At 40.5% G+C, this 71,811-nt stretch overlaps 4 protein-coding genes across 6 annotated transcripts in view; 1 reads left to right on the top strand and 3 right to left on the bottom strand.

Annotated features, from left to right (window-relative positions):
- Window positions 1-16,049, bottom strand: part of crispld2 (cysteine-rich secretory protein LCCL domain containing 2) — a 23,982-nt gene extending 7,933 nt beyond the window's left edge. Inside the window, exons 1-11 of the mRNA XM_058401082.1 lie at window positions 15,893-16,049; window positions 12,581-12,949; window positions 9,957-10,075; window positions 8,882-9,014; window positions 2,775-2,890; window positions 2,348-2,448; window positions 1,543-1,701; window positions 924-984; window positions 767-833; window positions 537-667; window positions 12-55 (exon numbers count right to left, since the gene is read on the bottom strand). Coding sequence (XP_058257065.1) covers window positions 12-55; window positions 537-667; window positions 767-833; window positions 924-984; window positions 1,543-1,701; window positions 2,348-2,448; window positions 2,775-2,890; window positions 8,882-9,014; window positions 9,957-10,075; window positions 12,581-12,835 — 1,186 coding nt within the window. The 5' untranslated portion in view covers window positions 12,836-12,949; window positions 15,893-16,049. The remainder of the gene's footprint in view (window positions 1-11; window positions 56-536; window positions 668-766; window positions 834-923; window positions 985-1,542; window positions 1,702-2,347; window positions 2,449-2,774; window positions 2,891-8,881; window positions 9,015-9,956; window positions 10,076-12,580; window positions 12,950-15,892) is intronic.
- A 13,538-nt stretch (window positions 16,050-29,587) lies between these two features.
- On the bottom strand, window positions 29,588-59,936 carry usp10 (ubiquitin specific peptidase 10). 3 transcript variants are annotated; one of them, XM_058400491.1, is made up of 15 exons: window positions 59,644-59,936; window positions 50,856-50,924; window positions 49,680-49,725; window positions 49,380-49,439; window positions 46,990-48,177; window positions 43,591-43,682; window positions 43,371-43,480; window positions 42,338-42,396; window positions 42,118-42,221; window positions 41,802-41,901; window positions 40,622-40,808; window positions 38,186-38,351; window positions 36,760-36,904; window positions 34,897-34,962; window positions 29,588-31,367 (listed from the first exon to the last, which is right to left on the bottom strand). In XM_058400491.1, exons 1-15 carry the CDS (start codon window positions 59,662-59,664, stop codon window positions 31,180-31,182), a joined length of 2,601 nt encoding a protein of 866 aa, XP_058256474.1. In that variant the 5' UTR covers window positions 59,665-59,936; the 3' UTR covers window positions 29,588-31,179. The 3 variants fall into 3 exon arrangements, with proteins under 3 accessions (XP_058256474.1, XP_058256472.1, XP_058256475.1); XM_058400489.1 differs by having other exon boundaries at window positions 40,622-40,811; window positions 59,644-59,935; XM_058400492.1 differs by lacking the exon at window positions 49,380-49,439 and having other exon boundaries at window positions 40,622-40,811; window positions 59,644-59,935.
- A 1,830-nt stretch (window positions 59,937-61,766) lies between these two features.
- Window positions 61,767-64,476, top strand: marveld3 (MARVEL domain containing 3). The gene is made up of 4 exons (XM_058400408.1): window positions 61,767-61,883; window positions 63,002-63,245; window positions 63,338-63,405; window positions 63,607-64,476. Exons 2-4 carry the CDS (start codon window positions 63,031-63,033, stop codon window positions 64,215-64,217), a joined length of 894 nt encoding a protein of 297 aa, XP_058256391.1. The 5' UTR covers window positions 61,767-61,883; window positions 63,002-63,030; the 3' UTR covers window positions 64,218-64,476.
- A 6,658-nt stretch (window positions 64,477-71,134) lies between these two features.
- Window positions 71,135-71,811, bottom strand: part of phlpp2 (PH domain and leucine rich repeat protein phosphatase 2) — a 57,021-nt gene continuing 56,344 nt past the window's right edge. The window contains exon 19 of the mRNA XM_058400995.1: window positions 71,135-71,811. This exon is cut by the window's right edge and continues 6,453 nt beyond it. The gene's annotated coding sequence lies outside the window, so the exon portion shown is untranslated.

Below are 71,811 nucleotides of genomic sequence, written 5' to 3'. Positions count from 1 at the left end.
AAGTCACTTACTTTCCACTTTGGCTACCAGAAAAGCATTCGCCATTTTATATTTACTGTGAAAAGAGGAGAAAAGATGAAGCTGATTATTTCAGACATTAATAAAAACACCCGGTGTCATGCTGATGCAGGAAAATAAGCAACATCTAGATGGTGAAGTGTCTTTAGCGTCAGTTTTATAGAAGCTGAGCGTTTTATTCCTTTTACACCACAGGAATTTGCATCATACTGTATTCATGCTTTTTTTATCCATTTACAGTTACACGTAATTCTGTAGAATGTTCAAGAAACTTTCCTCCTTTTTAGCAAATTTGATTTAATTTTTTCCCCAATTAACATACATGGCATGTGGAGGGGGGGGTGGAAACTTTTGCACTCGACTGTTTTGTATTGTTAATCTTGTTGATGATAACTAAATAATTAAAATTCAACTCAAAACGAATGACAGAAAGTTTGAAATTGATGCCCAAACTTTTTAAGGTATCTTTTCTATGTTTGTGTATTGTATTATATTTATGTATCAGTAGTTGGACGTACCTGTGAGACTCCACTCCGTTCTTTGTGGCTTTAACGAAGAAAGGGAAATTGTTCTTCCTCGTGACTTCCACCAGGCCTCCGTTATTATCGATGACTCCGTAATGGATGGCAGCGCGGCAGATACTCGATTGCTGGAAGAATCAGAAGGAACAAAGAAACTGTAGAAAAAAATACTGGTAGTAAAAAAACCGAGACGTTTTCATCGTGAAGGATCTGAGAGAGAGACGTACCACATCGTAGTAGAGCGTGCCCCAGACTTTAGCGGTGCTGTCGATGCAGTTAGCGGGGCAGTTATACCTGCAGGGAAAATCGCACTGGGTTTAATGAATGTTTTATTTCAGCAGCTTGGATTATTAAAAATGTCTGAGGTGAAATCGTCTAACTCACCTGTTACAGGTCACACCTTTGCACTTGTCCCTCATCTTCGTCTCGCACCTGATGTTTTGAGCTGCGGTGCGAAACAAATAATATGTATAAACAAGACAAGGTAAAGCCCCACCCCCAAAAATCACATGGTATACAATTGATGTTTAGAGCTGTGGTGCGAAAAAATAATATGTATAGACAAGATAAGCTAAAGCCCTGCCCCCAAGAGTCACATGATAGAAATTTCATGCTTTTTATCCATTTATAGTTACATTTAATGTTACTGAACATCCCAAAATTACGGAAGCTGCTGTATAAATTTATTTTTTCCACTCTTTTGAAATTTTTACCTTTTTTAAAAAAAAATTAGTCCTTAGATTCTTAGAAAAGCACTGAAACTGGAGACTCCTTCCACGAACATTATATAAACATCACCTTACAGCATCAGTTTATTTGTTTATTGTCTTACAAAAGTCTCTGTGGATGAGCCGTTACTATAGAAACAATAAAATAAAAGCATTCATATCTAAACCCTGTGATTCGGATTAGAGCTGTTGCAAGAGAAACTTGATCCCCAGCTTTAAAACCCACGCCACGGTGGTGTAACTGGTGTGATTCTAGAAACATGCTGAGCTCTTACTCAGGAAGTTGGTTTGAGCCGGCTTAGACGGCGTGGCCTTTTTGGGTGGAGAAGGTTTGGGTTTGGGTTTAGGTCTGACCACAGGGATCTCCACCTGCACAGGAACCTGAGGCTTCTCCACTTCATTCATGTCTGGAGTCTCAGGACGCTGAGGAGCTCCTGGAGGAAGAAGGTCATGCAGAAACACTGAGTATGAGTTAGGAAAGTGGACAAGTGGCTTAAGGATGAGATGCTTTCATGTTCTTCATCATCATCATGTTCTTTTCTACACATTTGGACCTGTAAGAGCGTTGTTATGGTTACAGTAATTTGTTGATTTATAGCTGATTTATTCATCTATGGTTTGATTTCATATCATTTTCCTTGTCCGTGTCATTTTTAAACTGGCCCGTCAATCAAGCTGGAGGAGGAGGAAGAGCTATATATTGTATTGAATAAGTGTAGGTATCAAAGTGAATCATGGGTAGGATTCATCTTACCCAGAGTTCACTTCACTGTGATGCGGCAAAGAGGCTAGATGTTTTTCTGGTGATTAATAGAAACAGGAGGCGAAAGTGAAGTGGGTGGGACAACCGGTGCATGAATATTTAAATATATGCAAATGAGATGTGAAGCATGGTGGATCACTGGGCTGAAAAAAGTAAAACTTTATTGTTAATCTTTGTTCTTTTAAAGTCTGAAATTGTATCCAGAAGCAAACCTAAACAGTAAATTCTTCCATTTTTCTTCATCCTTTAAACACCGTTTTTTAAAAGTAGGATAAATTATAGACCATTCTAACCAGCAGATAAACTCAAAAACTTACCCTTATAGCACAGGTTGTCCTTGCAGACTCCACCGTAGCTGGGAGGACACTGAGAACACGGACGTCCGTTCCGGTAAGGTGCCTCCCCAATCCAGTTTCCCCTGAAGGAGACCACACAGCCGGGTCAGAACAGGTCAGAACCAATGACTGACTGATTATATAACCTGTGAATTCTTTGCTTTAATGTTCTCTACAGGTTCTACAGAAAACACCATCCAAACTGCAGCAAGCAAATAAATTATTCGCAAAAACTCTGGAAATAATCAGCAGGAACAGCATTAGTTCAGTCATGTTTTCCACTAGACGGAAAATTGTCATTAAGAATCTTCCACCTTCCAGGCCTTTTCATCTGAAGAAACCAGGATTAGGCGATCTATTACATTTAACTGTGTTAAGTGGAAAATGTTAGAAGGTGCATGTGACTTACTTCGGTGAGTAGTTGCACACGAGGTAGACGGCGTTCTCCCACACCTCCCCCCACACGTTCATGCTCGGACACACATGGACGGCGCAACCCACGCGGTTGGTGGTGGCCCAGACGATCTGCAAACAACCGGAGACGTCCATGAACACAATGGTCTACGCAAAAATCTCTAGCATGATAGCCATGCATGGGCATTGTGCTGCCACTCAGAAGGCTTCCTGACATTTTTCTCCAGCTTCCTGGCTTTCCTGGAGATCATGATATCATGCTTTATCCAGGCTCTAGAGTAAGGTATGGAACGTAAAACAGATCTAAATTGCACATTTCATTGTGTTAAGTGTGTAGGGCTGAAAACGTTATCGTATGATTCTGGAATTCGTTGATACAGAGGTGGAAAAATCCACGAGACAATGGAGCCAAAATGTACGACATTCCTGCAACTGTCCTTCGGCTCAGTTTTCCATCTACAGAAAAAGAAAAGTTGCAAAAACCAAACATCATCTAATTATTGAATCACTTCCACCAGTGAGTCAAATCGCTTCCTCCAAAGGATTCGCTTAAAAGCAGACCGAAGCCGCCAGAGTCGGACCAGAGCAGGATTTCTTGGAGGCGTTTCCTAATGTGCATACTCATGAATATTCACAAATACTGCTATTCTAACTATTGAATCACTTCATCCCGTGAGTCGATTCAGACTCAAATCACTTCTTCCAAAGGATTCACTTAAAAGCAGACTGAAGCCGCCAGAGTCGGACCTCAGCTTGTTTCGTAGGGGCATTTCCTAATTTGCATACTCATGAATATTCATAAATACTGGTATTTTTAATGACAACAAAGGCATAGAGATGATCCCAGGTCATTTCTGTTGCTATTAAACAATGCATTATTATACTGCTTATTACAGAGATTATTTAAATCTAACTATTTATAAGTTGGAGGGCAAATTGTGTAAATGAATGGTTTTATTTTGTCATTTCAAGGTTCAGGTATAGGGAAAGAAGAAAGAGAAATTTTCTTCACTTTTGTGTCTCCGCCTCCCGGTCCAGTCGAGCGTGTCCGGACTGATGGGTCCACAGGGGGCTCTTAAAAAAGACTGCTCCTTTCATTCCGAGCGGAAGGAGATGCACTTGAAGTGTGACCGGCATCCGCTTCCTGTGAGCTCGTACGATCTTTTTCATCCTCCGTACAAAAGAAACGCTGGCGCACGGTGCATCGACTCGGATCTTGAACCCGGGGCTTTTTTCCTGCTGAACGCGTGCAGCATGGAGTTCATCCAGTGCAGCCGCACCGCCTGAGCCAGGACTGTTTTACTTGTAAATGAACGGAGTTTCTGACTCAGCGCTTTCTCACTCGTGTACAGTTCAAACTACACAGTGGGTTTGTGTGCAGGCCAACAGGAGAGAGAGAGAGAGAGAGAGAGAGAGAGAGCGGGAGAGCAAGAAAGACAGAGAGAGAGAGAGAGAGAGAGAGAGAGAAAGAGACAGAGAGAGCGAGAAAGACAGAGAGAGAGAGCGAGAAAGAGAGACAGAGGGAGAGAGCGAGAAAGACAAAGAGAGAGTGAGAAAGAGACAGAGAGAGAGCAAGAAAGAGAGACAGACAGAGTGTAAGAGAGAGTGACAGACAGAGAGAAAGAGAGAGACAGAGAGAGATTCTCTCATGCTCTGTTTTACTACTTCCTGTTCGAGGGCCAAAAAGAAATCACATTTATCTGCTCACAGAATACACAGAAATGTGATTTTTCTGCCCAAATATGCAAAGAAGTATTGGCACCCCCGCGAAACTTACGAAACACCACAATTTAACTTCACCAAAACTCCCAAGAGCTTTACAGACAAAAAAACGAGGACCTGAATGCAAGGAAAAGCCCCAAACCACAAATACAACAGAGGATTGATGATGTTTAGGGCTCTTCTGTGGCTCTTCTGAAGATTGATGGCATCATAAAGGTCCTGTAAAATGCTGACTCTGAGGATATCATAACAGAAAAATCTGGCTGCCTCTGCCAAGAGGGTACAACTTAACCACAGAGGGATCTTTCAACTAGATGCTAAACACCCAAATCAGCAGAGACATGGATGTATGTACTGTGAAGGTCATTCAATTCTCAGGATGTTTTACATGAACAAATGGAAGAAGAAATGTCTCTCAGCCTCTGAGGTTAACAAATTCAATTAAGGACAAACATCGTTTACTCATTTAATTTACACGTATACGTAAAAACTGCTCTAATATAAGCATCTGAAACCACGTGGTACTACGTAACCTAATCCTAGCATCTGTTTAGCTCTAGCGAACACGCAAAAAAAAACAAAATCGTAAAAATTTGCGAAAACCAAACATCGTCTAATTATTGAATCACTTCATCCAGTGAATCGATTCAGAGTCAAATCGGTTCCTATAAAGGATTCACTTAAAAGTAGACCCAAGCATGTTTCCTAGAGCCGTTTCTCCGTTTGCATACTCACAAATATTCATAAATGCTGGTATTCTTAATGACATTAACAGCATAGAGATGATCCAAGGTCATTTCTGTTCATATTAAACGATGCATTATTACACAGATTATTTAAAGCTCCTCCTAATTCATTTTGTTAAATTAGCAAACAAGCAGAGTAAAAGTTTAAAGTGTAAAATGTGCATGAACATGTGACGTTAAGCTAAATAAAATGGATTGATTGATTAGCATAAAATATGTTACTGGTATTTCAGGGTGACTGATACTGGCACTGTATATTATTAGTAGTAGTAGTAGTAGCAGTAGTTGTAGTAGTAGCAGTAGTTGTAGTAGTAGTATGCTAACAATGTTGTTTTAACAAAAATATACAGCGCTCCTGTAAGTTTAAGCTAATAATTACATATTAGCTTATTGGGTGCCAATAATTTTGGACTCACAGGCTGGTAAAAAGGAACAGAACAGTAGCTGTAACAGAAGGTGAGAAAGAGAGGGCAGCTCAGTGTGTGTTTCTCTTAAATTTTCAAAAGATCTCAGGTCAAATAAGAAGGCGCTGCAGGAATGGTGGAACAGCTTCCAGATGTTTGTGTCCTGGTTTCAGCAGGAGTCTGTTTTTACAAATCCATCACAGCTGCTAAGTAAAGTCTGTGAGGACATAGTGCCAGTGATCATTCTCTCCTTCTGCAGCAACATTCGCTGCCTTTTCCTGTAATTCTTTCATCACGAAGATAAACCTTTTCGTTTCTTTTTTTACTTTTAGTCACAAGTGGGTGAACTTCAAGTTGCACAATACACAAAACTCCACACTAGCTCCATGTCCTCATGCTGTTAATGACCGATTATAAAGAAATATAAAATTAATAAGCCATACGACATGGTCCTGTATAGTTATTATGCTATAACAATGCTGTGAAATATAGTTTATGGTTATGGGGAGGAGCAGGATTAACCAATCAGCATCAAGTATTTCTCATGCAGACTTATTTCTGTTTAAAAGCTGCTCTGAGTTTAGGGATTTAGCCAGATGCTGGAAGGACTTTACTAGGGAAAAATTTAGAGGAAGATGTTTCTTGGGGTATGTTACCAGGGTGAATACTGCCAGAGGTTTATTAAAGGTGGGGTGTGGCATTAGGGATGTGGCAGGGGGGGGAGTTAAAGGAGGGGTGTTACAGAAGGGTGTTAAAGTAGGGGGGTCAAAGAAGAGGTGTTAAAAGGAGGGGAGTTAAAGGAAGTGGGTTAAAGGAGGGGTGTTAAAGGAGGTGTGTTCAAGAAAGGGAGTTAAAGGAGGGGTGTTAAAGGAGGTGTGTTCAAGAAAGGGAGTTAAAGGAGGGGTGTTAAAGGAGGTGTGTTCAAGAAAGGGAGTTAAAGGAGGGGTGTTAAAGGAGGGTTAAAAGCAGAGGTGTTAATAGAGGGGTGTTAAAAGAAGGGGGTTAAAGGAGAGGTGTAAAAGAAGGGGTGTTAAAGGAGGAGTGTTATTGAAAGGGTGTTAAAGGAGCGCTGTTAATAGAGAAATATTAAAGGAGGGGTGTTAATGGAAGGATGTTGGAGGAGGGGAGTGACCAGAGAAGGGGGGGGGGGGGCAAAGGAGGGGTGATAAAGGAAGGGTGTGGCAGAATGGATTTAACAGAGGATTGTTAAAGGAAGGGTGTGGCAGGAGGGGATTTACTGGAGGGTTGTTAAAGGAGGGGATTTACCAGAGGGGTGGTAAAGAAGTGGTGTTTAAGGAGGAGAGTTAAAGGAGAGGTGTTAAAGGAGGGGTGTCTAAGGAAGGGTATTATAGGCCCCCAAGTGGCACAACCAGAGATCACAAATTTGAAAATGAATGATGCCACAGCCAAGACAATGTAAAATTGGGCAGTAGCAGACCCTTTCTCCCCCTGTCAATCAAAGCTCTAGCCGGTCATTAAGCTGTGAGCTGCATGAGGGAATAGAGCTCATTAATGAAGAACTATATGCATGAAGAACATCACACTTATCAGTTTAATTGGACTTAGCAATTTAATGATCAGTTTCTTTAAGTGACGATGCCACTGCAGGTTCACATCTTACTGCTGTTTAATGTGCAATGTGAAACTTCCAGGAATTCTCAAACACTACTTATTCTGTGTTCAAGGAGAGTTTATACTTTAACGATGACTCATTTTCCAGGCAGGATTAATTTTACATTTTTATTTAATCAGGAAATAAAAAAAAAAACGAGAGCATACTGCTGCAAGATTTCACTGTCACGCCCTTGTGCCAAATCATGGAATATTTTTTTTGTTCCAAAAAACAAAACTGTGTTTAATTCTGCCATTGTACATGTGAAATAAATTTCAGTAAATCTGCAGGACTTTTGTAAAAAAAAAAAAAATAATAAAAAAAAAGTGGGAACATTCAAACATCCTGACTGCAATAAGCAATTTTTTAAAAATAATTATAATAATAATTTGATATTTTTTCAAAAATTACCAGTTGCAGGTAAAATGACCAAAAACTGAATATAAAAATTCTAAAAAGTTAAAAAATTTTTTACATAAACCTGTCAAAGCAATGCATTACTCACGTATTTGCAATTATTCAGTGACTTTAAAAAAAAAAATTCTTTTTATTGTTAATTTTTTTTTTATTATTCACACAGCTGAGCTCTTCAGATTGAAGCGTGGAGTGACATTAAACACCTTTTCCTGACCCGACTGTTCACGTCGCAAGCTAAACGAGAAATTAATCACGGAGGACAAAGTGCCCGAAGTCCGGTTAATGAGTGAATACGAGAAGATTTATGACGTCTTGGATGGAAACGATCTCTCTGCCAATGTTCCAGTTCAAGCAAAAAAATAATAACGTGTGCAGGATTAGGAAATTCATCAGTACGTGAAGTTTAATTGCGGTTCCATAGAGTCGGGTTACACTTTCCTCTTTCTTGACAAAAAAACTAATTTTTCATCAGCTCATCTGTAATTACTGAACATTCGAAACGGAATCTAGAGCATATGTTTAAGTTAGTTATACTAGTGATACTAGCTAGTACTGGCAAAGGCACTGAAGTATGAGCATGGTGTAGCATGGTGGAGTCGGTTGTTAATTACATTGGAACCTCAGCATACGAATGCCGCCTTTTATGAATTTTTGCCTTAAGAATTGAAATTTTGCAAGAAATTTGCATCACCATATGAAGCATTTTTGGCATACATACGAACCGAACCGAGCGGTGGCTAAGTCACGCGTACGTCTGGGAGCTTTTCATTGGAAAACCAAGTGAAGCGAGTTTATAAATTTTATTAATTTACTTTCAGTCAGTGAAAGCTGTTTGGAAAGAGTCAACCCACTAATACCAACATTGCTTTCAGCATGCGTTCTAAAGCTAGGTGATTTTTCGGGTGTTTTTTTGTTGACAGATTGGTGGCGTGGACGGTCTGTTCTATTTTTAGCCCAAGCTTGGTGGCATGACTTCCTGTGAGGAGCCTTGACATGGAATGCTTGGCTTGGGTCAGTTCTTTGTAAGCAGCCATACAGTTTACATACACTTCATATTGGGAATACTGGTCATATTTTTGGGCGGCTGGAACGGATTATCTGCGTTTACATTATTATGTAATCCATATAATGGAATTTTTTCAGGATTGTCAGTGACGTACAGATCTTAAAGAAACCCTGTGTGTATAACCCGTCCCCTCACCTGCGTATAGTGAGTACACATGGGTCCGGAGCAGCGTTCGGGGCACCAGGGGTTGCACTCGTGTGGGTAGGGGTACGTGTAGTCCTTCACCTCATCATACCAGGTCTGGACGTGGTAAGCAGGGGAACGGTATCTAAAGCACAGGACAGAGACTGAGTCAAGAACCTTGTGGAGAACCATGTTGAGAACCTAACCTACTTACTCCTGAACACTAATGCATTAGACACAGATCCTCTATCTGTGACTCCAAAGTAAATAGAGCTCGTTCCCCTGAAGAGTCATTCATCTCCACACTTCTGTAAACATTACTTTATACGGCACTGAGGAGTCCTGAGGGAGAGGAGAGGGGGAAAAAACACCCTTTCTGCTGGCATCAGAAGAGACAAAAAAGTTAAAGGGAAGTCGAGGAAGGGTACAGAGAGAGAGGAGAGAAGAAAAATTGCTGGTTTATAAAGAGGAGCTCTTTAGTTCAACAGAATAAACACTGTATGTGTGTCTACTACAACAAATTATTTATTTATATTTATCTGTTTATATTTCTGACATACTTTATAGCAGCTATAAACAGTCTTTCCTTCACCAGCATCTCTCTCTCTCACTCTCTCTCTCTCTCTCACACTCTTTCTCTCTCTCTCTCTCTCTCTCTCGATGTTAATAAGACAAAAAAAACATGATTATTGATATCACAGAGAATCACAAAGCATAAACTCCTCCCATTCTGATGATGTCACGCTTTATATCTGACTCTTACAAAGTTCAGACACTGGAGACTTTTTCCATAAATGTTAAATAAATGTCTCTTCATTACATTTCATGATTATACACGTCCAACATACACGTCCCTGTGAAGGAGCTGTTACTCCAGAAACAATAACAGAAAGAGCGCATTAATTATAAATAAATAAACCTCAGATCATTAAACACCTTCCGACCAATCAGAATCCAGAATTCAGCAGCTGTTGGATATAAATACAAATCTATTTTTGGCTGTATTTTGTCACGTTGGAGTCAAATGGCAGTGAAGTGAATCACTCTCTTGGAAAGTGGTTGTGTGTGTGTGTGTGTGTACACAGACCTGCCCCAGTGCACTGCCAGATTCTGTCCAATAGACATAAGCAGGTCATGGGGTCCGTGTTCCCACTGACACTGTTCGGCCCAGTGTGTAGCAGAACGCTCCAGTTCATCATCCCATATCTACACACACACACACACACACACACACACACACGAAATGTCAAATAAAGAGAACCACACAAAAGTAAATAAAATAGCAGCATTGTGTTGTTATTAGTCCATGCTGGATGCAGTGCATTTAGATTAAACATAAAGTCACATTTTAATTGAATAGCTGAAGATTTTAGTCTTTAACATATCGTTTCAAACACTGCTGGAGTTTTGGGATCTTGCTCTCAACCCTATACTACAGACACACACAGAACACTTGCATACACTTGACTTTTTGACCAAATAATTGATTTCGTTCTGCCGTTATACGAAAGCTAACTCTGTAATGTGAGGGGAAATCGAGCCGAAAAGGGAAAACACGCAAGCAGATGACAGCACAGACATCAGAGCCTGGATCTGCTCCACTCTAAACACTCTGCAATTGGGGATAAATGAAACACATTTCTCTGGCTTATTTCTCCACCTGAGAAGGATGGGAGGAGGTTTCCATCTCTTCCATGGATACAAACACACACACACACACACACCGTGGAAGAAGTCTCATATACACATACATTTGTTCATCTGAGGAAGGTTGTGCAGGACTCTCAGTAAATTTCCAATGTGGTGTTAAACACACACACACACACACACACTCTATAACCCTGTCTGGTCTCCAGGTGTTGGTGCACTCCATACAGTTATTCACCAAAACCTGGCAAAAACCTGGACTTGCTCTGAAACTGCTAAACCAAGCTAAATCAAGCAGACTAGAATAAGCAGCTTTGCTAAGAAACACCTTTATTTTATTCACTTATTTTATTCAGTAATCTTAAATATTAAAGCAAAATTTTGAATACAAATCAGTGTATTTGCAAAGAAGTGCTTGGACCCCTAGCGATCGCTGCTCTATGGGCTAATAAGCAGAAATGAATAGGGGTCCAAGCAATGAATCAAAAATATATTGAACTGAAGCAAAATGAAATTTGTTAGGTTTACAAAAGTGAAATAAAACTCTAATATTTTAGAAATTAAAGTTTCACAGTTATTCCCAAAAACCTGGACCTGCTCTGAAACTGCTAAACCAAGCTAAATCAAGTACCCTAGAATTAGCACACTTGCTAAGAAACACCTTTATATTATTTCATTTACTTATTTTATACGGTAATTTTTATTAATAAAGCAACATTTGCTCACAAATCAATTTGCAAAGTAGTGCTTGGGCCTGCTGCTCTAAGGGGATAATAAGCAGAGATCAATAGTGGTCCAAGCACTAAATCACAAATATATTGAAATAAACTAAAATTAGAAGGAAATGGAAATTTGTTAGGTTTACAAAAGTGAAATAAAACTAAATAAATTAAAAATAATATTTGAGAAATTAAAGTTTTACAGTTATTCCCCAAAACCTGGCAAAAACCTCTACTCTAAAACTGCTAAACCAAGCTAAATCAAGCAGACTAGAATAAGCACATTAGCTAAGAAACACCTTTATTTTAATTTTATTTACTTATTTTATTCAGTAATCTTCATTAATAAAGCTAAATTTGAGTACAAATCAATGTATTTGCAACATAGTGCTTGGACCCCTGCCAATCGCTGCTCTAGAGGATTATAAGCAGAGATCCATAGGGGTCCAAGCATTTATCGCAAATATATTGAACTGGATTAAATTTAGACAAAATTGGAAAATTGCTAGGTTTACAAAAAGTGATCAAAAACTCGATTTTAGTAGTTAAAGTTTCTCTGAAGTTTCAGACTTGGTTTCTAACATCACCAGAACTACTTTATACTGTACATGAAATAGATCCAATTACAGAAAAGTATTTTTGGTAAGATTTTCCTTGCGAGTCACTGAAACTCCTTTATTGTTCCTGCAGCATTGAATTTGTATTATAGAGTCATGTATGTTAAGTGTTTATTAACTGCCCCAAACAGCTGCCCTTAGTTTTCCCGCTATAAGTGCGTTTAGAGTAAACAAGTGGTGGATCAAGTGGTTAAGGCTCTGGGTTGTTGACTGGAAGATCGGGGGTTCAAGCCCCAGCACCGCCAAGTTGCCACTGATGGGCCTTTAACCCTCCCTGCTCCAGGGGTGCTGTATCATGGCTGACCCCAACCTCCAAGGATGGGCTACGTGAAGAAAGAATTTCACTGTGCTGTAATGTATATGTGACAAATAAAGGCTATTTCTTTCTTTCTATATTTTTCTCTATTTCTTTAATGACGGTTCTTTTGCGTCCACTGAGTCATAAATATCTCCACATTGACTTCTGGAGCTGAGATTTATAAGGCTATAAAAATACGGTTTAAGCAGCTGATCAACACATAAAACTCTGAGCTGTAACTCTGAAGGCAGGCAGCATGAGAGTTTTAGCTCTGTTTATGATTCGGAGCTGCTGTTTGAAATGGTTGACGTCAAAACCGCACTGGATGGCGTCCATGTTGTGCTACACTTAGCGCTTAAGTCATTTCTTATATATATCATGTTGTCAAACGAGGCACCTGCACCACTTTCCCCACTCTCATTGTTCTTACCATGTACTCCATGTTGGAGGCGGTTGGATAGACGCCACCTCTGAGTTTGTTGTGCAGAAGAAGGATCTCCTCACGATCGGACCACGGTATTGCGCGGCGTACACGCGAGCCTGACGTCGAGGCCGTGACGTTGGTCTGAAGCTCGTTCTCGTAGCGATTCAACAGCCGCCGGAGCTCAGGAGAGTCGGGCAGGAAGAGGCTGAAGGACAGACGAGTGGCCGAGAGAAGCAGTGCGAGGGACAGCAGTCTGAACATGATGGCAGGAAGGATGAGGGTGGTGCAGGTGCTGGTGCTGGTGCTGGTGATGGTGGTGGTGGTGGTTGTAGATGACAGATGATGGAGATCACTAAATTAGAGATGAAGACTGATCTGAAAAAAATGCAGGAATTCTGTCAAGAGCAGAACCATCAGCAGGAAAAAAAACTTTCAATACATTCAATACAGTCAAACACAAGCTCACTGAAACACCTCTGATCTCAGTGCAAAAAAACTAACTGAAAAAAGAAAGAAAGAAAGAAAGAAAGAAAGAAAGCCTCTAAAAAAAGAAAGAAAGAAAGAAAGAAAGAAAGAAAGAAAGAAAGAAAGAAAGAAAGAAAGAAAGAAAGCCTCTAAAAAAGAGAAAGAAAGAAAAGAAAGAAAGAAAGAAAGCCTCTAAAAAAAAAGAGAAAGAAAGAAAGCCTCTAAAAAAAGAAAGAAAAAAGAGAGAAAGAAAGAAAGAAAGAAAGAAAGAAAGAAAGAAAGCCTCTAAAAAAAGAGAAAGAAAAAAGAAAGAAAGCAAGCCTCTAAAAAAAAGAGAAAGAAAGAAAGCAAGCCTCTAAAAAAAGAAAGAAAAAAGAAAGAAAGAAAGAAAGAAAGAAAGCAAGCCTCTAAAAAAGAAAGAAAGAAAGAAAGCCTCTAAAAAAAGAAAGAAAGAAAGAAAGAAAGAAAGAAAGAAAGAAAGAAAGAAAGAGAGAAAGAAAGAAAGAAAGAAAGAAAGAAAGCCTCTAAAAAAAGAAAGAAAGAAAGAAAGAAAGAAAGAAAGAAAGAAAGAAAGAAAAAGAAAGAAAGAAAGAAAGAAAGAAAGAAAGAAAGAAAGCCTCTAAAAAAGAGAAAGAAAGAAAGAAAGAAAGAAAGAAAGAAAGAAAGAAAGAAAGAAAGAAAGAAAGAAAGACTAAAAAAAGAAAGAAAGAAAGCCTCTAAAAAAAGAGAAAGAAAGAAAAGAAAGAAAGCAAGCCTCTAAAAAAAAGAGAAAGAAAGAAAGCAAGCCTCTAAAAAAAGAAAGAAAAAAGAAAGAAAGAAAGAAAGAAAGAAAGAAAGAAAGAAAGAAAGAAAGAAAGAAAGAAAGGAGCTACTGATATTCTCTGAAGCAGTGGTCACTGTTTGGTCATCACATCATAGCAGACTAGATGCCTTCACTTCCATCATCCTGCTACTTGAACCTGCATCCCTAATTACTAAAACACTAAATCTCTCTCAGTCTCAGGATTCATTTACGGAACAACAGATCCATCCATCTTCCATTAGTAGAGTCTGGGAAGTCTGGGAATGTTTTGGAGCTATAAAGGCTGGGACACCTGAAACACACTGTAATTTAAAAAATGGCACTAATATTGTCGAGTGCAAAATTTTTAATGCTGATTATTATCATACTTAATGTAAATATTCAGAGTGAGGTTTATGATCTCATCTTTTTCACCTCTCTAACACCTCCTCACCCTGCAGTACAGTTTGAGACCTCGGTGCTAGACGAGTCCAAACAGAAAGAGAGACATGAATAAAGTCTTTTTAGAGGAACGTTTTGGAGAAGAAGAGTCCGGGTGTGTCACGTGCCGTAGCTGGACCACACGGCCGTCACAGGGCCTGCTGGTCAAGTCAAACAGCTCGATCAGTATGCAGTCCGGCGTACAGAGGAGAGACCAGAGAGACAGGATGGAGCCAAAGTGCTTCCTCCATCTCTCTCTTTCCTTCTCCCTCCCTTTTTCCCCTCTCTCCCTCTCTCTCTTTCCACAGGTTTGAGGTCTGACACCTCCTCGGCTGTGTGAACACACTGTCACCGCTCCAGCTACAGTTCTCTGTGAAAGCCAGACCACCACACCCCTTCCCTCGCTGTCCTCTCCTGACTCGGAGTCTGTCTCTCTCTCTCTCTCTCTCTCTCTCTCTCTACTCCCTCTCTCTCACACACACACACACACACACACATACACTTGTCTTACTATCCATCAGGGAACATTTCACAGCTACACCAAAATCTAACCTTAACCTAAACCTCACTAACCAAAGGGAACTTTTTGTCCCTTTTTGTCAGCCATATTTACCCCCACAGTGTCAAAACTTTGTATCTTGGTCCTGATAAAGAAGAGGAATCTAAAACATACCCATACCCACACACACACACACACACACACACACAAAGAGCTAAAGCAATATCAGAAGTTAATAATAATAATAATAATAATAATAATAATAATAATAATAATAATAATAATAAAAGACCATGTATCCTAAACTCTCAGCCAAACTTTTTATTTTTACTATTTTTCTACCAGTGTGGATCAGGCTTGTGTGTGTTTTTTTGATCATCATCATCATCACTTCCATTTATTATTCAATGAAACCTTCAATAACTCAAACTATTCAGTCTATTAAATAACAATAAAAGTTTTGTATCTAATTAAACTGTGTGAATAAAAACTTCCCAAATAAAAATGTCTATGGTTCCCTTAAACAGCCAGAATACAACCTTCACCACACACACACACACATATCCACACACCCACACACACACACGCACGCACGAGAACGGCTGGTAATTGTTCCTGCATGTGCTCGAACCAGCGTGAGACGAGTGCTGACACTCAAATACCTGAGAGTTTCATTACACGTCTGACCGCATGACCAGTAAACGAGTGCAGACACCCTGCCTTCCTCCATCACTCTCTTTCTTTTATTCTTTCTTTTTTTGGCTAAGAATTCAGAAAGTGCAGAACTTCATCCTTGTTCTCGTGCACACCTTATAACCGGCATCGCACAGCTGTACGAGACCATACCATAACCCGGCATCACACAGCTGTACGAGACCATACCATAACCAGCATCACACAGCTGTACGAGACCATACCATAACCCGGCATCACACAGCTGTACGAGACCATACCATAACCAGCATCACACAGCTGTACGAGACCATACCATAACCAGCATCACACAGCTGTACGAGACCATACCATAACCAGCATCACACAGCTGTACGATTCACCTGATGTGGGAAAGTCATTTAGAGCAATCCAGAACACACACACACACACAGCATGCAGCAACTACATGGTTCATTACCTCTGTTTTAATCCTCCAAGGACTCCAAAGTTTCTTCTCCGACGCTGATGAATGTCTGAAATCCTCCTTCTTGGCTTTTTAACTCCAGCAGGTTTGAGGAGCTCTACAGGCTGCAGGGCTTTCTTATTCCCACTGACTATGTGCTCAGCGTTCAGCACCTTTTATAGAGAAACAGACCCCAGGAATGAGAAAAAAAGAAAAAGAGAGGAAGGGGGGGAAACCACGGAGCTGCTGAGCTACGCATGCCATCTGTGCACGCCCCTCAGGCCCTCCAGAGGAAGGCTGTGTTCTTGGAAAGCCTTCGACATCTGACGAACGATGTGCAAAGCACGTAAATCACCCTAAGCCCCATCCCGTTCTGTCCCGTCCCGTCCCAGCTCTTCTCCTCATCTCCGTCCACTCTGGATTTCAGCAGCAGCTCTGGATAAATACATAATAAGCTTTTACATCAAAATCTGATCATGATTTTCACCCAGTTTTGCCATTACAAAAGGTTCAGGGGATAAAATGTAACTCGCGGGATGTCATGTTCTTGGTTAAGCGCTCATTGTTCCGTCAAGTCCATGCTCGTTCCGGAGGATTCCGCTCGGAACAGCTGTAAAACACATCTGGATCTAACTTCAGGTCATAATCAGGATCATTATTGCTATAGCTGTTAGATGTCATAAATATACGCAGTGGAGGCTGGAGATCTGAGACCACGTTGATTTTATATTTTATTTAATTTGTTTCATTTTAATTAAATGGAGTAAATGCTGAATATGATAAAGATTATATCTATCATATAGAAGATTCTGAACTGTTTCTAGGTCTCTGTTTAAATGTTAATGAATGTGTGATACTGATACTAATGAAAGTAATGAAAGTTGTCATGAAAAATGTTTTAAATCAGAAAGACTTTAAAAGAGAAGGTTTTTGACCAGGGAAAGCGTCCGAACTCAGTGCTGGACGTTGGTTATAACGTGATCTGAAAATGTTACGTTCACTCTGGATTCTGTGTGAACAAAAAATATTCATTGTGTACGAAAATAAATTCAAGAACCATCAGTATTATTTAGGACGGGTCACTGAATGTCCTGATAATCTCAGACTTATAGTTTAAATACATCCCTGCAGTTCTATCTATAGTCCTAAAGACATGCCCACATGTCCAGCTATGGTATTAAAGACACACCCACATTTTCATCTATGGTATTAAAGACACACCCACATTTCCATATATGGTCTTAAAGACATGCCCACATTTCCATATATGTTCTTAAACACACACCTACATTTCACTATTTGATCATAAAGATATGCCCACATTTCCATATATGGTTTTAAAGAAACCTCTACATTTCCATCTATAAGACACGCCCACAATTCCATCTAGGGTCTTAAAGACATGCCTACATTTCCATATATGTTCTTAAACACACACCTACATTTCACTATTTGATCTTAAAGACATGCCCACATTTCCATATATGGTTTTAAAGACACGCCTACATTTCCATCTATAAGACACGCCCACATTTCCATATATGTTTTTAAACACACACCTACATTTCACTATTTGATCATAACGACACACCCACGTTTCCATATATGTTCTTAAAGACATGCCCACATTTCCATATATGGTTTTAAAGACATGCCCACATTTCCATATATGGTTTTAAAGACACGTCTAAATTTCCATCTATAAGACACACCCACAATTCCATCTAGGGTCTTAAAGACATGCCCACATTTCCATACATGTTTTTAAACACACACCTACATTTCACTATTTGATCATAAAGACATGCCCACAATTCCATATATGTTTTTAAACACACACCCAGATTTCCATATATGTTTTTAAACACACACCCACATATCACTATGTGATCATAACAACACACCCACATTTCCCTATTTAATCATAAAGACATGCCCAGATTTCAATCTATGTTCTTAAAGACACACCCATATTTTCTTCTATGCTCTTACAGACCCACCCGCATTTAGACTACTTTTGTATCAAGAAAGAAAGAAAGAAAGAAAGAAAGAAAGAAAGAAAGAAAGAAAGAAAGAAAGAAAGAAAGAAAGAAAGAAAATCTGTAAAGGGACTAAAAAACCTTTTAAAAAAATAAGTAAATAAATCCTGAGACAGAAAAAAAGATTCTTGGATTAACACGAACACTGGATTAATGGAGAGAAGGGTTTTTTCAGCACCGATCTGATGCACTTATTTAAAAAAAAATGAGGTATAGCACCTGGAGAAAGGCGAGGCTGAACCACGGGCAGTAGAGTAAACACATGTCCAGTGGAGAAGAGAGCATCTAATCCAGAGCTTTATCTGTCCAAACGAGAAGCTGAGCTGTTTTTCAAAACCTTTTAACTCCTCTCCAGAGAAACGTCCAGTAAAATCCTGCAGTTCAAACAAAACTGTCCAGCTGCCTGAGAACAACACGGGGGTCAACAACCCGGGGGTCTGAGACGCAACAACGACAACCCGGGGGTCTGAGACGCAACAACGACAACCCGGGGGTCTGAGACGCAACAACGACAACCCGGGGGTCTGAGACGCAACAACAACAACAACCCGGGGGTCTGAGACGCAACAACAACAACAACCCGGGGGTCTGAGACGCAACAACAACAACAACCCGGGGGTCTGAGACGCAACAACAACAACAACCCGGGGGTCTGAGACGCAACAACAACAACAACCCGGGGGTCTGAGACGCAACAACAACAACAACCCGGGGGTCTGAGACGCAACAACAACAACAACCCGGGGGTCTGAGACGCAACAACAACAACAACCCGGGGGTCTGAGACGCAACAACAACAACAACCCGGGGGTCTGAGACGCAACAACAACAACAACCCGGGGGTCTGAGACGCAACAACAACAACAACCCGGGGGTCTGAGACGCAACAACAACAACAACCCGGGGGTCTGAGACGCAACAACAACAACAACCCGGGGGTCTGAGACGCAACAACAACAACAACCCGGGGGTCTGAGACGCAACAACAACAACAACCCGGGGGTCTGAGACGCAACAACAACAACAACCCGGGGGTCTGAGACGCAACAACAACAACAACCCGGGGGTCTGAGACGCAACAACAACAACAACCCGGGGGTCTGAGACGCAACAACAACAACAACCCGGGGGTCTGAGACGCAACAACAACAACAACCCGGGGGTCTGAGACGCAACAACAACAACAACCCGGGGGTCTGAGACGCAACAACAACAACAACCCGGGGGTCTGAGACGCAACAACAACAACCCGGGGGTCTGACACGCAACAACAACAACCCGGGGGTCTGACACGCAACAACAACAACCCGGGGGTCTGACACGCAACAACAACAACCCGGGGGTCTGACACACAACAACAACCACCCGGGGGTCTGACACACAACAACAATTCCTCTTTCTCTTTTTTTTTTACATCTTTTTCTCTGATCTTTTTCTTCGTCTTCCACCTATTTCCTCTTTTTCTTCTTCTTTCATCTTTCTCTTCCCCTTCTATCTTCTTCTTCCTCCAATTTCTTCTTTCTCTTTCATCTTTTACTTATCCTTCTTCATCCTCCTTTTCTTCATTCATCTTTTTCTTCTTCCTCCTCCTCCCATTTCCTCTTTTTCTTCTTCTCTTCTTCCTTCTCATATTTTCCCTTCTATCTTCTTCCTCCTCCAATTTCATCTCTCTTTTTCTTTCTTTTTCTTCTTCCTACTCATTTCTACTTTCTATTCTTGTTCTTCTTTCTCTTCTTCTTCTTTCATCTTTTTCTACTACAGATTTCCTCCTTTTCTTCTTGCTATTTTCCCTTCCATCTTCTTCTTCCTCCTCCAACTTCTTTTAGCTTCTTCTTCTTATTTGTCCCAGAATATTCGTCTCAGCTGGGATTCGTCTCTGTACATCAACAGAAGATAAATGATGAGATTCAGCTATGTCGCTGCATCAAGAAGGAAATAAAATTTTGGAAGCGAGGTGGATTTAATGGGGTTTAACCCGTCAGATAATTTAACGGTCTAATTGTCGGACGGTGGGTCGGTCAGTCGATCGGTCAGTGACTCAGGCAAAGAATTTGATATTTTGGCACGGTGACTAGTAGGAAAATTCCACATTAAATAGAGGATGCGTTTGTAAGCACTAGATGGCGTCAGTCTCCGAGTTCTCACAGGGAAATTACGAGGCATTACAGAGACAAAAACAACACATACGTCCAAAACGCATCAAATCACATCTGCTGGATGTCAGAAATTTATCAAAACGCTAAATCACTGACATGTAGCCTTACAAAACAGATTAAAAAAAGAAAAGAAAGAAAGAGGGGAGTCACTTCATGTTCATCCATAAAGGTCCAAACATACAACATGTTTTCAGTTCTTTTAAAACAAATCTTATAATTTATTAAAAAAATAATGATGATTTTATGATTATGGTGAATTTCTCCACAGTGAAGCGGATTATTTTAATTTATTTATTATGTTTTTTAAAAATGTGTTTAAAAAAAAAAAAACACGTCAAAGCGCTTATGCTACAGCAGCTGTAAACAGATGTTCCCTCACCCCAGCCTCCCTCTTATTCTCTCTGGAAATGAATAAGACCAAAATATAGCAAGAAATTGCAAAAATAGATAGATAGATAGATAGATAGATAGATAGATAGATAGATAGATAGATATTCCTGTTCAATATTAGCACAGCATCAAGAGCCGTTACTATAGAAACGCTAATGTAGCACAACATGCAAGAATGAATAAACATCTTCTGACCAATCAGAGGCCAGTATTCAGCAGCGCTGTGGTGGAACGAGTGAACAAGTGAACGTGTGTGTGTGTGTGTGTGTGTGTGTGTGTCTGTGAACCTAAACTTAACTGATGGTGAGACGTTTTCTCTCTCTCCATCTCTCTGTTCATCTCAGTGTGCTGTACATCATGTGTGACTGTAATGAGTCACTCTCTCTGTCTGTCTGTCTCTATCTTCATCTCTCCATCATTCTCTTACTATTTTTCCTCTCTTCCTGTCACTTCTTCTAACCCAACATCTCTCTGTCTCTACCTTCTCTGTTTCTCTCTCTATCTCTCCATCACATCTGTCTCTCTCTCTGTTCCTGTCTTTCCTTTATCTGTCTCCCCTTCCATCTATCTATAGCTCTTTGTCTCTCTACCACTCGATTCCTTTCTCTTCCCCTCCGTTATTTTCTCCATCTCTCTCCCCAAACCTATCACTCTCTTATATTTTCTGTCTCTTGCCCTTTATCTATCTCTCTATTCCTGTTCCTTTCTCTCACCCTCTCTGTCTGTCTACCTTCTCTGTCTATCTCTCCCTATTTCTCTCTCTCTTACCCTTTATCTGTCTGTCTCTCTTACAATCTCTCTTTCACTGTCACTCAATGTCTTTGTCTCTCTCACTCCCTTCCTCTCACCCATTTCCTGTCCTCCCCTTTACCTCTATCTCTCCCACCGTCTCTCTCTCAACTTTCTCAGTTTGTCTTACTCTTTCACTCTCTTCAACTCTGTATCTCTCTGTCAATGTCCATCATTCCTTTCATCTTACAGTCTCTTACTCCGTCTCTCTCAAACTCTCTCTCTTACCTTGTCACTCGGGCATTGTCTTCGTCTCTCCCTTCATCATCTATAAGTAATTTTCTCCGTCTCTCTCTTTTTTTCCCACGCACTTCCTGTCTTCCCCTCTTTGTCTCTCCCACCATCTCTCTCTACTTTTTCCATCCGTCTTACTCTCTTTCACTCTCTCCATCTGTGTATCTCCCTCAGTGTCCATCTTTCCTTTCATCTCTCAACCACTATCTGACTGTCTGTCTCTCTTTTCCTGTCTTTCTCTCTTCCCTGTCTCTATCTCTCTCTCAACCACTACCTTTGCCTCTCTCTCTCTCTCTCTCTCTCTCTCTCTCTCTCTCTCTCTCTCTCACTATCTTTGTCTTTCTCTTTTCCCCCCTCTATCTCTCTCTCTACCTTTATCTTTGTCTTTCTATCTTTCTTTCTCTCTTTTCCCGTCTCTCTCTCCCCCACTATCTTTGTCTTTCTCTCTTTTCTGGTCTTTCTCTCTTTTCCTCTCCCTCTCTCTCCCAGTATTTTTGTCTTTCTCTCTTTTCTTGTCTTTCTTTCTCAACCACTTTGTGTTTCTCTCTTTTCCTCTTTCCTTCTTAACTATTTTGGCTTTCTCTCTCTCTCTCTCTCTGTCTCTCTACCAATATCTTTGTCTTTCTCTCCTTTTCTCTTTCTCTCACTTTACTAATATCTTTGTCTTTCTCTCCTTTTCTCTTTCTCTCACTTTACTAATATCTTTGTCTTTCTCTCTTTTCCCCCTCTCTCTCCCACTATCTTTGTCTTTCTCTCTTTTCCTGTCTCTCTCTCTCTCATCTTTTCGTGACTGTGTTTAAATCCTCAGTGTTCTCTCCTGCTGTGGTTTTGGGTCTCTGTGGATCTACAGAGCTTGACCGCGGTGCAGAGGCGTGTTGGACAGGGCACTGGTTTATTTGGAGAGGCCCATGGGGGTCTGCAGCTGAACTCGCGTTTCTCTTAGCAACTCTGAAAGGTGGAACCGAGCGAGACGGCGTCTGGGTGTGATGCTGGAAAAATGGTGACATTTTAACACTTTTTCCTCACGACGGTCACTATTTCCATCGCTGACTGGATTTTACAGTAACCGACCGGAGAAATGTGGGCGGAGCTTTAAAAACATACTGATTAAATGGGAAATTGCTGAATTATCCTGATGTTTTATTCACCATGTCACATGATCACTACTCTTCTAAAGGGTAGAAGAACCCAAGGTGTAGAAGAAACTGCGTTACTGAAATCACAGTGGAACACAGTTTGATAAAAAGAGCAGCTTCTTTAATTTCAGTTAGATTTCAGTGTTTGATATTAACAGCTATTCTCTCTGGGTTTAGTAAAAGTTTTGGCACCCTCACAAAACACATCTAGTGGAACGCTGAAGGAAAAAAGAGAAGAGAGAAAGAGAGGGGGGCAGGAGAGACGGGAGAGAGACAGGAGAGAGAGTGGAGAGAAAGAGAGAAAGAGACAGGACAGAAAGAGGAGAGAGACAGGAGAGAGAGGAGAGTGAGTGGAGAGAGACAGGAGAGAGGAGAGAGACAGGAGAGAGAGAGGAGAGAGACAGGAGAGAGAGAGGAGAGAGAGACAGGACAGAGACAGGACAGAAAGAGGAGAGAGAGAAAAGTGACAGGAGAGAGAGAGAGAGAGAGAGAGAGAGAGAGAGAGGAGAGACAGGAGAGAGAGATGAGAGAGACAGGACAGAGAGGAGAGGAGAGAGACAGGACAGATAGGAGAGAAGAGAGAAAGATGAGAGACAGAACAGATGAGACAATACGAGGAGAGAGAGAATCTGTCTCTCTAACTTGTTGTAGTCTCTCCATCCATCTGTCTCTCCCTGCTTCTCTCTATCACTCTGTTAAAGAGGAGAGGAAAGAGAAGAGAGAGACAAGAGAGAGAGACAAGACGAGAGAGAGGGGAGAGAGAGAAAAAAGAGAAGAGATGAGACAATATGAGAAGAGAGAGAGAAGAGCAAAGAGAGAAAAGAGAAAGAAGAAAGAGAGACAGAAGAGAGGGGAGAGAAGAGTGAGGAGAAAAGAGAAAAGAGGAGAGAGGTGAAAAGAAAAAAAGAAGAAAGAGAAGAGAGACGAGAAAAGAGAAGAGAAGAGTTCATTATTACAGGAAAACAGAGAGGAATGAATCTGGAATGAGAAGCCCAACACGCACATACGGTGTTCAGTAAAAGTTCTGGCACCCTCGGATCCTTCTCGTGTGATCAGCTCGAGTAAGACTGGAATGGAGTGAGACCTATGGCTCTTTTTTTAGTAGAAAAGCAGGGTTCAGTGAGATCTGGACTGAGGTCAGTAACCATATGGCGGTTTGTTGGGTGTAAAGTGCTATAATTGCGAGAGTGAGTAAGTCTGTAGGCAGGTGCTGGCAGAAGCAGCACCACAGGCCATGCCCAATGTAGAGATTCCAGCTCCTACGCCAGCACTTTGTTTAACTGAACACGTCTCAGGCGCCAGCAGTCGCCGAGGGAAAGCGGGAAGCTCTCCATGTCAGACAAACCCACATGACGGGACGGGACGGTCTGCACCGAGACAAAGTGCTGTTGTAAGAGAATCTAAACTAGAACTCCGTCCTTTCTCCTCTGACTGCACGGAGGTCAGCTGGACCAGACGCAGCGTTCGCTCGTCCGTACCATTCCCTTCACAGACCTGCTGAGAACGTCAAGGTTCCTCAGACGTTCCTCCGAACATCCCAAAACCCCAAACATTTTTTTCTCCCCTAATGTCTGGCTCATGGAAAATAAGTCCTTATAGAGATCAGAAGCTGGTGTCAAGACGTGTCTGAGGGTTGAGTCGGGTTTCTCCATCTGGTCATGACATTTCAAAGCATCTATCATCTTAATTAGAGAGGTCTCCCACGAAGAGACTTAAAGAAGAGAAAAAACATTTCCATCTACAGCGATTCCGTCATAAATGACGCACAAGAATTAGTCTAGAATCTGTCTGTTGAAATACGGCTGAGAAAAAAAGTATAAAATAGATGGTGTCATTTAAGAGAGGTGTAATTTAAGGAAGACAAAAAAAAACCCTAGACACATCGGGAACAAGAGATAGACGAGTGGGACGGGATACGAGGCACAACCTCCAGCTGAGAGGATTTCAAAGCTAAATGAATTCAGGGTTTGGTGAAAAATGAAGTAAAACTAACACAAGTCCAATCACAGCATGACAGATTCTCTCAATACTGAGCAATCGAGCAAAAACATTATGTTCTTCCCCAAAATACTGGGGAATGTTGCAATGTTGGAAGCACACGACTGTACCGAACGTCTCCATGAAGACACGGTGTGGAGGTGAAGGTCAGACTGGAAGAACTGGAGTGTCCTGCACTGACCCGACCCCACTGATGACCTTTAGGATGAACCGGAAACGAAAATCTCCTCAACATTCCAACATCAGAGTCTGATCTCACTGATGCTCTTGTAGCTGAATGACCACAAATCACCAGACAGACTCCAACATCCAGGCGAGAGAAAAGAGACGAGAAGGGAGAAAAGAGACAAGACGAGAAGAGAGAAGAGACTAAAAGAGAGAAAGACAAGGAAAAAAGAGTAAACATGAGATGAGACAAGAGAGAAAAGAGACAAGACAAAAGGAGATGAGAAGAAAGGAGAGAAAAGACGAGATGAGAAGAAAGATAAAAGACGAGAGAAAAGAAGACGAGAGGAGAGAGAAGACAAGACGAGAAGAGAGAAAAGAAACAAGTGAAAAGAGACGAGACGAGAAGTCAGAAAAGAGAAGTGAGAGGCAAAAAAATAAGATAAGAGAGGAGAGGAAAAAACATGAGATGGGATGAGAAGAGGGCAAAACGAAGAGGCAAGAGAGCAAAGGGACGAGATGAAATGAGAGAAGGGACAAGAGAAAAGAGAAGAGACAAGATGAGAAGAGAGAGAAAAGAGATGAGACGAAGAGACGACAAAAAAGACGAGACGAGAAAAGAGATGAGAAGAGAGAAAAGAGACAAGGAGAAAAGAGACGACCAAAAAGAAGAGACGAGAGAAAAGACGAGGGAAAAGGGACGAGACGAGAGAAAAGAGACAAGAGAGAAAAGAGACGAAAAGAGGCGAGACGAAAAGAGGCGAGACGAGAGAACAGAAAAGACAAGACGAGAAGAGGCGATAGACAAGGAAAAAGAGACAAGAGAATAGACAAGATGAGAGAAAAGAGACAAGGAGAAAAGAGACGACCAAAAAGAAGAGACGAGAGAAAAGACGAGGGAAAAGCGACGAGACGAGAGAAAAGAGACGAAAAGAGGCGAGACGAGAGAACAGAAAAGACAAGACGAGAAGAGGCGAGCTCATCATTACAGAAAGAGAGAAGAATAAATCTGGAGTGAGATCTTCCACAAGCACATGTGGGTGTGATGGTGCAGAAACAGGGGTGCACAAACTTTTGATGATAAACGGCAGTGATGAATCAGTGAACCCAGTCACGGAGGATTCCTCAGACGAGTCGGACGGAGAGCATCATCTGATGGATCTTCAGCTTCAGACTCACTTCTGGATTTAAAGCTTGGTCTTCATCTCATGCTGTGTTCAAGGATCATCAACCTCATCAGATTCATAGAGAGAAAGATTATTGTAAAGAATCCTGGAAGGAAGCGGCAGTGTTTGCTAATCCACCAAAAAAGCTAGCAAAATTAAATAAATAAATTAATCTAACTAACTGAATTAATTAAATAAATAAATCTAACTAACTATCTGACTAAAATAAACAAATAAATAAATAAACAAAAAATAAACTGAGCATGTAAAATTGAACTTTAATACATTTTTAATACTTGTATATATCGTGCTATAAGGTGGTGTGCTCTCAGTGCTACACTACAGACACAATATGAGTGACACTTCGCTTGCTAGCATGAACGTAATGAACTAGCGATATTGGGTGGGGATAAAAAATTTAAAAAAAAAATAAAAAAAAGACATTTTTATTACATCATAATGAAACTCAGTCTCTGTAGAAATGTACTGTTTGGTGATTGGTCCAGACAGAAATGCTCGATTTTCCTTCCCTTTCAAAATGTATAAAGCAACTTTGGTGGATTTTTTGTGTCCTTTTTTGTTTTCAGGAAAATTACTTGAATTGAGAAAATCCCAATCACAGGAATATTCTTTTAATCTCCTCCCACTGAGACACACACCTTATGTAATGACTTTCTGTGAGAGCTGTACTCACGTTCAACACGTGAATGGAAGAGAGAACATGTGCCGAGATGTCACGTGACACGTCTCAGACCAAATCTACAAAATTAATTTTTAAAAAAGTTCCTCTAGAGAGTTGGCTTGATCTTGGAATAATTGCTACAACCACAAAATAATGAGATCCAGGAGGAACCAAATAAAATCCGAAACCCGAGGCTTGATTGTATAGATAGCGGATGATTACAGCGTGAACATTATTCTAGCGGTGGTCCTAGAGTTGGGAGGCTTATTATTCCACGACCACCCAAGGCCGCGAGCTCGTGTTAAAGATCCTCTCAAGGCTATAAAAGCACACTGGAGCCTTCATGGAGCCCAGAGGGGAAGGTTTCGGCCTTTAGGTGGTCGTCAGAGGCTGCGAGGTTCTCAAACAGCTCGAGGAAACAAGCTCAGTGACGTGAAGAACATGAACAGCATGAGGGGGAGAAGAACCGGGAGAACTCCTCTCCAGGGTGAAGGCTAGACCTGGAGGGAGCCGTCAGCCAGCCGAGCCGCAGGAAGAAGAGCCGCGGTCAGGAGGAGGAGAACCGGAGGAACAGTGCAGCGAGCGCCTCTGCAATCCGAGAACCTCACAAACTCACGCCAACACAGACACGCAGGACGGCTTCCTCGCCTTTAACGCGTGTTTGCTTTGTAGTTACGGCGCACATTCCTCACCGCAGGAGGCCCGGATCCGAGGGGGAACAGACCGCTTCGTTCAAATACACTAGTCTTTTTGGGGTTTTTTTATTACAAAAGCCCAACTTGAACCTCGTAACTAAACTACAGCCGAAAAAGCTTTGTCACAGTTTTTTTATTTGAAAGTTTAACACAAAAATAAAGAAAGCCGAAAGCCGAGGAGAGAGACAAATATGCCGCTGTGTTGTAGCTCGAGTTTCCCGACACACACAAAGTGCTAGGAAGGACAGAGCAAACAGATGTAGATTTTCTTCCTTGTTTAAACCTCAGGACATTTCATTTCTGACATTTCTACTGAGAGGAGAAGAGAAAAGGTTGAACAGAAAGAAAAATCTAAAATAATTGAAAAGCAAAAACAGCAACAAGCAGGAAGAATCATCTGTACATCTGAACCAACATTTATGAGCATCAGCTCAGATTGGATTTTTTTATTTTTGTAATGAGGGACGATTGAACTCCAGGATAAAATTTTCTTACAGCGTTTACTAGAAGCAAAAGCGTCACATTCTTTGGTTTTCAGTTTTTATTGGGAATCGTTCTGTAGATCTGTCAAATAATAATAATAATAATAATAATAATAATAATAATAATAATAATTCTGATGAAATGCTGTAGAAAATAAGAGCGACAAGATCAATTAATTGGGTGTGTAAACTCTCAGGACCTCAAAAAAGAAAGCTATTGTGTGTGATTGTAAACTTGATAACCAAAAACAACAGCTTTAGTGGTGGAAGAGGGATGTGATTTCTTCGTCATAAGATTGACTACTCGACTACTGATCAGAAGGTTGTGGGTTCGAATCCCAGAAGGTCCACCAAGCTGCCACTGCTGGGCCCATGAGCAAGGCCCTTCAACCCTTAATTACTCAAAGATGCTGCTGGATTAGACCCAGGGATGGGCAAAACACAAGCTGATCGAGTTGGAGCTATTTATTTATTTCATCATAATTATAAAAAAAACCCTAATGCTAATCCATCCCAATTCTAATACCTGCTGTGTCAAAGAGCGATTTGGTTGAGTAGAGCGAATCTTTTCTTAATTAGCACAACAAACCACAGACCATCTTCTCAAAACTGAAACTAAAGTCGTCCATTACGGAGGGATATTGACGTAGATGTTTATATTCAGCAAGGCGCTTGAATTACATTTACATTCCTGGCATTTAGCAGACACTCTTTTCCAGAGAGACTTACATTTTCATCTCATTTAATACAACTGAGGGTTAAGGGCCTTGGCTCAAAAGGTCCAGCAGTGGCAGCTTGGTGGAGCTGGGATTGAAACTCTCAACCTTCTGATCAGTAGCCAAACCCCATAACCACTACAATACCACATGCCTGGACACGATAAAGATGTTTAATGCTGAACATGGAAATAACAGGCAGAAAATTGCTATTTGAACTGAACTATCCAGGGTAATACTAAAGGAATCGTTAATTTGGAGGAAAACACAAAGGCAGCCACCTCAATGTTGCAGGTGTCGAGAGAAAATAAAGCTGACTTTTTGCCTTGCTAGCATGGACTATTTAATACACGATAATGAAAATCCGTCCCGCAAGAATTGTATAGTTTGAGAAAAATCCTTGATTATGAAATCTCTTTAAAATCTCGCTACAGGTAAAGACCTCTGTGTTAAGCATGTCTGGAGAAAGTAAAGCCGCTAGCAAGACACCGTAGATATTGATAATTACGCGGCTCAGACCCCAAAACATTTTACCCGCGATTTGAGTCATCTTGTTGAGAAATATATAAAATAAAATATTCTGTGTAATTATTAACTGGAATTATTAACTTCCTTAATTAGGTTTTCAAGCAACCAATTTTATTTTTATCATCATCATTATTTCCTCCACTCCCGATTAGCATCAATATCTTCTCCTGTTACACCTTCACAGAGCTTTACAGCTAAATGAAGCTCAGAACCTTCCAGAAAAGCTGATGGAGATTCTCCAGAATCTCAGCTCATGCGTGAAGGTCTGAAGAGAAACACATGGAGACATTTGTGCATCAGAATAGCGGTGACATTTATACACACACTTTATAAACCAGGCTCAAAAACCCAAAACGTTTGGCGAGGAAACAAAAAAATAAACCCAATTAAAAATAAAATTTTTTTAAAAAAAATCTCAAATTCATTCTCATGGATTTCTTCCATCCTGGTGGCAGATTACTTTTTTGTTGTTAAAAATAAATGAAAATAAACGTAAATAAAAAAATAAATAACCCTTCAAAGATGTACCAGAAATATGATCCATCGTAGAACTTTATTTGTTATTGTGCTTTATGTCGGGTCAAATTTTTTTCTCAATTCAAAATCAATTTGGTTGGAAAAAAAACAAACAAAAAATAAAAATCTAAGTTCAGGGAAAAAGGATAATGAGGAAAAAAAAGTAACAACAACAAGAACAAAAAAAAAATAAATCAATACAATCAGTGTATAAGCATGATGAATGGTCAATGAAACAAAAGCGAACATGATTGTGTGTGTGCACTCGTTAGGGGGTTTATTAGCTCGTATAGCCATGCGGGATTCCCAGCTGGTTACTGAAAAGTTCGTCGCCCAACAACAAAAAAAACAATACAGTACCAAGAGGCCGAGGCGGCCGAACAGGGATGCGGATTAACTGCGGCTTCCTCCTCTAAAACGAAGGCGCAGGATGAGCCCGACTGAGACGCACCCCACGGACACACCCCCTTTAAATGATGTACAATTATAAATGAAATTTTGATGGTAAAAAGGTCGCTTCGTCTCCGGCGTACACACACACACACTTTCCCCTCGGGCGAGCGGACAGTGAAAGATGTGCATATATTTGGCTGCGCGTTTTGTTTATTTCACTTTTATTGGTCAAATTTTCAAAGGGTTTGCGTGCACATAAGCTGTTTTCTTTTTCTTCCTCGTAAATCATCGTTTTTTTATGTTCTAAAGCGCATTAAAATTGTTAAATCAGTCTAATTCTACACCCAGAAACCACACCCAGGGTTCTCGCAAAACAAACAAAAAACAAAAAAAGAAAATACTTTTTTTTTTTTTTTTAAATTTCATGTCTCCCCACTGCAGCTCCGCGACTCCTTCGCTCCCGGTCTCCTTTATAATCCGATGGCTCCAGTGTTTTTTTTGTTTTTTTCCTCGCTCAGCTAGGCCTGAGTGTCGAGATCATGAACAGACGAGAGACAAAAGAACAGGAAGAAAGGAAGGAGGAAGAGGAGAGAGGAGGCGACGGCGGTAGAGCAGGCGGTAGAGTGTCTTGCGTCGTGGGGATTCTGAAGGAAAGTGACGTTCTGCTGATCGACGCAGTTTCGTGTGTCAAATATTTGCTGGTGCATCAAAAAAAAGTTTCATCCGGCAGAACGTCTGTCCAATCCCTTCGCTAAAAGGCAAAACACGCAAATTGTTCTCTCACACACTAAGCCATTAAAAAAGTAGATTAAACAAAAAGAGAGAGAGAGTGCAGTCCGAGACCGAAACCATGGGAGGGTTAAAGCGTCTCTGGCCGTCGTGTCCACCTCCAACCGTGGAATCTCCGTCACACCGTAGCGTCCGTCTCGAAACTAAACTCGCAGGAAGGAGCGCCACCTTGTGGATGTCTTTAGATACCAGATTCAAAATGAATTTTTCCCTCTTCCTCCAAATGATGACGGAAACGTGAAAAAGCCGGCTCTGTGTGTGTGTGTGTGTGTGTGTGTGTGTGTGTGTGTGTGTGTGTGTGCACGTGTGTGAAAGCGAGGGATGATGAGGGGAGGAGGAAACTCACATGAGAAAAAGTTGGGCAGTGTTCCTGTTGAGGCGTGTGAGTGTGTTGTGTTAGAAAGCGTGTGTGTGTGTGCGTGTGGTTTCTACAGCAGGTCGACACGGCGGTAGTAAAGCAGGTAGGCAGTGCGCTCTGCAGTCTGCTTCACCACGTGGTACTGGTTGATCACCTTCACCACCTGGTCGTCGATGCGCAGCCAGCCATTCAGCCCGATGTGGAAGACGTCCGTAGTGTAATGGCCGCCTGTGGCGCTGTTCCCATGGTGATAGACGACTGTAGGAGAACGACAGATTAAAAAAAAGAAGACGTGTTATAAAGAACACAGTTTACAGTTCATAATGGAGATGGGCATCTGTAATACAGCCTGCGGTCACTGTGTGTGTTTCCATTCCAATTTATCCCATTTTATCAGCTTACCTGATTGCTAAATAATTATACAGAAGTCTAAAATAAGCCAGTTAAATGACTGAAAAACCACCGATTTTATTCCCCTGTAAAATCTAAATAAGAAGAATAAGAAGTAACAATAAGAATGTCAGAAAAACGTGGGGGAAAAGAGAAAGAAATAAACCACAAATGAAGAAATGGTTTAAAAAGGAGATTGCAAACAGAAGAGAGGAACTATAAATGAAAGAGACAAAGAAAGACTACTAATGAAAACGAGGAAATGGAGAGAAAGTAAGAATGAAAACCGTTACAAAAGAGGAAAGAGTAAGGAAGGGAGGGAGATGGAGGGAGAGACAGGCAGAGAGAGAGAAAAGGCAAAGAAAAAGAGAGAGAGAGACAGGCAGAGTGTGACAGAGAGAAAGAGATACTATCCGAAAGAAAGAGACAGGCAGAGAGAGAGAGAGAGAGAGAGAGAGAGAGAGAGAGAGACAGGCAGAGAAAAACATGTAGACAGAGACAAGCAAAGATACAGGCAGAGAGAGAGAGAGAGAGAGAGAGAGAGAGAGAGAGAGAGAGAGAGAAAGAGAAAGAGAGAGACTTCATGTGCCAAATGCACCCGGAAATTTAATAAAACAAAAAATTCAGAAAACTATATGACAAGTCCAGATTGGAGTACTTTGGAGTACTTTTAAACTCATTCCTGGTGCAACAGGCCACATGAAACCGGGACAAAGACATGTGCAGGAAATCTGGAGTGTGACGTGTGAAACAACACTTACGAGAAGCAACCATGAACTTGAGACAGAGAGGGAAGAAAAAAAAACACGCACACACGTTCCTGTTGCTGGCGGTCGGATTATCGTCACTACTGAGAACACACTTTACAAACAAAAGTTGCTAAAGAGATGTTTGCAGGAGAGATGAAGATCCAAGGGTTAGGCAGCTGGGGTTCAGGAGAAATGTATAGCGCTGGTAGAGAAAGCAGCACTAAGAGTTAGAGAAGAAAAGAAAAATAAACGAGTGGAGGTAATTCACTCCTGGGCTGGGGAAAGATTAATAGAGGCCCCTGAAGGAAGTGGCTGTGTGTGTGTGTGTGTGTGTGTGTGTAAAGAGATCAGTGAGCTGTTCAGGAAACACAACGGGCCCCTGGAATGAAAGAGTGAGAAACGAGAGACGGCTGGTACGGACAGTAGCACAGTTTATACACGAACTAATAATCCATTAATAATTCAAGTGACAGTTTAATCTGAATGAGAAACCTTCTCTCTCTCTCTTACACACACACACACACACACACACACAGCTAGATCCTGTATTCCCTAACCTCAGTGAGATCTAAATGAGTAAATCTTTTTGGATTGCTAACGCAGCTCAAAAAATTTCTTCAGTACTTCAGAAAAAATGCAGGTTTGTGGGCGGGGCTTTCAATCTAGTTTGTACAGGCTTACTCTAATGGACTGTTGGCCAGAATTAGACGAATGTATGCACCTGTATGGTTGGAAGGATGGGTGAATGGGCTTTGCCTGGATAGAGGGATGATTGTTATTTTGAAACCATGGACTTGGTTGGATGTATGGATGTACGGATGGATGGAATTGAGAGGGATGGATGAATAGATGCTTAATTGCTTTAACGGACAAATGGCTGTTAGTATAGCCAACCAAGCCTTCACATCTATCATGATTTAGACAGATAGATGGGCTTATTTAAATAGATGGACTTGGTTGGTTGAATAGGCAGGCTTGTTTGGATGGATGGACAAATGGATAAGCTTGTTTGGATGGATGGATGGACAGATGGTTTGACTTGTTTGATGAATGGACAGATTTGCCTTTTTGGATGGATGGCTGGATGGATGGATGAGAGAGATTGGCTTGTTTAGATGGATGAAGGAAACACTGTCCTTGCTTGTTTGGATGGGTGTGTGGGTGGATGGACAAAAGGATGAATGGATGGATGAATGACAGAATGGCTTGTTTGGATGGATAGATAGATGGGAGAGCTTGTTTGATTGGATGGACAGATGAATGGATGGGCTTTTGAGTGGGTGAATAGATGGGCTGGTTTGGATGGATGGTCTGGATGGATAATAGATGGATGGTGCTGGTTTGGATTGATGAACATGATATCTATTTGTGATGTCATTAAATAAAAGCACCAGCTTCGAACCAATCAATCACATTTAAAATGAGAGAAGTGAAGAAGAAATGTTCAACTTTAAAATTAGGGTGTTTCCTAATTTGCATATTGTTCTGTTATTAACAAGGGTAAAGGTGTCGAGAGGTTATACAATATTCATGTGCTTTAAAACCACATACATAACATGACCGAAGCCTCGGCTGACGTTCCAAACTAACCAGACACTTGGTGGATCGTGGTCATGGGGCCGTATACACAAACCGGCTCTTCTCACGTGTGAGGTTTGGGTTGCGTGTAAAGTCTTCATTGGGAATCTGCTATCAAAATAAAATCATTTGCACTGATAAAAATGGATATAAACAAATCCAGGGCTCGGGATTCGATTTAAATAAACAGCTTCTTAGTGGTCAAGGTCTCGTTCAGACTCACTGAATATGTTGGATGGAAAAGTAATGAACCTCGTAGGCCAGCAGCGTTCAAACAAAAATCCAGTTACAGAAAATTCCCCACTGAAGAAGGCCTGGATAAGCGACTGATGTCTTCTACCAAACACAGTGGATTCCATTTCCTAAAAAATGACTCGGCATAAAGCAAAGACTTGTCATAAACACAGCCTTGTTTTGATCTCTGGTATCAAAATAACACACACTTCTACAACAATGGACGTCTGCTGAAGCAGAGAATAAACATACACACATTTTCTCTGTTCAAATTGCTTATATCATTACATTTTTTTTGTGTCTCTGTCTCACTCTGTTGCTAACGTGGTTTGATGAACTGCTCAAACATTATAGATGGAGCTAAATGATTTCCAATACACAAAATTCTAAAAACTAAAACAGAGGATCTGCTCCAGAAACCGTGTTCAAGTGTTCACATTCTCGTTCAGTTCACTGAAATACTGCCCGGGTCTGTGTCCAGACTGCGGTCGTCCACTTGATGACTCCCTAAGATAGAACTTACAACTTGCTGTTTAAGTTGGAATCGACCGCAAAACGATGGGAAACCCCCGAGTGACAATTTTCTCTATCAGCGACCGTGTTACTTTATTAAGCCATGAATCGTCCCTGACCGCGATGCAGCTCATGCCAGTGTGTGTGTGACCCAACTTTTCCATCTTCATTCCCCTGAAACCGGGACAGACTCAAAAACACAGCCTTCACACTGATGACTCTTTCGCTTTGGTTTAGCTCCAGAAACAGCAAGCTGTATTTTATTATCCTGTGTGCTTTAGACATTTTGACGCACGATGTGGTAAGTGGATGGACATACGTACCTGCAAAGAGCCTGTAGGTTCTTTGGCCTTTCAAAGTTTTGCTCCGAACACCCGGTGAGAGGAGATCTGCACAGAGAAGAGGAATCGTATTGCATAAATCATGTTAGTTGTAAACATCAGCTGGTTGACAGACTAGCCATCAGAGAGAAAAGCAACATTTCAGTCAAATGAACTCCAGACTGAATTTTAACCAGTGCATCCAAGGGATTGAAGTGTTTTTGCTTTTCTAACTAGAATAAGATGCATGTTTAAATCCAGATGTAAGCAATATTTTGTTGATCTTCCCAACAACATGCCTCACACTACTCTCCCTCTCATTGTTGTTGATCTCTGTCTGCGTCGTTCTTCTCACAGGAGCCAGGCCTCAACCAAAACAGATCCAGACCCTTATCCCACCACTCATCATCCTGAACTCTTGAAGAGAGTTGCTGAGGGATAGGATTACAGGTTGGACATAAAGGTTTCGAGGCAGAGTCATCATGGTGTTTAGGGGACATGTTATGGAACTTATGAGGTGTGAATATGAAGCATTTAGATCAATAACAGCATGAGTTTACTATCAGACAGCTGGGACGCATTCAAAAATACTGGATCTCAATGGAATTTTTAATTCATTCTCCTCTTTGGACCCAGAAGACCAGGGTTTATCTCAGCAGTCCCCGAACTTTTTTCGCACCATGTAATGTTTCCATGCAAGACAAATTTTCAACTGATGTAGCTTTCTTTTTTTGGAGTCTCATCAACAGTCTTTCCTGTGTTTGTTTTTTACTCGTTATTGCTTAATTTATCAGTGCAGGGAAAAAAAGAGACAAGTGCGGGAAAAGAGGAACAGACAGAACTGGTAATTTTTCCAAAATAAAACATCCTACAGATTGTGATGGTCAATAAATCATAAATAAATATTAAAAATAAGTTTTTATTATTTCTGTGTGGCCCTGTACTGGTCCTCGGCCTGGTGGATGGAGACCTAGGGTTTAAATTACTTATCGAGTCCATTAACCATTAGAATAATAAGATACTCCTCTCAATTTTTCCTGTTTTTTCTTTCTTAAATGGCCCTATACCATATTTTATTTAGGATAGAATGTGAATTCATGGTATTCTCCTACGGATGATGGCAAATTTGTTGACATCCCTAGAAACCAGAGGATGCCAAAACTTTGGCTTTTGGGTTAGTGAGGAAGTGATTTAGGTTTTTAATACAGTTTGGACAGATGGATACACATGCATGAGCCTGTCTGGTCAGATGGATGGATTTAGAAGAGTAGATCAGCTAGGCAGGCAGGCAGGAGGGAAGGAAGGAAGACGGGAGGGAGGGAGAGAGGCAAGGAAAACAGGAGGGAGGGAAGGAAGGAAGGATTTAGAGGAGTAGATCAGCTCAGAAGGAAGGAAGGATTTAGAGGAGTAGATCAGCTCGGAAGGAAGGAAGGATTTAGAGGAGTAGATCAGCTCGGAAGGAAGGAAGGATTTAGAGGAGTAGATCAGCTCGGAAGGAAGGAAGGATTTAGAGGAGTAGATCAGCTCGGAAGGAAGGATTTAGAGGAGTAGATCAGCTCGGAAGGAAGGATTTAGAGGAGTAGATCAGCTCAGAAGGAAGGAAGGAAGGATTTAGAGGAGTAGATCAGCTCGGAAGGATGGATAGATGGAGAGGGTTATTTGTTTGAAACCATGGAATTTCTCGGAGTGGATGGACGAGATGGAGTCTAGACTGACCTCCAAACATAATTTAATGGGCTTGTTTGGATGACCGGGTTTATTAGTAAAGATTATCACTTCTCTGAAATAAACACACAATACTGAACAATAACATTAAAAAACTATCAACCATTATGGCCAATTTAGAATGAAATCCAACAGGTGTACCTTTGCTAATCTCCAGGTCCACAGGGTAATCAATGTTCTTCACCAGCTTCTGACAGCCGCCGGTCTTCTCGAAGACAAACCTCTTGAGGTGGAGCACGAGCACAGGAGGAAGCTCCTCCAGAGTCACTCTTCGGCTGATTTCGATCTGAAGCCAGAACGAAATAAAGAGAGAACAGCGCGTGTGAGTGTGTGTGTGTTGTGTGTGTGTGTGTGTGTGTGATGGAGAGAATGGAATAAGTCACACTCCACTAACCAGCCTTTCACACATTTCCAAGAGTTTTTAAAAAAGGGTACACACAGTGCTGATAAACAGATCTGAACAAATGGTCAGCGACGCTCTGTTTGCTTTTAGTCACAAACACGGCAAGGTGCAAAGTGCTCTCGATGACAACAAACCCACAACTGTGTCCCGGGTCGATGGCAGGAAGACAAAAGAGCGCGAGCTGACTGAAGAGAAGTACACATGTGCATCAGATGTTCTTCATCAGCATTTGAGACATTTAACAGACAACGTTTAAATGAGCACCTTGTTTTGTTTTTTTTTGTTTTTTAGTTGTTTGGGGTCTAAAGAGCTTAAACAGGAACTGACCACGACTGCCAGATTTTTTTAAATTTTTTATTCAGTCTGCATGTATAAAACCGTAATGCTCTTTTGAGGTTAGAGGATATAGATGATCCATCACACAGTGACCACGGAGGCCAAACTAAACACATTGTCTTTATGTGTTTACTCCGGATCCGGCCTGAAGCTTCCAAGATCTTTTTTCCCCTAATGCGAGCAGGACACAATAGCTAATCATGCTTCGTTTACCTTATAAGGAAATCACTATTTATAATAATCCATTTACTGCACAAAGGTCAAACAAAACATATACCCAACATCCTGCTTCACATACCCCTGCCTCAGCTCTGTGTTGGGCAGTTACAGGAAAATAATTATCAGGGTGAGGGGTCAGCTGAGTTACTGCTGATTATTTCCCAATAACGTTACAATATCAAACAAGAATAATAATTATTTAATTAAAGAAAGTACTTTTTTTTTTAAAATCTATTTATAGTTACATCCAGGTATCGCTTACGTTATAGCAGTTGTAAAAAAAAAAAAATAATAATAATGAGTTGAATCCCAGGTCCAAACTGGAAGTAGCTCTGGATAACAGCGTCTGATAAAAGGCGTAAATGTAAGGTCGACCCTTCACCATTCTCAGAAAAGTTCACGGAGAACGTTACAGCTTTACAGAAACTGGAGATTCCTTCCATGAAAGATAAACATACTGAAAACTTCCCATATCAATAATCCTAGATGTTTTTAATCTGCTTATTAACAGGTGTGAACAAGCTGCTGCTACAGGAACAACAGTGCAGATTAAATCAACAGATTTTGACCAATCAGATTAGAGAAGTGGACAGCGCCATGGTAACACACCTCCTGCTTGGTTTTAGTGGTATAGCCCTGGACTGACTCGCGAGCCACCATGGTCTCCAGAGCCTCCTGCACCGTGCGGATCTTCTCCGACTGGATGTCCAGCTGCAGGGTGAAGAACGGCTGGAGCGTAGCGGACTCCTTGGAGCTCTGCTGGTACACCACCGATCTACACACACAAATAAATATCATGTATATGAACACAACTGTATGCGACAGCTGTTTCGTGTTTGCTGGGGTAATGCATTAGATTTATTCATGAGGCGTCTCTGGTCTGCTGTGACAGACGGCTAAACGTATTTTGTGTCCTTTAGGATTTACAAGCCCCCCCCTTTTTTGGTGGGAAATAAACAGCGATGGTCCTTTATACAGCTGTCAACATCCAGGATGCTTTCATGCTTCACTCAAACAGCAGCACAGGCGTCACATGAACCCTACAGGAATGTGGTGGCTTTAAAAAGGCTTCCAAACGTTCAATACAATCAGATTAGCATAAAAGCACAGAATATCAGACTTTTTTTGTTTTCAGCCTCCTGACCAATCAGATCACAAGCTGGCATGTATGCAATAAAAACAAAACGAGGAGGATGAAATGCTGGCGAATAAAAATAAGCAGAGACGATAAGATTTGCTTTTTCTATTCGACTAAAAATAATAACGTGTGTATTAACCTTAAACACACCAATCATTTTGGAGAATAATAAAATTTCTACTCTTTAAAAAAATTTTTGACTAGTCTAAACTTCTGCGAAAGTCCTGACCTTCACAACACACCTGAATCATCAACTTTACAACTTCAAAAAAAAATGAAAGTTCTGTGCCCAAAAAATAGTTCTGCTTTTTTTATTTTAATTTTTTTAAGCAGGTTAAATTAAGCAGAGCCTTATGAAAGACATCAAACTGCTGAAAGTGAAGTTTCTCTATTATACAACCCTAAAAAAAAAATTAAAAAAAAAATACAAAATCCAACACACGTCCTGTTTTCTGCAAAGGCTCAAAAACATCTCTCTGGAGAGGTCAGACTGAGTGAGCTCAAAAAAACAAAAAATGGCTTAATGAAATTGACTCATATTCCAGGAATATGAAATCTAAGCAAAAACATTACATTAGTTAAGATTTTCAAAGGCTTTAAAGGCAATCTTCTTTTATAACCAAGTCGGTTCCTAACCCAGTTACCCAAACATCACCTCCTCAGGCAATTTGTCTCCAAATTTAGTGGCGAATGTTGCCAAGCTGTAACCTCACACACGACCGAGACGGGGTTCATGTAAGTCTTTTGGCTCGGATGAGTTTTGCTTTTCATAAGCACAGCTGGAGGAGCAGCCAGGCCGTACACGGAGAGTTAGATCCACTACACACACACAGAGAGAGAGTCACGTGTCCTATTAAACTCCAGAGCAGAACAGACACGAAGTAGAGCTAAGGCCAAATACGAAGGAGGGAAAACTCCACTCATGGAAAAGAGCAGATGGTCGATTAGATGCACCATCATCAAAATACAGAACTGTCTTTATTTAGACCAAGAAAATTCCAGCAGGTAGAGAGGAAAGAAAAAAAAAAAAAAAAAAAAAAAACTCAGAACAGATGAGTATAAAGGATATCGTAGTTATGAAAGACGAAGGAAATCGTTCTATCCTTACTAGACCAAAGCCCCGCCCACTTGTTTACTTTTGGTTGATGGCATGAATTACACACATCACGCCCTTTCCCCTTTAGTGAATCGACCGCTCAGGTTACACATTACTATAATCATAGGAATTATACACCGATCAGGCATAATATTATGACCACTCAGAGGTGAAGTAAATATAAGGTGACTGATGATCTCATCATGGCACCTGTTAGTGGGTGGGATATATTAGGCAGCAAATGAACATTTTGTCCTCAAAGTTGATGTGTTAGAAGCAGGAAAAATGGACAAGCGTAAGGATTTGAGCGAGTTTGGATTTGAGCAAGGGCCAAATTGTGATGGCAGACAGATGATTGAATCAGAGCATCTCCAAAACAGCAGCTCTAGTGGGGCGTTCCTGGTCTGCAGTGGTCAGTATCTATCAAAAGTGGTCCAAGGAAGGAACAGTGGTGAACCGACAACAGGGTGATGGGCGGCCGAGGCTCATTGATGCACGTGGGGAGCAATTAGAAGGCTGGCCCGTGTGATCCGATCCAACAGACGAGCTACTGTTGCTTGAATTGCTGAGTAAGTTAATGCTGGTTCTGATAGAAAGGGGTCAGAATACACAGTGCATGATGGGTCAGGGCCAGCAAAAAGAGGGACCAACACAATATTAGGTAGTTAGTCATAATGTTATGCCTGGTCAGTGTATGAACACTATCTGTACAATGAAATTCAAAATGGCTTCCTAGTAACCAGAAAGCGCTCACTCCATGAGGTGGTGCAAGAAAGCGTGTTTAATTTAGCCAAGAGGGATCATTTCCTACCTGATGTGTCCTCCGAATATGTCGGTGATGGGCGTGCGGATGAAATCTGCTTGCCGGGTGATGGAGGTTTTGTTCCTGGGTCCCACCTGCTCCCACTCGTCTTCGCTGCCCCCCTCGTCCTCCCCCTCCTCCTTGCTCACAGGTTCCTCGGTGCCCACGTGAGAACCCGGGCCGTTCGGTGTGGACGCTTCTGCGTGTAAACAAACCGATTATCTCACAACAGAACAGAACAGTTTATCCAGAAAAAAACCTGGTGTCTAACATGGCTAATAAATAAAGAAAACATCATGCGATCTGAATAAAATGGTTTAAACATCTGGCTGTTAAAATGAGGTTAGAAGCTCTCTGCACCTGTTAGCTGCATTAGCCACGTAGCTTGCAGTAAAAAAAAAAATGAAGTAAACACCAGGAGTGTAAAAACGTTGCAGATGATGAACAACATTTGGGCTAAAGGGCTGAACGCACAAGACGGGGTTTTTTTTTTTAACGCCAAAATTTTGCTTCCAAGAGCTTTAGGCCAAAGAGCATCTTAGGAATCGTAACACTCTGAGTCCGTCACTGTTTGTAATTTTTATAAATAATACATTTATTTTGGCAAATCTCCCCGTTTTGCGTCCAAGAACTTTAGGCCAAAGGGTGTCCTGAGCCTCGGAAAGTCAAATATGCCTCATCCAATTTTTAATACAAAAATGTGGAGAAAAAAATGTTTTTTAGCTTAAATTTCAGGAAATCTAGTTATCCATCAGTTTATTTTTATTTTATTTATTCTAGCCCAATAAACTAGCAAAAAAAAAAAGCTAGAGAGAAAAATAAATAGAAAGTGTAAAAATATAATAAATACATGAATGGAAAAAAAAAAAAAATTGAAAATGAAAATGAAGCTCTCTTACTATACTTACTAACTCTTACTATAGTAAAAATATAAATAAATAAATGAGAGCTTCATTTTAATTATTTTTCTCTTTCGAGAATTCAATAAAACACACCTGATTCAAAATCCTAACACCTTAAACACAAATTAGAAAAGATATGAAATTAGGACTAAAATTAAAAAATGGACCGTTTTCCTTTTCCTGGCATGTCCCTGCCCTTAAGTCTATATCACTTAAATATACATATATTTTTGATAACAGAAACTGTAGTGTGAAGAAGTGGCTGTGAAACGGAAAAGTGAACACACTCTCGTCCAGTGGAGAAACGAGTTTCTTGAGCGCCAGCATCTCCTCGTGCAGTCCGTTCAGCGTGAAGCCCAGATACTCCTCTGCATCCTCCTGACGACCCTGAAGGAAAAAAACAAGACGGCACGCGGTGAACCTGCAGCTGACCACAACACTGACTCATCAAATCTTACACTCTTAATCACATCTTACACTGCGTTACTCCGACACACACCACTCACTAACGAGAGAAAGCCACGGTCATCAGTGACTGAGGCTAACCCTCTCCGTGAACAAGCAGTCTTTGTTCTAGTTAAAAACCACAAACTAATCCCTCACCTTCTCCGAGAGGCTGGATTTAATGAGCGTGAGGAGTTTGTAGATATACGTAGGCTCGAAGGGAGCACCTGGTCTGATATCTTTTATCATCTTCTCTCCTGCAGCTGAACAGAACAAACAGAAATTGTTAAATAGAACCCACAAAATATTGTGTAGAACACAGCAATAGTTTTGTGTGTGTGTGTGTGTGTGAGAACATGCGAGTGTGTGAGTGACTCACCTTGTTGTTTGGCCTTTGAAGGAACGGGCATGTTGCTGAACTCGTTCACGAGCCGAACACTGTGAGAAAACACAATGTTCACAATTAACGCAAACTCAATTACAGAGGAAAGAACAAACTTCATCACCAGAACTAGAACAAGAGCTTAAGAGATTCCAGAGAATATCGTCCCCGACAAGTTCTCCTGGTTAATATTTTAATTGTAGACCTGAAAACCTGAAAAGGCAGGTTAAAATGTTACTAATGTGAGAATATGAGAAGGGGGCGGGGCTTCCAGAGAGGTCAGATCAGGCATAACATTATGACCACCTGCCTAATATTGTGTTGGTTCCTCCTTTTGCTGCCAGAACAGCCCTGACCCTTTGAGGCATGGACTACACTAGATCCCTGAAGGTGTGCTGTGGTATCTAGCACCAAGATAGGTGATCGTGAGGTGGGGCCTCCATGGATACTTACAGGACTTAAAAGAATACTTTTGATAGATACTGACCACTGCAGTCTGGGAACACCCCACAAGAGCTGCAGTTTTGGAGATGCTCTGATCCAGTGGTCTAGCCATCACAATTTGGCCCTTCGTCAAACTCGCTCAAATCCTTACACTTTTCCTGCTTCTAACATCAACTTTGAGGACAAAATGTTCACTTGCTGCCTAATATATCCCACCCACTAACAGGTGCCATGATGAGGAGATCATCAGTCTTATTCATGGCACCTCTGTCGTCATAATGTTCTGCCTGATTGGTGTAGCTACAGAGCTGTCAATCATTTTAGATTGAACTCTATGAATTGGGGAGGAGGAAAATTTATTGAAGCGCTATAATGTTAATGTGCGAGTTTCCCCACACAAAATACGTCACAGTTGACAGGCGCAAACATTTCCAGTGAATAGACTAGAACTACAAGGTGATGTTTTCTCGAATCTGCCTCATCTGAACTGTTTTATTGCTGCAGGATAAGGAGTTTCTCAGCTGCTTATCACTATAGATGAATTTGGAGAATTTTGAAAAGCCTTTATGCCAAAATCAGAACTCACAAGTTGTCCATCATGGGCGTGGAGGTGCAGGATCTTTGTGATTCACTGAAGATGGGAATGGACTTCATCAGGTGATACATGGGCGGGCATGCGATCAGCGCCTGCAGGGTCTGATGCTCACAGTCAAGGACAACAAGGATAACATGAACACAGGAGCAGAAGAACAGACAGAGGAACATGGAGTGTGTGAAGAGAAGAGTGTGAGCAGGGGAAAGGATACGGCATTGATGTAGCACCAGTTTCCTTTGTTGATCAGTCCTCTGGGTTGCAGAGACACAGGCTTGTGTATCAACTTCACATTCTCGATAAGTTCTGATAAAAGAAAAGAAACAATTATAAACAAATGAATCTTCATCTTTTTTAACCTCAGTGGAAAACACTGTCTACCTCAGCCACGACCATGAACTTTAACAGCTTCTCCATTCATATTCATACCACATCACAGGATTATGCGCAAATCAAATCAATGTATTCAGATACTTTATCCGTTTATTTTCTATTTCAATTTTCCACCATACTTCCCCACAGGACCCATTTGTTCTATTAGATTATTTTATCTTATCTGACTCCATTTTCATATCAAGGAGAGTCATAAAAAAGCATTTAACTAAATATCCTACTGTGTGACCGTATGTGTGACCGATTAAATTGTATTATATATATATTTTCCCATCAGTAAAATGTCACAATACAGATTCTTTCAGTCAGAAAGAAAGACAGACAGACGGAAAGAAAGAAAGGAAGACAAACAGATGGATGGAAAGACAGACAGAAAGACAGAAATCACATTGCACAACAAACTGAAAATGTACATTAAATGAGATAAAAATAACCCCGAGTTGCCGCTGAAGGATGTGAAAAGCTTTCTGGATTCCTGAGAGAGCTGGACAAGGAGTGAAATAAAATAAAGCCTATAAAAACAATGTCCCACTACCATCTGCCTGCAGCACACGATGGACACGCGTGAGGCTCGGCCAGATAGACGGAGGACGGGGTCATGCTGTGCCACGCCTAGGAAGGGAGATCGCCATAGACACACGGCTCCCATGGTAACGTGGCAAGATTCCTAACTCTATCGAGGTACAAATAGGGAAAGAAAATATTAAACCACATCGTAAAAGGACAGCAAACATTCTGCGACGCAAATTCAGGAGGATTTCATAAAGTATTAGGGTTGAGGACGGAGATCACATCAGGACCCGTGGGGTGGGGGGGGTGCATTAGACAGCTTTTAAATTTGGTGTTCAGCATCTGATCCCATGGGGGGGTGCCATAAAAGATTTGAATGACCTCTTGACCATCAGTCAATTAAGCTAAGGACACAAAAACGGAAGATAACAGCAGGCAGTGGAGCTGGGTTGAGCGGACCATTGGGTTCTACACTGTAGACCGCCAAATATAAGATTTTGTAAATAAGTAAACTTGTCTTAGACCTCCATGACAACAAATCTTAAGGCTCGGCTACTGACTGACCACTGTAACGAGGCAGCGGAAAGTCCGACAGAGGCACAGACGATTAAAATAAAAATACTGAAGAGTATGTTTACGCTGCAAAAGCCTTTTAGAACGTCTTCAAATGAACAGCATGACAATGCAATTCGTTTAAACTTCCAAAAAATGTGATGACCCGAATCCTTCCGGTCAGCTTGAAGCCATCTGATCATTCTCCTCCGATCTCTCTCATCAAGGTGTTTCCACCACAGTCTTATCTATCACACTCAGTGTTTTTTGTTTTCCACACCACTCTGTATAAACACTGGAGCCTGCGCTGTGAAAACCCCAGCAGCTTCTGAAATCCTCCACGGTTAAATCCACAGAGATCAGACTTCACTCTGAGGTTTGATGTGAACATTATCTGAAGACGTATCTATGATGTACATCTTATGAGCTGTGCTGCTGCTGATTGGCTGACCGGATAACTGCATACATCTCAAGGCTTCTGTGCTAGACGAGTTGTTTGAGAAACAGAAACCTTAACGCTTACACACACTCCAGAACGTCTAAGTGCAAGGATTGAATTCTCCGGCCAACGACACGGCCCGGGATCTGTAAATAATCCTACTCCTTGCTTCTCGAGTGCCAGGAACAGAGATTCCGGCAAAAAATAAACATCTTTACTGTGTCCGAAAACCGTCCGCTATCTCGGTTTACTTCAGGAGTCTTTTTTTATATTTCTCCATGAACTGCTTTTAAGTGATTAAGCAGCCATGTCCTGGAGGAGAGGAAGACATCAAGATAATGGCTTTAGGGGCCTTAATCCAGGCGTCGTGTTTAGGAAAGGGAACGTAGCGCTGTTTTAACGTTTAACTGAACACGCTTTTTAGAGCCATTACTGTACTCAAGGGGGGGGGAAACACTACACTACAGATCTAAAACCTCGTAAATGTCACAGAAAATATAACCAATGTGTGTTCGATCACAGTAAATGCCACAGCCACGCAGGGACCGGGTTCATTCCACCGAAAAGGGAGAAGAAGAACAAAATATTTACATGCTGCACTTTCTTATAAGGAGCCAATGGAAAAAAATATCTGAGGATGGCTTGTAAATAGGAAAATATCTATGAAGAATGTTTAGAAGAATGTGAAAACAGTTTTCCCAGACGCATTGTTCAGAGGGGAATTTTTACCCACCATCAGACTTGTGACTGAGCCTTACTGACGCCGGGACGGTCAGATCTGACAGGAGGACGGTGTTCTGACGGGGTAATAGTGCCAAAAAATGTCCGGCTCTGACACTACAGTAAACGGAGCGTATTGAAAGAACCGCATGTTTGCAACAAAGCTGCACTGATGGACTCGTGCACGGGGTTTAACAAGCGAGGCGACGGGTCATCGCTCCGTTCTCGACTCGTAGTGCTGTAATGAGTGTAGAATGAGATTTTGCTGCCACCTTGTGGACAACACGATACACTGCAGGATGATTTCTTAAATCATCTAGTTTGCGGTCTTATCAGCTTACAAGAAAACAACTCCATGGAATTTGTTTCTTTTCTAAATTCATTTGTTCATGCTTATTTATTTATTTTTATGCAGTGTGGGATATTTGAGCATTTTTATTACAGCATAAAGTACTTTCTCTTTTTGTTTGATCGGTTCATCTTCAGCAATAAAGGAGCGATCCTGGTCAGGTGGGCCATAGATCCTGAAGTCTATCACTGGAATACTGAGTGTGAGTCCAGGAAAGCAGCTCTGGATGAGACATTTCTACTGAGATGTTCTTCAGGAAGTCTGAAGATCCCTACCCACTGAACCACAGTGCTAACTTGTAACATGTCAAAAAATGTCAACTGCATAGCAGCAATATTGTGCAGACTCTAATCAATACTTTATTATAGCTACAGTATGGTTTAATATGCAGCTGTAAAGCCTTCAGGCCATAAGATCAATACCTTTCAGCACCTATTACTATTTCTTTATCACATGCTGAACAACAGGAGAATTTAAAGAGAGCAAAAGCTTTACTGTGTGTGGGCATATTAATTCAAGCTAATTTTAAGTGGATGCTAATCACCTGTGAGGTTCGCTAACCAATGCTGGATGTTTAAACGGTATATATTTAGCTTTTATAATTAGTTTTGTCTCCATGTCTCCACCTTGCTTTGATATAGACACGTTACCTGCCAGTTTTGGTGCCATAGGGTCTTCCGAGACAGGAACGGGTCCCTCCCGGACGTCACACTGTTTCTCTGGCTGCTCAGCGGCAGCGGTGGGAGCCGCAGTCACCGCGACAGCTGCGGCCTTCACCTCCACGTATGCCTGAGGGCCTCCAGGCAAAGGCTTGGAGTTGTGGAAGAGACTAGCCCAGGATTTGGGGGTGTTGGGGACAGGCGCCGTGGCAGGAGAGAGCGGAGAAAGCGAAGGTGCCTGGACCCCTGAGTCCGTGGGGGACGTGACCGGAGCAGCGCCCGCCGAAGTATCGGCCATGTCGAGTCTGGTGGCAGGCGACTGCTCCGTCGTCCCGTTAGCCTGGCGCTCGTCCTCATCAGTAGTAGCAGGATCGGCGGTGAGCACAGCAGCAGAAGGGGGGGGAGAAGGTGAGGAGGTTGGGCAGGGGACGTTCCCTTCACTGCCCTGCAGTTCAGGGCTCTCTAGAGCGAGGGGTTCTGAGTGCTGCTCTGCAGTCCTGGCCCCTTCAGCATGGCCACCGCTCTGGAAGGAGGAGGAAGAAGAAGAGGAAGAGGAGGAGGAGGAGGAGGAGGAGGAGGAGGAAGCCGCGGCATTACTGTCCAACAAAGAGGCGGCTCCGCTCGTCAAGTCCACAGAGGATTCATCAGGGCTGTCACAAGTCCTCTGATTGGTGGGAGGGCCAGGCTGACCTGTGGATGATGTGGAAGAAAGTGTAGAAGGGGTCAGATCAGTCCCAGCGTCCTCTGACCCCAAGGCTGGAGTGCTGAGGCCGTGTCCGTTCACCAGCCCCGTGCCAGCCACGCCGTCTACCGCCGCACCGCCGCTCTCGCAGCCCTCCAGGTAGTTGTAGTATCCCGGAGGTCGTTTTTTCTTTTTCTTGCGCTCTCGCTGACCCAGGCCACTGGAGATGCCGTCCAGGTCGGAGCAGGCCTGCTGGCCGTCCAGGGTGGAAGGCTCCGAGTCGGCACAGTCCACGGAGTTGAAATCGGCCCCGTGCGAGACACCGGAGACCTGGGTGGCCGCGGGAAGAGGTTTCTGAGCCGGCTGGCAGCCCAGAATAAACTCCGGAGCCTGAGGGTTCAGAGTGCTGGACACTTTGCACAAGGAGTCTTTCACCACCACAGGCTCCGAACTAATCACCTCGTCCACGCCAAACTCGATGTGCTGGTAGTCCTCTCCTGCAGACGACACGCTCGAGTTAGCACACGCAAACCTCATGGCCCACACTAACTCCTGATGAACACTGCAGCTTAATATAAAAACCCTGGACAATTTTTATCCTTTCTAACCATGTACACAGGGTATCCACGTTTAACTCAACACTACGTCTGTTGAAAAATTAAAAAATTCTAGCCATCAGTGGAAATCAGTCTCATCTTTGCGCTCATCTTCAAACTACAAGCTACAGATTTTTTGTGTCTTATCAAGAGAAAGAAAACCAGGACAAGCTGCTATAACGCAGTTATAACAGACATAAGTTTCGCTTTGCATTAAATGTAACTATAAACTGATAAATAGTACCTGTATAAATGTGCTTATTATTTATTTTGGGGGAAAATATATTTAACACTGTAACTGGCAAACACTTGTCATAAGAGGAATAAATCTTTTTTTTTTTTTTTTTTAAATATTTAGATACCCTGTGCACAATATAATCACAATATGTAACAAAATACATTTCTATAATTATTAACATTATTATTATAATTGCCCCGTTATCCCAAGACCCCAAGACTGAAAAGCTGGCTGCTTTGCTGCGCCGTGAAAATCCGAAGCACTGAGATGTGAAGACGGAAATAAAAACACAAGGAGAGTGTTAATTATTCTCAAACGTAACACTTAATAACCAGCAACACTGCAAGCCACCAAAAGCAGTCCGGGGGGGGGGATTAAGAACAGAGTCATTAAAATTGTGAAAAGCGTTTTCGGTGATTTCGTGTCCTTGTCGTCGGTTAGTATTTATTTATAAAAGGGTTCATTCCAGGGCAGCAGCGAAGGACAGGAGGTCATTAAGAGATAAGCAGGACAGGAGAGATCTTGTCCATCGAACATCACAGATCTCCTAAGTCCAAACCGGGCTATTAGTGTGGGAACAGGGCCAAGAGTAATTATAATTATGCTTTAAAAAAAAAAAAGAATTAATTATTACCTAACGCCGCTTCTTAGGTGCTGTGCAGGCGTGTTTTCGGGCCAAAGAAGAAACCCGCTGGCGCTTTTAAGCATGCAAAAGCTTCACAGATTATCCAGCAGGCAGAAATGACAGGGAAGGGTTGGAGAGTTGAGAAAGCTGTGTGTGTGTGTGTGTGTGTTTTAGAATCGAGGTTCTGCAGCGAAACACAAGAAGAACAAAAAGGCGACGTGCGTGGGACCCACAACTCACCGCAGACCTGCCGTCTCATTGATTCCGTAATGTACGGCACATCAACAGTGCAGTAACCTCCTGAATAATTAATACAAATCAGGGTCAATAGCAGAACTGCTCCAGTTTATTTCTGGTACTTTTTTTCTTTAGTGGTGAAGGATCAGCTTCAAATCACACATGAATACAGAAACATGTCTAACATCGTACGGCTTTACAGTCCAGACGTGAACAAGGGACTCCTCAGGAGGCTGGGAATTGAGGAATAAGATGGAAAAGTGTGCGATAAATTTGTGTTCTGAAAAAATATGTTCATCTTACCTGAGTTGTGAGTGACACAGGAGGCTTTCTCGTTGAAGGGGGGAAGCTGTGTGTTTGGAAACAGAGAAAAATCATAAAGCTTGTTTTTTTATTATGACACACTGAAGTGATTCAGATTTTTATTTACGACTGATAACCTGCTTATCTTTTATATAAACTTATCTTTTGCACGTGTTAATGATTAGACGTGATCTCTGCCTGATGGTACATCACAGTCTGAACATTCCTGATAGATAAGTTCCCTTGGCAACCGGTAAAGCATTTCATGACGTTTTTTATTTTTTGTTAAAATACCTCCAATGACCTTTTAAGACAAGTAGCACTTCCACAAAAAAGGATTTCCTTTAAGCAGTTTATTATGAATACCTAAACACCTGCAATTATCCAATCAGCCAATCACATGGCAGCAGCAGAGCAAGGTAGAAAATTGAGAAGATACACAGCAGAACAGACAGAGAGCTCTGAGCAAAGAAAATCTCATGATACGACCATGACACGGTTATGGGAGACCAATGAGCTAAATCTCCTAGGATTTTCTGCTGGTGGAAACACCTCAGTGACTGGAGAAGTCAGAATGGCTTAACTGGTTTGCGCTCTCGTGATATAAAACAGCCACTCTCGGCAACCGTGTTGAGCAGAAAAGCATCTCAGAACCACTAACGCTGTGAACCTTGAGGTGAATCGGGTTTCCTTCCTGCATCTGGATGACCATATGATCGGATCATGAGTGATACTGGGAATTATGACGCTAATCTCGAAAGTGGTGTCTGTTATTTCTGTAGTATTTAAGCCTCTCATCTGTTTTGTGCCGTTTTCTATGATCACAGAGGGACACCATTTTACCTTCTCTTTATTGCTGTCCCTTTCTTGGACCACTTTTTATAGCTACTGACCACTCGCTCAAATCCTTACGCTTGTCCATTTTTCCTGCGTTGAGGACAAAATGTTGACTTGCTGCCTTATATATTTCACCCACTAACCGGTGCCATGATGAGGAGATCATCAGTCTCATTCACGTCACCTCTAAGTGGTCATAATGTTGTGTCTGTTCGGTATAACCCTCACGTTACTGGACAACACAAAGGACGGCTCTGATGACACCAATAATCTTAAACATTCAGAAGAAACTGAGAATACAGATTTAATAATCAAAGCTGTTAGATTTATTTTTATTACCTCAACATAACAGCGAGGCGTCACAAAGAACTGATTGAACTCGTCCGGGCTGAACTCCCCGAAGATGTACTGCGGAAACAAACAGATTGATTTATAACACATTAATAACACTTTCAGATTATAAATCATCTAATATCTAACAAAAAAAAACTATTGAATATTTCCCAAAAAAAAAACGATGATAGAAAATCAATAGAACACTTAAGGACATCTCAGGTATCAGATATTTTCAAATAATGGGATAAAATAGAAATGAATTTTTCGCACAGATTTTTTTCATTCATTCATTTTATAGGCATTTGAGAAATAAACATAACTTGCCTATATAGTAATGCTGGAGGTTTCTTAGGGGGTGCCAATACTTACGGTTTACCTGTACTGTATCTTCACCAAATAATCACTGAATGAGTCTGAATAAATTTTACAGGAAATCTCAAGAGAAAAGTTCAAACCCTTAACCGGGAGTCCAAGAGAGTTAAATTCGCTATGCTGTCTGAGTGGGAGGGGCATTCTGTCTCTCTCCTGTCAATCACAGCTCAACTGGCCAATCGTGGGCATCCCTGATATCATGTATGATAAAGCAGGCTGATGGTGCTTTGCTCCGAGGGCGTTACACAGCCTCATGATGCAGCAGGAGGAGCAGTTCGAAAAGAAGCATTGCAGCTGGCTAGTTTCATGAATTTTTGGAAGCAGCAGGTGAAGGCCTTCAACGTACCTGGGTGGCAGCTGAGGGTGGACTAAGGACTGAAATTAAGGAGAAAACTGGCACAAAAACCATGAACTCAAATCTCAAAACCTTTTTGCTTGAGGGCGAAAACCTTACACTCTCAGATATACAGGTACACCGAGCTTACAAGGTTACAAGATTTTTTTTAAAACAGCATGATAATTCAATTTTTAAATATTTTAATAATGGTTAATAGATGAGAAAATTTCCTTAACATCGAGAATTTTACGCTGTATCGACACACACATATCGGACAAAAGATGCGTAAAAAGCACAAATGGCAAAGCGCCTGGGAGGAGAACATATGCGCTAAAAAGAAAACAAGGATTTATTTGGATGCTTATCTTGAATTTGGTTCCATTAAAGCAATGCACAAGATGAGAACAGGGTGTAATCTGTGGTGAGAGACTAGCTAATGAAAGCATTTTATAGCTAATTGTAATTTGCATCACTGAATGAAACGTGTCTGCTAGTGTGCTCGTGGTGGTGTTTGGGTTGACAAATTCTCTAAATGTTAAAATAGGGGTCTCCTGGGTAAAAACGTTTGGGAACCAGTAGTGTAATGTTAAATAATTCAGCAAATACTCAATTTCAATAAAGCTTCGAACATAAACGTGAAACCAGCACCAACACATTAAACAAAGTGTGTATTTCTAGATCTCAGGCTTCCAGGTCCGTGTTTACGCAGTGATTCACTCCTCCATATTTGCTTTTCAAAATGGATTAATAAAATAAACATAACGAATTTCTTGTGCGTGAAGGTGATCTCCATGTCCTCTCTCGGTTTTACTGATTCAGAGAGTCTGAAAGTGATGAGTCATGGTGGATCAGCACGGTGATACAAGTCAGTGATGAGTGACTCGGTCTCCCGAGCCGCGGTTGGGTGGAACAATGTGAGATAGGACAGGAGATGATCGATGCACCTGTATTTCAAAAGATTCAAGAGTAATCCTAAGACTAAAGATTTTTAGAAAAGGAAAAATAAATTAATTTTACCTACCGCACCTTTAATTCACCTAAAACGCTTTATAGATACATGGTCCTTAAAGTCTATTTGTGTACTTTATTCAGTTTTTACACTAAAACTACACTAAAAACAAAAACTACTGACTAATAAAATACAAAGTAAAGGTACGAAATAATTCTCGCAACAGGGCAGTTATTAAAGCAGCAACACATGATAAACGTAAAAGCACGTCATGGCGTCACTTCATCATGGACACGGTTTTAATACAGAATATTTATTTACTCTCTGTTTAAACGTTTCCTGTTTTAAAAGCTTCGTATAAATCATCAATTCACTTGCTAGACTTTTAAATCACGCAAAAAAATTAAGTAAACTTTAAAAAAATGAAAATAAAAACTGCATGATCCTCTGTTGATGTAGCAGCTAGTCTACAAATGTATTCACTCACTGTAGAGGCAAAATAAATAAATAAAGCACTATAACTCATTACTTTTATACAAATTGCCCTTAAACATGTATAAATAATAGCAACATTTATTATTAACTACAAAAAAAAAAAAGTCTAAAACATTTTTAAAACGACTTTTTTTATATGTATTATTTTTATTTCCTTTATATTTTAAAGATGAAGTAAAATTCATATTACTGGCTTAGGGACACTCTGTAACTGTGATAAATAAAAGTAAATATAAGAATCTTCATTGCTCATCACATTATGCAGGATATCTTAAATATTTATTGACAATTAATAATTAATTTGATTAAAACACTGAAACTTTGCTGTCTTTGGGCTCACATGTACAGTTGATAAGACACATTTAGCTTTATCTTTATTGCATTGTTTTGGTGAAAAATAAACGAGTTATTCCTGTAAGAACAGTGTGTGTGTGTGTGTGTGTGTGTGATTCCTTCCTGTTAAACTGGATGTTAAATAATCACGAATGTGCTGGGACCTGCTGTGTTCTTTCTTTACCTCTGCTGTTTTATTAACCCTGACGGTCCTGACAAAACATTACCCTGACCCTCTGTTATTTTATAAGACATTCTTTATTCCTTGTTTAGTCTAAAATAAACAAGAGTCTCATGATGATGAATTTCACCAACACACAGCAGACTCGTGTGAAAGTAGGGAATGTTTTAATCTACCGAAGCGTTTGTTCGCATTTCCGGTGACGAGCTTCAGGATGGTTAAAAGCTGCGCTCTGACTGGACGCTGGGATGGTGAAGTCTTGGGGCTCGTTTAGAGATGACACTTATGATCTCAGCTTTAAAGACGTGTTAATGATGAATTTCTGTGGTTTGATTGCACAGATTAAAATGTCATGCAGGTTTGTGCATGCAGGTTTGTTTATATATTTAATTTGGCTGTGGAACCAACACTCGAGTGCACCAACTCAGCAAACAACCTCACTCAGTGCAAACAACCTCACCTTGTTTTATACATTAATACCTATAATCCTTTGAACAGGTTCATGAAGCAACCCGACAGATTAGTCAGGCATTCGCTGCCAAACTTGACCGGGTTCATTCACCCACCCCCTGACCAAGAGGACCAGAGTTGCTCTTAAACAACATTCACACGTTGAAGAGTTCACTTGAAGCAGACAGTGGTGAGGAAATGAGTAAAATCTTGACTTTATCTCTGTAGTTTGTTATCCAGTCACAGAGTAAAAGTGTGACACTGAACCAGTACTTGGGGACGGGTAATTAAGTAGACATTAAAACCTTTCATGCATATAAACAAATCTAATTACATTTCTGGCATTTAGCAGACATCTTTATCAAAAGCGACTTATTTTTTTTATGCAACTGAGCAATTGAGGGTTAAGGGCCTTGCTCAGGGGCCCAACATTGGCAGCTTGGTGGATCTGGGATTCAAACTCACAACCTTCTGACCAGTAGTCCAACACCTTAACCACTAAGCTACCACATCCCACGTTACCTCCTTCATTCCAGCGTCTCTCACCTACAGACTAAAGCTCGCTTCATTGACTTATCTAATACTGAGTTCACACTGCATGATTTGTCTGAAGTCATTGGATCACGGTTGTTTTCACGCTGCACGACTATCTGGGGTTGCATTCAGTTGCTGCTGTGTTCACACTGCACCATGTATCGGCGACAGGAAGTTACACACTGCAAAGAAGATTCGCCGACAACTCTGTCTGGTCCGCAAACTGCGTTTCACAACCAAATGCTGGCGAGAAGCCATGCTTGCTGATACTGTGGTCTATAACTCCTCCCCAAACTTCCCACTGCCCTGTATCTCTCTCTCCCATTGGCTGTAGGTCATCACCGATGTGATTTTCAGGATTTTTTGTCACCAACAGGTTCAGATATTTAGCATACCAAATACTTGATGCATCAGCGATCCTCTCAGATAACGTCTTTAATAATTCACAGCGAGTGAGTGTCAGAACCTGAAAATCACGGCTAAAATCGTGCAGTGTGAACTAGGCATAAATCCCTGAGAGTCAAACACAAAGCTTCAGAGGCTGAAGAAAACTTTCCAGTAATAAGTTTTTCACTGAAATCCAGCTTCCTGCCTAGATGTTAACCAAACCGAAGGCTAAAAGCGACCTTCGGCCGTCTAAACCGGCTCCCGCTCCTCTTCAGCTAACCTGCTTTCATCCAGCGGGCTATAATTAACTTAATCCTGATTGCACTAACCGGAGTTAAGTCTAAAATCCCTCGAGTGCAGAGCGCACACCGGGAGGCGCCGCCGAGTTATTTACCTGGGGGAAAAAATTTAAAACGTGAGCAAAGAAGCATATTTTATATATATATATATATATATATATATATATATATATATATATATACACACACACACCAAAAATATAGCTTCAGCAGGTTGGATGAGAAACGTGACACAGGCTCGGTGATGGTCCGCAATAATCCCTCGGCCTCTTCACATTCAACACACGGGAAAAGGGGAGAGAAAAGAAAGTGCAGCTGAAGCAGGCGGAGCTCTGCGACGGAGCGGTGCTGAAACGGCACAACAGCCGGCTGTAATCCGACAGCTTCAACGCCAACGCGCTAATACGGCTCACAACAGAAAGAATTTCACTTTGCTTCTTTTCTGCAGGCGTGCCGCACGTACCACACTAAGCTCCGCTCTGGCCGCTCGCTCGGAGAGAGGATTAACACAAATTGGCCATCTGTATTATTATTTCGACATGCTGAGGTGACGACACCGTGAACGATGGAGAGACGTGGCCGGGGGTAAAGTTCACACCGGAACGGTAAACGAGAGTTTAGGAAAGGGGCAATAAAAAAAAAAAAAAAAAGTTGCTTAACTGTAACAGCGAATGATTAATAAAGAAATTCACACATTTCCACATAACACTGACACACAAAAGTCCTGCAGCATGTGATCTGGCATCTCTCACACACACACACAACTCAACACCCCCTTCATACACACACAGTTATCTAAGCTAACAGGGAGCACAGTTGAGAGCCGTTACTGGACCGACTGATAAAACATCAAAGCCCTCACCCCTAAACCCTCCCAAAAACCTCCAATGCTCATAGTGCTTCAGCAAAGTGGGAGGGGCTTAGCAGCATGGCTCTGTATTGCCTACTTTCCCTAAATTTCATGAGATCTACTGGGGTATCCATCGCCATGACACAAACAAATAATAATTTTAACTATTTTAATTATTAGTTTGGTTCAGTGTTGGTTGCTTTGATTGATTATTAAAGGCTATGTTTTAGAATCAAAAATGTACCGTGACTTCTTGAACAAGTTGACAGACGAATTCTTTAAAGATCTAATTAAAGTTTTAATTAAACTCAGCACATGTATATTGATAATTAAACCAAATCTCACTGTCCAACACATGGCAGCATGCCGGGAGCCAATCAGATTCAAGCACCTGTCAAGCCTCTGAAGCTCGTGGCCTGAAAAGTGCACAAAAGTAATGGAAGCTGGAAGAGAAAGTAAACAGGAAGCGACTGTGTGAGAAAGTGTGCGGTTTGAAGACGATGTGAAACCGCTTAGCGGGCAGTACGCTGTTTGTGGATATGGAAATGCGTTTTAATCCTGTTTACAGCAAAACCTTAACCTCAGATTATATTTGTCAAAAACAGATAAACATAAAACTGAAAACTATGCAATGTATTTCTGCTACATGATTTAAAAATAGTGGTCACGTGTGGGCGTGGCCTGTCCAGCAGAATCATCCACACTGTTTGTGTTTTAAAAACAAAGTTTGACTGGTCTTACACACGCTCAGCTTCATTCTCGTTCTGCTTTCGAATCTGATTAGCAAAGCGAAGTTTACTGCTCTAGCTACGTACACGCCCCCGGAGGCTCCGCCCATCTCGACTCTTTAAATGCTTCTGTACTCTTCTAAGGAGAGGACCCGCAACACTGGAACTAACTGCAAAGTGTGACAAAAGCAATTAAAAAAATATAATCATTTTAGCCAATCACGTGCTTTATTTCCTAATAAGGGTGTATCCAATGTTAAAAGACTTGAGAAAATCTTGCTGTTTCGTCAGGAGTTTCCACGCTGCTGCTGTTGCCTCCTGAAAATCTGCTTTCTGAGAAAGTTACTCGAACCCAATTAAACAGCCAGCCTCGTCGACTATGACAACGCTGCGCTGCTGCTGCTAACACGACACTCATCAGACGCGTTTCCCTTCCTTTTCTTCTTGTCTCATTTGTTTTGTTTTTTCTCCCCAGGACCTAACGGTGAACCTCTTTCTCTCTCTCCTCCCTCTAATGTGGCACTGAAACGGCTCAGGCATTGCTCCATCGCTGGCAGAGGGGGAAAAAATTTCTGTCAGCGGAAAACGTCATGCAGCCGTTAATAGACACATAACCTCGAGCGGCTCATGACAGAGCCGAAGCATGCGACACCCTGTGAGCATTTCAGGCATCCGGCAGGGCAGAGCGGCCGCTACTGTTTACACAAAGTTGAATCGCGAGGAATCTTTAATACCCTAAATGGCGTTCCTGAGTTACATGGGAAACTGGACAGATGTGAAAATGCTACTTTATGTTATAGTTGCTTCGAAGCAAAACTGACATTCGTTAATGTCTGCAGGTTACTTTACAGATAAATATTGTGAATTAAACCCGCTACACCCCTAAGTGATCCGACAACCCAGCGCATTTCCTTTCATTACATGATATGTGCCACCGCTGTGGCGACCCCTCACACACGTAGGGAGCAGCCGAAAGATCAACAACATGATATCTGCATCAGCCAGTAGCGTTCGAGATGTGCCGTTCCACACCCTTAAACAACTCTGAGTAGTTTAGAGAACTAGTTAAGTACAAAGAACAGTGACCGGTTTAACAAAAGCCATTTTTCCATACACTTTAACAAGGACAATATCCTAGAAAATGGAATATGAGGTGTTTCTGAAGCTACACTGTATACGTCCGAGACGAGGATGGCCATCACTGGCGGCAACATTGACCGGAAACCTCAGGAGCATCGGCAGGAGACATCTGAATGGTAAAGAAAGTTAATATAACAAACTTGAAGGGAGAAAAAAAAGTAGAAGTGACGGCATGGAACTGGTAAAAGACTCCTCCGGAATAAAGTTACTTGTACAAAAGCTTCTAAATATCAAAATCAAACAAGTCATGGATGGAAAAAACACACAGAATTGCGTGTATATGGTGACAAACAAAGGACAGCTGAACTATATTAATGTTAACGAGTAGCTACTGTAGAGCAAGACAATTCCAATGGGGCGGGACATTCACATTCTAGACAGTGGATTGGATGAACGTAATACAAGTTCAGGATGAGTCATCAAAAATTCAGTTGTTTTTTTTTTATTCTCCTCTGAAGTGAAAAACTACAAAAAATAATTATTTAATAATTATTTTGTTCTAGATATGGCATCATACTGGTGAACATAGGACTGGAACAAAAAGTTCTGCCTTTTAGACACATTTTAAATGACAACTAAACTTTATTTTCTCAGGAATGGCGTTTAAGTATAATTTCGTCTAGACTAAAAGATAATCTAAATTAAAGGCGATTAAATTATGCAATTATGCAAAAAGGCACCATGTGAAAAGCGCTTCTGTGGTGATTTACAGGGAAACAAGCAAATATATAAAAGTTCTCAACAACCACATGGCATGGAAGTAGTGCAGAGCTTCTTAGATCGTCAGACAGACGATTTTTAAAGACTATCAGATGGAAATTTGAGTTTTAAACGCATAATTTGAGTAAGAAAATGTGCTAAAGTGAGCTTGTCTAATTCCCTTATGAAACAGAGAGAAGGTTTAGCGTCAGTAAGGAGCTAAATCGCAGGATTAAACGTTTTAAAAGCACACATTTTAAGATAACACGGAAAGGTCGGTCAAAAAAATAATAGTTTTGGAATAAATAACTTTGAATGACTTTGAATAAAAACGATAGAAAGGAAATAATCCCGCCCCCTTAAATCAACAGGCCCGAAACACTGTCAAGTCATTAACTAGCTAGCTAGTCACACAGCGCTGAGCTACAAAATCTCAACATTAATCTCAACATTTTCCTGCTATTAAATGCTCCAACTTCCAACTTAATCATTTCGCTTCGTGTCACGTCCTACATTCACAAAAATCCGCTAAAAAAACATCTCAGCGATGACTCGAAACACGAGCTCGAGCTAGCCCTGTTAGCTAAGCTAGCAGAACTGCGCTAGCGACCGTTAAGAAAATGTGCTCACGCGCATGAGCAGGCCTGCTGCCACACGCACACACGCCCTCACGAGCTCAGAGTTTATAAATGTTCTCCTGACAGGAATTACTCGTATTTTCTTCAGCTTTCAGGACATGCAAAACTTTTGTACACAAAGTTTGTGCGCTGTTGTCGTTTCATTTGCGTGAAGAATGATAATAAAGGGAATAAACCCGGCTGTAGGCCTGCACCACCACCACCACCATGCTGAAGTGTTTCAATGAGGGGGGAAGGAACTAATTCAAATTCAAGGATTTAGTGTTTATAAATGACAATAACACCACACACACCGCCGGGTTTCACGAGAAGCCATCCTATTGTATGGTTACAACGCGTTATCTATAGGCACAACACGATTTCCTGACACTTGAGAGAGTTGATTTGGCAAGTCGCTACCTGGTTGCCGTGCGCAGCCATGCTCCCGGTGAGATGATTTTCTTTTCCCCTCCGTCTCCTTCAGCAGAAAGATGGCCGTCCTGTCGCGGACAAAGCGCTCTCGTTTAACGGTAAGTGCTTCCAAGCTCGGTCGCCTACTCTGACATGACGTCCATGGTACCTGATGGCCGGTTTGTGGAGCGTTGTTACTCGGGTCCGTGTGCCACTAAACTCCCCCAGCATATCACGCTGCTTCCCCCGCCATCGCCGCCATCTTTGTCTCGCCTGAGCACTACACTCTCTCTGCTGCAAGTGGCGCATGCGCGTTTTCCATGCGGGTGGGAGGGGCTGGCACGGGAGGGGAAGAGGCGGGGGTGAGAGAGAGACTTATTTCATTTTTTTCTTCTATAACTTTTCCTGTGCTGTTTTTAATATTTAAAAATGTTCAATTTTAACAACTTTGTTTTAAAATTTACTAGGGTTACCATGGTTACTGGCCATTACTGATTTTGTAAATATAAGACTATACAGTAAGTTACAAGTCACAAACATTTAACATTTTATAAACGTTCAAGAGTTTTCCTCATGGCATCAATAAAGTCTATCTATCTATCTATCTATCTATCTATCTATCTATCTATCTATCTATCTGTCTGTCTGTCTGTCTGTCTGTCTGTCTGTCTATCTGTCTATCTATCTATCTGTCTGTCTGTCTGTCTGTCTATCTATCTATCTATCTATCTATCTATCTATCTATCTATCTATCTATCTATCTATCTATCTATCTATCTATCTATCTATCTATCTATCTATCTATCTATCTATCTGTCTGTTTTTCTATCTATCTATCTATCTATCTATCTATCTATCTATCTACCTGTCTGTTTTTCTATCTATCTATCTATCTATCTATCTATCTATCTATCTATCTATCTATCTATCTATCTGTCTGTCTGTCTGTCTGTCTGTCTGTCTATCTGTCTGTCTGTCTGTCTGTCTGTCTGTCTATCTATCTACCTACCTGTCTGTTTTTCTATCTATCTATCTATCTATCTATCTATCTATCTATCTGTCTGTCTGTCTGTCTGTCTGTCTGTCTGTCTGTCTGTCTATCTATCTACCTACCTGTCTGTTTTTCTATCTATCTATCTATCTATCTATCTATCTATCTATCTATCTATCTATCTATCTATCTATCTATCTATCTATCTATCTGTCTGTTTTTCTATCTATCTATCTATCTATCTATCTATCTATCTATCTATCTATCTATCTATCTATCTATCTATCTATCTGTCTGTCTGTCTGTCTGTCTGTCTATCTATCTATCTATCTATCTATCTATCTATCTATCTATCTATCTACCTACCTACCTACCTGTCTGTTTTTCTATCTATCTATCTATCTATCTATCTATCTATCTATCTATCTATCTATCTATCTATCTATCTATCTATCTATCTGTCTGTCTGTCTGTCTATCTGTCTGTCTGTCTGTCTGTCTGTCTGTCTATCTATCTACCTACCTGTCTGTTTTTCTATCTATCTATCTATCTATCTATCTATCTATCTATCTATCTATCTATCTATCTATCTATCTACCTGTCTGTTTTTCTATCTATCTATCTATCTATCTATCTATCTATCTATCTGTCTGTCTGTCTGTCTGTCTGTCTGTCTATCTATCTATCTATCTATCTATCTATCTATCTATCTATCTATCTATCTATCTACCTACCTGTCTGTTTTTCTATCTATCTATCTATCTATCTATCTATCTATCTATCTATCTATCTATCTATCTATCTATCTATCTGTCTGTCTGTCTGTCTATCTGTCTGTCTGTCTGTCTGTCTGTCTGTCTGTCTGTCTATCTATCTATCTATCTATCTATCTATCTATCTATCTATCTATCTATCTATCTATCATTGGGTAAGGCACAAGTCACAGTGATGTATATACAACTATACGTCCAAAAGTATTTGGACACCCGACCATATCACCATCTCCAAACCGGTGCCAGTGGATTTAAAGTACCTCTAAACATCATTTAATGGGAATTATAAAGTATAAAGAAATATCTATTCACTGCTTTAAAAAAAAATAAAGATAAAGGCTGGAAGGAATGTGGCGTAAATACCTGTGGATGACGTGTGAATGAACCCCGCCCCATAGACAGGTGAGAGGGCGGGGCTTAAGGCGAAAGATCAACGTGAAACTAATCGATAAGCAAAACAAGAAGAATCATTAAATCTAGTCGAGGTATTGTGTATTTTGTTTTTAGACGGATCGTTTAAGCATCTGAAGTGGAAAATGAAGTGACTTAACTATTTATTATCTGTATTTATCTATGTATTTATATATTCCAACGTTTATGAATGCATTTTTGGTTTTGTTGGTTTAAAGATCAGGCCAGAGAGGGCCAGGAATAGACGTGAACTAAATCTAGGTGAAATAAATTAAAACTAAATGACCTGGAAGTTGTAGACTTAATATTTTAGACATAAATAACATTTCACATGACGGAAGTTTTCTGACCAAATCAATCTTGGCTAAATCTTGGCTCAAACACCGCTTTTAGAGGTTAGAATTAACTGCGTAGTGATGTTGCGTGAAGTTATAAGTGCTTAACAATATCAAGAAATGCGTGTAAGTAACTAAAAACAGAACAAAAGATTTTTATTCGTTTATTAATAACGCATTTCTGCGACTTCATAAAATCAATTCCGCATTTGAACGTTGAGGAGGTGGGACGTCGGTCAGCGCTGCTTCGGATTGGTGCGTTGACTGCTTTGCTCTGATTGGGTCTTTCTGTGCTGGCGGTAAATTCGTATTATAAATAAATTAAATTTAATATTATTTTATTTTATTTTATGTTTAATTCACTGAGCTTTGACGCTACGAATTGACAGTTTTCCTTTTTAAGGATTTATTTTTTAATATATTTATAACATCAGGATATATAAGTGTGGTGATAATTATTAATTAATTACTCTATTTAATTAATTAGATAATTACTCTATTTAATTAACAAATCAAAAATTCTCCATCTGTTTTTGTATGCTAGGCTAGACATTTTAACTGGTTTAATTGTTTTATCATCACTTGACGCATCAGTGGGAAATTATTTCATAATCAGAGAGATCATTTGTCTAGAAGTGTGGTTATTATTAATCTTTTAAAGATAGATGGCATCACAATAATGTTAGACATTCAACATTTAATAAAATATTATTTAAATATTATTTATTAAATAATTAATAATAATAATTACAACAGTAATAAAAAATATTTTATTTATTAATTAATTCAATAATAAATTATTATATGAATATTATATATTTACTATTGTTATGTTTAATATCTGTCTCTCATTTCAGTAGTCAGTAGTCTTGTATGTGTGGGGGCGATGCCGGAGCGACACTGTAAGACGAGGAACCAGAACTATCCTGAGTCTGAAAGGAGAGACCGGGACAGAGAATACAGCAGAGACCGGAACAAAGAGTACAGGAGAGACCGGGACAGAGAGTACAGGAGAGACAGAGGAACTGAGTCATACATGGAGGACAGGAGCACAGATTATGGTTACGAAGATAGAACAAGGAACTACAGAGAACAGGAAGTGTAGGAGGAGATACCATAACACCTCTTACCCATGATAATCAAAATCAGTTGTTTTTTTAACACTAATCTCTATCATTTGATCATATCTGTAGATTCACACCTTATGAGTCAGCAAAGGAAGAACCTGTTTACAACTTAAAGTATATTCCCACATCCAGAGGTAAGTGTTATGAGGTTTATATGATGGAAAAGATCCAGCTTTACATCTGACACTGGAGACTCCTTCCATCACTATGAAATAAACCTGTCTTTACGCAAAACTCCACCCTATTATACCAATCATATACATTTTCTTTATTGTTAAGTAACCTGTTTGAGATTGCCTCGTTAGTCGTCTAACCCTTCCTCTGTCCTTACCCAGGCCTTTGCCAGGCAGCGCAGTTTGTTGTGAACTTGCTGATCGTGATTTGCGCGGGCGTTCCGTACAGCAACAAGGGTCGCTATCAGGACATAGCTAACCTGGGTGGACTTTACTACTACTACTACGGCGGGGCTCAGGCGTTCACGCCGCAGGAAGTGACGAAAGTAAACGAGCTCGACGACCTTTTCTACAATCTCAAGCTCCCTCCGTATATCTACAGCATGGCATGTGGTGGAGCGCTGATGGTTTACGCGTTAATCATGCTAGCGCTCGGGGTGTTCCGCGTAACCTACCACTTCCCCGTCGTCCTGCTGCCCGAGGCCGTCCTGGACGCACTGATAAGCCTGGGGTATATCCCTGCAGTGGCGTTTTACTTCATCAAAGTCAAGGAGACGTACAGCAACCCCATCTGCAAGCAGAGAGAGGAGATGTACATGACCAAAGGCTACAAGGGTTACGAGTGCGGCCTGAGCGGGACGGACGTCGCAGTAGGGTTCTTCGGCGTTGCGGGCGCCATCGTGTTCATGCTGAGCGCCGTGTTCGCCGTGAGAGCGTTCAGAGCTGTCAGACGGATGAAGCAGCAGAGGGAGGCAGAGAATAACGGCTTCTAGACATCTAATGCTGGAGGAAGTGCAGGAGATCACCGGATCATGTTACCTGGGAACGTCTGTTACTCTATTATCTATGCAGGACTTTATTAATGTAATGTGAAGGTCAATTTCTGACCCCCAAAAATGGACATGACTACACTATCAGTTTGTTAAAGGGATTTTTACTCCACTACACTTTTTATGTTTTCTTATTCAATAAATGTTATCGTGAATTCTTTCTCAGTGTTGTATTTACTCTCTACTAAATCTTACTTGCTATTTCCTCCAATCAAAATCTCACAAAGCCGGTTTGTCGTCCGGCTTTATGGTCATCTCTCGGTCTGTAGCAGGCATTAGGATGGCTCACGGCCCTTTTCCTCCTACCAGGTTCTCAGTGAGGACTCAGCATGTGTAATCTACAGCGAGCAAGTCACTAGGTTAGGAGGCTGCTGGTGTGGATTTCCGGATTAAACTGGACGTGAATCTTTTCTACAAGACGCATTTAGATGAGCTTCAGAAAACACTTTAATTTACTGACCTTTATAAGTCCCCCTGGTGGTCCAGTGGCAGGATACCACGCTCTCATTGCAGCAGCCTGGGTTGGATTACCCTGCAGGGAGCTACCCCGGCTACTGAGGAGTTAACTCTCAGTGCTGGACTCAAGCCCGGATAAAATGAAGGGGTTACATCAGGATGTGCATCCAGCACTAAAGCGAATATGAGGACCATATGATCCGCTGTAGTGACCCTGAACAGGGAGAAGCCAAAAGAATTTTTGACCTTTAGAAAGATTTACTGACCTTTAGAAAATCACATGTTTTTTTTTTTACTTATTGTTTATTTTTACTTACTATTTATACACTGACTTACTAACCTACTGACTTTACTTATACACTGACTTACTAACCTACTGACTTTACTTATTATTTACATACTGACTTACTAACCTACTGACTTACTAACCTACTGACTTTACTTATTATTTACATACTGACTTACTAACCTACTGACTTTACTTATACACTGACTTACTAACCTACTGACTTTACTTATTATTTACATACTGACTTACTAACCTACTGACTTACTAACCTACTGACTTTACTTATTATTTACATACTGACTTACTAACCTACTGACTTTACTTACTATTTACATACTGACTTACTAACCTACTGACTTTACTCATTATTTACATACTGACTTACTAAACTACTGACTTTACTTATTATTTACATACTGACTTACTAACCTACTGACTTTACTTAATGATTTCATTTTGGAATAGTCTTCCTGACAGTGATCGGGGCTCAGACATGGACTCCCAGTTTATTAAAGTAGATTAAAGACATATCTCTTTCGCCTGGCACACACATAATTCCTCCCATAACCTTGTACTCCAGTACATCTGATTAAACGCACTTTATCATCTAGTGCTGCTAATATTATGAACGGCAGCTACGCTAATTCCTTTCCACCTGTTCCTATTTCTACCCATCCTGAGGTATCTGGAGATTGTGCCAGCTTCAATAGACAGAGGCCAACCCTGGGAGGATCCTGAGGCATCCAGAGATGGACCAGCTCCAGCTGGATTCTGCTTTGTGAAGGATTTGGGTATATCAAAGCAACGATGCTAACTCTGTGTGGACTCTGAGGACGACAACAACCTCCTAGTTAATACACACACTAACATTCTACATGTGCTGTATCTGCATCACACTGTACACTGTACATGACTGCAGAAAGGACATTGTTCATAATCACACCCCCTGGTGTTTATAAACATTTATCATCACACTCTCCGGTGTCACCCGAATGAGGATGAGGTTCCCTTTTGAGTCTGGTTCCTCTCTAGGTTTCTTCCTCATACCATCTAAGGGGAGTTTTTCCTTGCCACAGTCGCCTCAGGCTCGCTCACTAGGGATGATTTTGTCTAACATCTGGGACTTTTTTGCACTGTTTTGTGTTTCCTAAGTTCTGTAAAGCTGCTTTGAGACAATGTTAATTGTTAAAAGCGCTATACAAATAACATTGAATTGAATTGAATTGAATTTAATCACCTCCCGACTTCACCTTTATTTACTTACTGACTTTTACTACACTTGTTACTTACCTACTAATTTACCTACTGACTTTACTCCCTGACTTTACTTTCTGTCTATATTTACTCATTACCTACTGACATATTTACCTACTGACTTTACGTACTGACTTTTCCATAATTTGCTTTATTTTACTCTTTACATACTGTCTTATTTACCCACACACATTATATTACTGTATCGATTGACTTTATTTCTGTACTGAACGTAACTTTATCTACTGACATTACTGTCTTTATTTCTGTACTGAAATTTATCTACTGACTTTACTGTCTTTATTCCTGTACTGAAATTTATCTACTGACTTTACTGTCTTTATTTCTGTACTGAAATTTATCTACTGACTTTACTGTCTTTATTCCTGTACTGAAATTTATCTACTGACTGTACTGTCTTTATTTCTGTACTGAAATTTATCTACTGACTTTACTGTCTTTATTTCTGTATTCAACTGAACTTTAACTACTGACTTTACTGTCTTTATTTCTGTACTCAACTTAACTACTGACTTTACTGTCTTTATTTCTGTACTGAAATTTATCTACTGACTTTACTGTCTTTATTTCTGCACTGAACTTAACTACTGACTTTACTGTCTTTATTTCTGTATTCAACTGAACTTTAACTACTGACTTTACTGTCTTTATTTCTGTACTCAACTTAACTACTGACTTTACTGTCTTTATTTCTGTACTGAAATTTATATACTGACTTTACTGTCTTTATTTCTGTACTCAACTTAACTACTGACTTTACTGTCTTTATTTCTGCACTGAACTTAACTACTGACTTTACTGTCTTTATTTCTGTATTCAGCTGAACTTTAACTACTGACTTTACTGTCTTTATTTCTGTATTCAGCTGAACTTTAACTACTGACTTTACTGTCTTTATTTCTGTATTCAACTGAACTTTAACTACTGACTTTACTGTCTTTATTTCTGTATTCAGCTGAACTTTAACTACTGACTTTACTGTCTTTATTTCTGTATTCAACTGAACTTTAACTACTGACTTTACTGTCTTTATTTCTGTACTCAACTTAACTACTGACTTTACTGTCTTTATTTCTGTACTGAAATTTATCTACTGACTTTACTGTCTTTATTTCTGTACTCAACTTAACTACTGACTTTACTGTCTTTATTTCTGCACTGAACTTATCTACTGACTTTACTGTCTTTATTTCTGTACTCAACTTAACTACTGACTTTACTGTCTTTATTTCTGCACTGAACTTAACTACTGACTTTACTGTCTTTATTTCTGTACTCAACTGAACTTTAACTACTGTCTTTATTTCTGTACTGAACTTGACTTTATCTACCGACTTTACTGTCTTTATTTCTGTACTCAACTTAACTACTGACTTTACTGTCTTTATTCTATACTGAACTTGACTTTATCTACCGACTTTACTGTCTTTATTTCTGTACTCAACTTAACTACTGACTTTACTGTCTTTATTCTATACTGAACTTGACTTTATCTACCGACTTTACTGTCTTTATTTCTGTACTCAACTTAACTACTGACTTTACTGTCTTTATTTCTATACTGAACTTGACTTTATCTACCGACTTTACTGTCTTTATTTCTGTACTCAACTTAACTACTGACTTTACTGTCTTTATTTCTGCACTCAACTTAACTACCGACTTTACTGTCTTTATTTCTGTACTCAACTTAACTACTGACTTTACTGTCTTTATTTCTGTATTCAACTGAACTTTAACTACTGACTTTACTGTCTTTATTTCTGTACTCAAATTAACTTTATCTACTGACTTTACTTACTGCTTTTATATTCTGCCTCTATATAATCCCTTAATTTACTTAATTAGTCTTTATTAGCTATGACTTATTTACCTGCTTACTTTACTTACTAACTTTAGAAACTACTTCATTTACTTATTGACTTTTTTACCTACTGACTTCATTTATGTACTGAACTTTAATTTACCGATAGACTTTGTTTACTGATTTTATTTAGTTACTAATTTTATGTACTGACTATGTAAATAATGACTTAATTTACTTATTGACTTTATGTACTTCATGATGTATTTCCCTTCCTCCTTTACTTACTAACTTTATTTAAATTCTTAGCTACTGACTTGAGTTAATGGCTTCGTTTAAATACTGAATTTCTTTAGAATTTATTTAATTACTAACTTTATGTACTGACTTTTAATAAATAAATGACTTTATGTATTCAATGATGTACACTATATTGCCAAAAGTATTCGCTCACCCATCCAAATAATCAGAATCAGGTGTTCCAATCACTTCCATGGCCACAGGTGTATAAAATCAAGCACCTAGGCATGCAGACTGTTTTTACAAACATTTGTGAAAGAATGGGTCGCTCTCAGGAGCTCAGTGAATTCCAGCGTGGAACTGTGATAGGATGCCACCTGTGCAACAAATCCAGTCGTGAAATTTCCTCGCTCCTAAATATTCCACAGTCAACTGTCAGCTGTATTATAAGAACGTGGAAGTGTTTGGGAACGACAGCAACTCAGCCACGAAGTGGTAGGCCACGTAAACTGACGGAGCGGGGTCAGCAGATGCTGAGGCACATAGTGCGAAGAGGTCGCCAACTTTCTGCAGAGTCGGTCACTACAGACCTCCAAACTTCATGTGGCCTTCAGATTAGCTCAAGAACAGTGCGCAGAGAGCTTCATGGAATGGGTTTCCATGGCCGAGCAGCTGCATCCAAGCCATACATCACCAAGTGCAATGCAGAGCGTCGGATGCAGTGGTGTAAAGCACGCCGTCACTGGACTCTAGAGCAGTGGAGACGCGTTCTCTGGATCGAATCGTGCTTCTCCATCTGGCAATCTGATGGACGAGTCTGGGTTTGGCGGTTGCCAGGAGAACGGTACTTGTCTGACTGCATTGTGCCAAGTGTAAAGTTTGGTGGAGGGGGGATTATGGTGTGGGGTTGTTTTTCAGGAGCTGGGCTTGGCCCCTTAGTTCCAGTGAAAGGAACTCTGAATGCTTCAGCATACCAAGACATTTTGGACAATTCCATGCTCCCAACTTTGTGGGAACAGTTTGGAGATGGCCCCTTCCTCTTCCAACATGACTGTGCACCAGTGACCAAAGCAAGGTCCATAAAGACATGGATGACAGAGTCTGGTGTGGATGAACTTGACTGGCCTGCACAGAGTCCTGACCTCAACCCGATAGAACACCTTTGGGATGAATTAGAGCGGAGACTGAGAGCCAGGCCTTCTTGTCCAACATCAGTGTGTGACCTCACAAATGCGCTTCTGGAAGAATGGTCAAAAATTCCCATAAACGCACTCCTGAACCTTGTGGACAGCCTTCCCAGAAGAGTTGAAGCTGTTATAACTGCAAAGGGTGGACCGACGTCATATTGAACCCTATGGATTAGGAATGGGATGTCACTTAAGTTCATATGCGAGTCAAGGCAGGTGAGCGAATACTTTTGGCAATATAGTGTATGTACCTAACGACTTTATTTACTTTACTTACTAACTTTACTTAAATACTGACTTGTATTGACTTTTATCTTGTTATGCTTACTGTTTTTAATTAGTGACCTTAATTTATTTACTCTCTATACTTACTATTTCCTTGACTTATTAACCTACTGACTTTATTTACTGACTTCAGTTAATGGCTTCATTTACATATGGACCTTATTTACTAAACTTAGTAAATTAAATACTAACTTTATGTACTGAATTTAAACACTGACTTAATTTGCTTGCTGATGTATTTACCAACTTTACTTACTTTACTTTATTTACTTATTTTTTTAGTTACTGTCTTAATGACACACGTTACATTCTGATCTTTCTTAATTTATATACTGATTTTACCTCTAAACTTTTTACTTATTTAATTTATTTTTTTAACCCTTTTACTGTATTTATTTACTGTCTTTATTAACTATTTTCTTCCTGACTAATTTTCCATTACTTTACCTTACTTTACATATTGACTTTATTTAATTACTAACTTTAGTTTATTGAGCTTCATTATTTATGTATATTTATTTATTTACTTAAGTTTTTTTTTTACCTATTAACTTTATTTAATTTAGTAAACTTTATGTACTGAAATGAATTAAATTCAGTTGGGGCAGTGGTAAGATCGGGGTTCAAGCCCCAGCACTGCCAAACTGCCACCATGGGGCCCTTGAGCAAGGCCCTTAACCCTCTCTGCTCCAGGGGCACTGTATCATGTACCCTGTGCTCTGACCTCAAGGATGGGATACATGAAGACAGAATTTCACTGTGCAGTAATGTATATGTGACAAATTAAGACAACTTAACTTAATTGACTTTATTTAGATACAGACTTTCTTGACTTATTGCTCTTTCTTAAATTACTGACTTGACTTGAATTTCTGAATTCCTTTATATCTTTACCAAGTTTATTTACTTATTGACCTTACTGTAATGGTTTAGTTTACTTACTGTATTTATTTTTTTAATGACTTTATTTACTTTTTTAACATTAATACTGACTCCTATTTCTCTCTTTTACATTATTTATTTACAATAAATAATTATATATAATGTTATAATAATAATAAATCATTTTACAATAAATAATTTTATAATATTTTTTTCTCTTACATTATTTATGTACAATAAATAATTATATATCATTTTATAATAACAATAAATCATTTTACAATAAATAATGTAACCTTATATACCCTTATCATATCAATAATAACATCTCTTTTGGTCAAACTATAAACTTCCTTTCCGGACATAATGACTCGATGCGTATGGAAAATTTCCGGAAGGAACGCTTCTTTCCGAAAGAAATAACTTAGAACACACTCCACAGTATAAATCTTTATTGCTACTTGGCTGAAAAGGTAATTAAAAATACAGCTTTTTTTCTGCTCCAAACTAGTCATAGCAGCATCTCAAATGAAATAATGAGCCATCGCCCCCACCCTCGGGATCCGAAGAGGTTTAAAGTCTCGCTGACGAAACAGCAAAAGTGCTTGCGTTAATCCTTCTCTTAAAATGGACAGGATGACCATTTCGCCTTTAGAACTCATTACATTAAATATAGAACAGAAACTATTCAGCAGATTTCTGCATGCTAAATAAAAAAACAAAACAAAACATAAAAATATCATATACATTAGGCTTTGGATATTTCAAACAATTCTTATAAACAGATTGATAGATTGTTTTTTTGTACAAAGTAACCGGTTCATATATATTTATATTTTTTTTAATTATATGTAGTTATTTATATAGGGCATGCTTTTGACATTGAATACATTGAACATTTGGGTCAAATTTCCATGGGGAGACGAGGTACTGATGAATATGACGTATAATGACGTATAAAAATAAACCTCGGCTTCTTGGCATTGAGAGAAAATATAAGTGTCTCTAGAAAAACAAAAAAAATAAAATGTACAGAAATAATAGTGAGATGGAACTTTGGTCACATGGCAAACAAACAAAAGTCTTTCGAAATCTCTGTCTGTCCACAACACGCCTCCG

The sequence above is a fragment of the Hemibagrus wyckioides genome, linkage group LG10 (assembly GCF_019097595.1).
Source record: "Hemibagrus wyckioides isolate EC202008001 linkage group LG10, SWU_Hwy_1.0, whole genome shotgun sequence".
Lineage (NCBI taxonomy): Eukaryota > Metazoa > Chordata > Actinopteri > Siluriformes > Bagridae > Hemibagrus > Hemibagrus wyckioides.
This window is presented reverse-complemented; position numbering and strand designations above follow the sequence as displayed.

Excerpts from the sequence above, each read along its gene's own strand:
- usp10 (XM_058400489.1), bottom strand. The coding sequence starts at position 59,664 with ATGGCTGCGCACGGCAACCAG. Across the intron at positions 49,726-50,855 it reads CGCCTCGCTGTTATGTTGAG|CTTCCCCCCTTCAACGAGAA; the intron begins GTAATAAAAATA and ends CCAAACACACAG. Across the intron at positions 42,222-42,337 it reads TTCAAAGGCCAAACAACAAG|CTGCAGGAGAGAAGATGATA; the intron begins GTGAGTCACTCA and ends TGTTCTGTTCAG.
- marveld3 (XM_058400408.1), top strand. The coding sequence starts at position 63,031 with ATGCCGGAGCGACACTGTAAGACGAGGAACCAGAACTATCCTGAGTCT. Across the intron at positions 63,246-63,337 it reads AACTACAGAGAACAGGAAGT|ATTCACACCTTATGAGTCAG; the intron begins GTAGGAGGAGAT and ends TCATATCTGTAG. Across the intron at positions 63,406-63,606 it reads GTATATTCCCACATCCAGAG|GCCTTTGCCAGGCAGCGCAG; the intron begins GTAAGTGTTATG and ends GTCCTTACCCAG.